Raw genomic sequence first — 72,089 nt, 5'->3', positions numbered from 1 at the left:
CTCATGCTTTCAGCTTTCACACTTCACTGACCCTTCATGCACAGCCGAATTCCTGCCCTCCATCACGTAACTCCATGATCAGCCTCCACGTCTGTGGAGTGCCTGACATCAAGTGCACTGCCTGACATCATCTCTACCTGGTCCATTGGCTGCTGCATTCTTCCTCATCTGCCTCCCAGATTTGGGCCTGCTGGATGCAGCATTGATTAAAATAGGGGGCAGCTATGGAAGGGATCTGAAAAGCAATGCCTTCTCATCTGACCAGGGAGCCAATGTCAAAATGAGAACTGTTAGGTTTGAACAGACACAGGGGCCCTGAGGATGAAGAATCCCCAAAACTACTGGGCTGAACATAGCTATCCTTCATGCTGGATAGTTTCTGGCCCATTAGCAGTACTCAATAAATACTTGTTGAACCTTCAATGAATTAATGCACTGTTTTTCAACCTTGGCACTCTTGAAAATTTGGGCCAGATAATTCTTTGTTGCAGAAGCTGTCCTCTGCATTTGTAGGATATTTAACAGCATCCCTGACCTCTACTTCTTAGACGCTAGTAGTGACTTCCAGTTATGACAACCAAAACTATCTCCAGACATGGCCAGATACTCCCTGGAGAGCAAAATCATCCAGCTGAGAACCACTGAACTAATGAATCAGAGGATGAGAAAATGAACAGCTCTTGGCCATCATAAAGGAGAAGCAGGCCCTGGTGATGCTGAGCAGACCTAGGTGAGAGTCAGCTAGCAGTCAGAAGACCCTGGAATATCTTTGTTAAGAGACAAAGATGGAGGCACTGTCACTCCTTTTCCCCACTCATCAAATGGCCTATCTGTGGCAAATTTGCAAAGTGTGACACTTCAGCAGCAACAAATGACTGATCAGGGATCCAGCCCACGGCTGCAAACTCTGTCACTGTTCCAAGCCACTGCCTGACTTACGCCCAGGCCAAAAACAATTCACACTTCTCCTTAAAAGAGCAATTTCCCCTCTGAGTGATGGATGGTCTGCCATTCACCAGCCACAAACCAACCCTATTTCTCACCCTTCACGCAGCTGCCCCACTCCAGGGCTTTACGGTAAATTAATCAACAATCGAGAACAGGCTGTGGAAGGACACAGGGTGGGAAGAACAAATCTTCAAATTCAAAGAGACAAGGCCCATCAAATTATGTCTTCAGCCTCTGCCCTGCCCCCATCACCAGCAGCAGCTGCTGTCAGATTAAGAAAGGTAGAGATAGACAAGCCTGTGAACTGGGGACTGGGAGTCGCAGGGACATGTTCCCAGTTGGAGCTGACTTTTATGTTGTTTCTCAAAGATTCCTATAAAGAAGAGTATAGAAACCACAATAAGTTGCCACTTAACACCCTTCAGGTTGGCAAAATTTAAGACATCTGCCAATACAAAGTTGATGAGAATTTGGAGCAGTGGGAAGTAGAGGGAATATAAACTGGTAGGAGCTCTGTGGAAAACAATGCATTACTGTCCTGTGACCTGGATGCCACATGTTGAACAACCCAACCACTCCATTCCTGGGTATGGAACAGTAGTAACTCACAAAATGTGTGTACAGGTGCACCAGAAGACATACACAGAAATGCCCATAGAAGCACAAAAAGAGGGAAATAAGCATAGTAAAAATAGAGCAGAATAAGGGGAATAACACAAATACCCACCAATAGTAAAATGAAGAAAGAGAATAACATATAAAATATAGAAAAATTTCATAAATGCAACATTAATTTCAAAAAAACGAGCTAAAGGAAACATATAAAGTATCTTTCCACTGAGATAAAGCTCAAAAACCTGCAAGAGAGCTATATTCACCTGTGATAAAATTTATTTAAAAAGGAGCAAAGGATTAGTACTCAATTTGAAAAAAGAGATCATAGTTGAGAAAGATGTACCCATGGGGCTGCAAGATTATTGGTAATGTTCTATTTCTCAAGCTGAGTGATGGATACACACCTCTTCGTTGTATTATTGTCACTACTTACATTATATGTGCAGATATTACTATGTATCTACACATATGATTGAAATATATTTCCTAATAAAAAGATTAAGGAGTAAGGGATATTTTATGCCAACAGGTTGGAGAGTTCCATATCCAGTAGTGGAATGGCTGGGTCATACAGCATGTGGCATTCAAATCATAAGTCAATAACGCATCGTTTTCCACAAAGCTCCTACCAACTCCTACCACCACACACTGAAGCAGTAAACAAGAGCTCTTGTGCCTCCATATCCTCATCAACTTTTGTACTGTCAGCCTCTTAAACAGTAATGACGAATGTTAAGACTTTTTAAAGAAGTTCCAGATGAGGACTGAGCTCCCCCCACCAAAAAAAAAGGCATATACCCTAAAAAAGTCAGTCATGTCCTCCACACAACAAAGGTTCAATGACTGTTCTTGTACTTAACCATCCAGTCAGCTGGGGGTACCTCAGGAGGCAAAACAATATCTGAAGCCAAGGGAAATGATAAAGGGGCTTCTTTGAGTCACTGTGCTGCCTACTGACCTTCTTCATGGAGGGTATAGGGCTTCATAGCCCCAATGAGCACAAATTGTGTGTTGGGCAATCGCCATGAATCATTAATTGCTCACAAAAATCCTGCAAAAGAATCTTTATTATTCCCATTGTTATAGCTTAGAAAGTTGAAGCTACTTGCTCAAGATTACATAACTACTAAAAAGTATAGACAGGTTTCAAACTCAAGGCTGTCTGATGTCAAATCTTGACCTCTTTCCCATAAGACAGGCTATCTTTTAAATTTCATAATCTACCCTTCCTCATCTACCACAGAAATGCCTTTGGAGAAACTGTTGTGCCCAAATTTCGAGACCCCCCAAAGACAACCACCAGAGTCCAGAGTCAAAGCCAAACAGCAAGGGTCGTTTATTACAAGTTCCAACCCGGACCTCCGCACACTCGTTGCTGGTGATGCTAAGAGGTCCTGAGCTCAAGATCACAGCACTTTTTATACACTATTTGGGGAGGCAGGGACAGCATACATCATAGTATCTCGTAACAAATCACTACATACCATGGGAAAATCAAACAGCAACTCTATAATATGGTGCGCTATAGAGCGGGAAAAAGCTGAGAATAGATTATTGGTTAGGTCAAAGGGCTGTCATTCTTCAAACTGTTTAGTTGGCGCTGCTAGGGTATGTGCCCCCTCAGGATTGGCTGGGGTCTCCCTGTCAAGCCGCGGGGTGCCAGATGGTTATTATCTCCCATACCCAAAGCTGGGTGGGGTCTGGGAGCAGTCACTTTGTCATGTCCAATTCTGGGTGGGGGTTTCTCTGGTGCCAGATGGCTGTTATCTCTCAGCCCGGAGCCGGGTGGGGGTTTAGGAGCGGCCACTCTGCTAGGTTCGATTCTGGGCGGGGGTTGTGTGGTTACAGAGGGCCTCCAGAAAGTTTACTGGTGATTTTCCATCTCCTCATGGGTTAGCAAGCGAAGGTACAGAAGCAGAAATAGCGGTATTAGTTATAATTTAGGCATCTCAAAAAAACATAAACACTTCCTCACAGGCTGTTTCATATAAGGTGAACTTAAAGAGGAGCAATTTTAATTGGCCCAGCACAGCTGCCAGGCCAATAGCATAACTGGGCAGTCACCAGTTTGTCGTTAGTAAAAAATGGTAGCAAATGAAGGATACAAAGCAGTTGTACCCTGCCACTTTCCTAATGGCGCACAGGAGAAGATGGCACAATTGAGTCAGCTATGAGAGAGAGGGAGCAGGCGACTACAGCCAGAAGGACTGTCACCCCCAACAACTCCTCAGTCCCGTATTTATTAGATACAAGATAGCAACAAAGAGGAAGAAAAGATACAATACAATAACCTTGGGTCTAGCAGGTAAACAAGAAGGAACGTGAGTCATATTGGTCACAAGTTTTAGAGGCAAACGAGATAAACAAGAAGAGGATTAAGGTGTGTCTGGTCCAGCAGCATGGATTTATAGTTGTGCAAGTGTGCTTAAAGGGATTACCTTAGTAGGAGGCTTTCTCTGAGATAGGGGAGACAAAAAAAAAAAAAAAGGCAAGCAGGGCAGTGTTCCACCCAGAGCATGGCCAAGCACTCCCAGCCATTTGGCTTCAAGGGCATGTATCATCCCCTCCACCAGAGAGGTCTGCTGCTAGTACATGTTTTTCTCAAGGTCATCTTTAAGCATGCTTGCATGACCAGTACAACTCCTCAGGAGTGAAAGTTATAGTTTAAGCAGTATATTATTCTGAGGGAGGGATACATTTACCTCTTTTTGTTTGTGTAGAAGTAGGAAATTCTATTTAAGCAGTATATAAATTCTAAGGGATGGTTACAGTACCCTGTTTCTACTCAGCAAGCAAAATGAAACATTTTTTTTCTTTTCTTCACAAGCAAGAGGCATGAAAGCATACAAGCATCCCATGAGATGCCTCAGCCACTCTTCAGGGACATTTATGGGTGCTTCTCATGAGGCAGAGCACAGTCATAACCACCTAGTGAAGAGTGAGCACCCAAAAGAGAGACCCATCCCAGAGATGCTGGGCTTGTTGGCCCCCTGACAGTGCTCTCCACTTTCCACATCAATAATCCCAAACACAGCCAACCACTGCGCTGGTCTCAACAAATGGGAAGCAAGGTTGCATCTTCTTTGGCTCCCTAGTGTCTTGAGGTGAAATTCCTTACTATGGCTAATAAGATCCTCCTCAATCTCTCTCATCTCAGTTCCTGCCATGTGGAAGTTCAGGAAAGGGTAGCAGGCAGAAGATATCATTGCCACTCCCTAGCATATCTGAGAAATAGTAAGGGGGTGGGGGTGCACTGTGGCTGGAGCAAATGAGTGAAATGAAGAGAGAGTTAAAGAAGACAATACTGGTAAGTTTTGCTCTTCTGAATAAAATGGAGAGCCATTGCATGATTTGAGCAGAAGAGGCGTAGGTCTGGTTTCCATTTTCAAAAAATCTTCAGCTATTATGTAACAAATGAGTTGCAGAGGGACAAGAGTGGAGGTAGAGACAAACTAAAGGCTGTTCAGGAAATGAGGTAGGAGCTGATGGTAGGATGGAACTGGTGGTAAAAGGATGCTGGATTTATTTGGAAGCTGGAATCAGTGGGGTTTCCTGACAGATTGAACAAAGAGTGTAAAAGAAAGAATAGAGTCAAAGATGATTCCAGAACTTTTGATCTGAGCAACTGAGAAGCAGTTGTCAGTCACTGAATGGGAAGGCTGTAAGTCAAATGGATCATTTCAATTGAGGGACAGGTAGAGATTGGAGTTCAGTTGTAGGCATGTTGAATTTCAGATATCTATCAAACATCCAAGAAGAGATATAGAATATACTTTTGCTGAATATAGAAAAATGAGCTTCAAGAGGCAAATCAAGACTGAATTATAAATTTGGGAGTTGTCAGAATGTGCATAGTATCTACATCATGAGACTGAGTGCAATCTCCAATGAAGAAAATATACATAGAGCATGAAAGAGGACCAAGAACTGAGCACTGAGAGCCTCTGACTTTAAGAGTTCTGAAGAGGAGAAAACAACACAAGTTGGAGATGACTCATCAGTAATTCAGCTGCTACATACATGACCATGCATACACACACATATACATATACTTACACATGCACATGAACATACATATGCACATACAGTTTCACAATCTCTAAAAAGACAGAACATAATCCAAAATCTCTGCAAAACATCACTCACAATATCCATAATAAACTAGAGGTTTAAGGAAACAAAGAAATGTACCCAGAATCAAGAGGAAACAAGTCAATAATGCCAATTCACAGATCACTCAAATTTTGGAATTAGAAGACAATAACATTTTATTTTTTGTTTGTTTGTTTTTACACTTTTACTGTAGATTCAATGTAATACTTTCCTTTATTTAAACTTTATTTTATTTTTTTCAGAGTTCCAAGATTCAATGTTTATGCATCATGCATAAATAAATATTGCTACATGCAATATTGTGCCCTCCTTAATACGCACCACCAGGCTCACCCATTCCCCCAACCCCTTCCCTCCAAAATTCTCAGTTTGTTTCTTAGAGTCCACAGTCTCTCATGGTTTGTATCCCCCTCTTCAAAACCATTCCAAGTGAAGAAATGAGAAGAAAAAGCAGACAGAATGGGTGAGGAGATGAAGGTGATGAGGACTCTCAGGAAAGAAATTTCAGCCATAAGAAGAGAACCAAATTGGAATTCTAGAACTAATAAACACAACATCTAACTCAAAAATGTATTAGATGTAGTCAGTGTTGGACTACACTCAGTGGAGAACAATTCATAGATTCCAGATGTGTTAACAGAGAAAATAATTTTTTAAAAAACAGAGTGTCTGACACATGTTAAACAATATTAAATGGTCTAACATAGGAGTCCCAGAAAGAAACAAGAGAGAGAGATGGGGCAGAAGAAATATTGAAGTGAAAAGGTCAAAATTATTCTAAATGAAAACTGATGAAAGACGTAAGTTAAATTTCCAAGAATGTTGGTGGAAGTATAAGCCAACAGAGGAAATAAAATGGAATTTTTAAAAATTATTTAAATGCTTGATTACTCCAAAAGAAGTCAGGAAGGGAGAACAAAAGAACAACACCACCAACAACAAAACAGATGGAATACATAAAACAAATAGCAAATGATAGACTGAAGTTCAACAACTTCAATAATTTTGTTAAATGTAAACTGACTAAGCAAGCACTCAACTTAAAAGCTGAGCACTATCAAAATGAATTTTTTTAATTCTATGCTATTAATAAAAGACAAAATTTAAATTTAATAGTCAATATATGTTGAAAGTGAAAAGTTGGAGAAATACGTGCCTTGCAAACACTGATAACAAAAAGGTGGTAAGACTGCAGTAATGGAGTAGACTTCAAGACATTGCCAGAGATATAGAAGAACATGTCACAACATCCAGAAGATTAATTCTCCAGAAGGACATAACAATCCTAATATGTGTCCACCTAATCAGATAGATTCAAAGTACATGAAAAAAAACAATGAATGGATCAAACAGAAATACACAAATTCACAATTAGAGTTGGAGATCTTAACACTCCTCTCTCAGTAAATGATAAATATGATTTTAAAAATCAGTACAATATAAAAGAATAGAACATGACAATTAACCAATTTGATCAAACTGGCAATTGTAGAACACTATACCCAGGAAGTTCAGAACACACTTTCTTTTTAAGAATATGCTCATGGCACAGTCACCAAAATAGCTGATGGATATGCTCATACATAAAATATGTCTCAATGGATGAAACTTTACAAAGTCCATTCTTACTTACTCTGGAATTAAATTAAAAATAAATTATTAAGCAATTATCTTACAAATTAACTAGAAAAATACCTCCCCATGAAAATCTCTTTTTTTTAATTATTTTATTTATTTATTTGACAGAGAGGTAGGCAGGTGGGTGGGGAGCAGGCTCCTTGTTGAGCAGAGAGCCTGATGTGGGGCTCGATCCCCGGATCCTGAGATCATGAACTGAGCCAAAGGCAGAGGCTTAACCCACTGAGCCGCCCAGGTGCCCCCCAAATCTCTTTTTTTTATTTAATTTTATTTTTTCAGTGTTCCAAGATTGTTTATGTCCCACACCCAGTGCTCCATGCAATATGTGCCACCAAAATCTCCTGAAACTAAGTACTGGGCTTTTTATAACCCATGAGTCTAAGAAAAACTCAAAGGAAATTAGACAATATTTTTATCAAAATGATAATAAACACCCAGCATTTCAAAATGTGTGAAAGGCAGCTAAAGAAGTACTTAGATATAAACCGATCATTTTAATTCCACATATTAGAAAACGGGAGTTTTAAACAGTTTTCACCTCAGAAGTTAGCAAAAGAAAAGCAGTTTAAGTTCAAAGCAAGTAAAAAAGCAGAGAAATCATAAAGATGAGAGGTTAAGAAAAATACACAGAAAAGAAAACAGAGTAGCCATGAAAAAAAGCCAGAAGAACCAACTTTTTTTCTTTTTAAAGAAAATTAACAAAAAAAAACAAGAATGTCAAGAAAAGAAAATACAAATTACCAGTATCAGGAATGAAATGAAAGCCTGAAATGTCCTACAGATGTCAAAAGAATATTAATAAGCTATTATGAACAACTTCATGTCAAGTTTCAATAATTTAGATGGTAAAAAGTATGTTGCAAAATACAACTTCCCAAAATTATCACAAGAAGAAATAGAAAAATCAGAATAACCTTCCAGTTTTTTAATGGAGACCATCATTTAAAATCTTCCCACTTTAAAAACAAACAAGGCAAAGAAACAAAACAAACAAGACTCCAGATCCAAATGTCTTTGCTAGTGAATTCTACCAAACATTTGAGAAAGAAATACCAATCTTACACAAACTATCAGAAAACCAAGGAGGAAACATTTCCAACTCATTTTATGAGATTAATATAACCCTAATAAAAAAAAACAATAATATTATAAGAAAAGAAAATTGCAGACCAATGCTCCTCATGAAGAGACACAAAAATCTTTCACAACATATTACACATCAAATTCAGAAATATATGAAAAAAGAGAATATATTTGTGACCAAATGCAGTATATCACAAGGATGCAAGGTTGGCACAGCACTCAAAAGTCAATCAATGTAATTCAGTGTATTAACAGAATCAAGAAACAAAAACCATGTAATAGTCTCAAAAGATTCAGAGAAAGCATCTTATAATATTTAACAAGTGTTCATAATTAAAACTGTCAGCAAAAAGAGAATAGAAGGGATCTCCTCAACCTAAAGAGGAGTATGCATGAGAAAAACATACAGCTAACATCATATATATGATGAAATATTAATCTTTGTGCCCTAATACTGGGAACAAGTCAGACAACCAGTCTTATTGTTTCTATATCCTACTGTAATGAAGGTTTTTATAGTCTGTTAAAGAAAAAGAAGAAAAGAAAAGAAAAAACAAAAATGGTTTTGAAAGGAAGAAGTAAGGCTTTGTTTACTTGCAGATGACATTATTATAGAAAAATCCATAGAAATATACAAACTATTTAAATAATTCCTGGATTTAACAAGGCTGCAGGATAAAAATTAAATACAAAATAATATACTTTCTAAGCACTGGCAAAAAAAAAAAATAAGAAGAAGAAAAGAAATACAGCAAAAAAAAAAATACCATTTCCAATAGCTTTGAAAAAATCATATATGTGGGAATAAGTTTAACAAAAAATGTACAAGACAGAAAATATGTAACATTTCTAAAAGAAATAAAAGAAGAGCTAAAAAATGGAAAGACATCATCTGTTCATGAATTGGAAGACCACTGTACAGATAACCAATTCTGACCCCAGTTGATCTACGGATTCACTGAAGACCCAGTCAAATTTCCAACAGGATTTGTTATAGACACTAACACCCATGTGCTATTAACTTAATAACAGAAAATAGATCAACAGAACATAAAAAAAGAAGTTCAGAAATAGACCCACACAGAAAATTGTAAAATATTAATTGTGACTTTTATTTCGTATTATTGAACAAAATTTATTCAAGCTGGATCACAGACTAAAAGCTAAAACTAAAAATATTCTAGGGGGGAAAATAAGGTAAATTTTCACAGACAGGATTGATTAGACAAGCACATGAAAGCACAAAATTAAAATCCTCTACTCATGAAGAGACACTATCTCACACACACACACACCATATATATATATATATATTCTGGAATATATATATATATTCTGGAAGCAAGGTGGCAGAGGAGTGGGAAATTGAAATAGCATTAGGTCCCAAGAGTTCAGTTAAATAGTTATCAAACCATTCTGAACCCCAACAAACTCAACAGGAGATAGAAGAGAAGAAGAGCAGCAGCAATTCTAGCAACAGAAAATCAACCACTTTGGGGAAGGTAGGACATGCAAAGAAATGAATCTGAAACAATGGAAAGATAAACCATGGTGGGAGAGGCCGGCTCCTGGCATGACAAGTGGTGGAGCAACAGAGCACATAAACAGAACTTTTAGAAGTCTGCTCCACTGAGGGACATCACTCCAGAGGCTAAGTGGGAATGGAGACCTCATGAAGACCATGTGATCTCAGGACCCATGGGGTCACAGAAAGATTGGAGATATCTGAGTGTGGCAGAGCTCCCAATATCAGAGTGGGGAAGCCAGTTACAGAGATGAAACTGAGGTGGGGGCTTTCAGCTAGGGGTTACCTTAAACCATGATCTAAGGCACACTCGGGCCATTGTTCTTTAATCAGGGACCACACAAGTGGCAGATCCAGGAGATCCTGTTCCTCCTCTGGAAGGAGCAGTACAGGAGTGCCTGGCTGGAATGCTGGATTTGGAGACTCCAAATGGGGCTGTGCACCAGAGATAGAAACACTTGGTCACAGGCTGGGTGAGCTCAGTGTGTGGCCAGAGACCAGGGAGAGGGGAGGGATGACTGCTTTTCTCTGAGGGTGCACTGAGGGGTGGGGCTCCAAGTGCTTGGCTTCTCTGGGCTGGAGATTGGGAGGCCACCATTTTCATTCCCGCACACCAGAGCTCACAGAGAATGTTCAGGGAACAAAAGTTCCTAAGAATGAACCTGAGCAGATTACTTAGCCTGGTCCCTGGAAAGGGTGGTGCATTTCTGCCTCAGGCAAAGACATTCGAGAATCACTGCAACAGGCCTCTCCCCCAGAAGATCAGCAAGAAATCCAGCCAATACCAAGTTCACTGATCAATGAGAACAGAGGAACTCCAGAGCTAGGGGAAAGCAACGTATAGAATTCATGGCTTTTTCCCCCATGATCCATTAGCCTTGCAAAGTTAAAATTTTTTTAACTTAATTTTTTCTTATTATATTTTTTTAACTTTTACTCTTTCCTCTCTTAACGTTTTTTAACTATTTTCTCTTAACAATACCTTTTTTAAAAGAAATCTTTTTAAAATTTTCATTGTTATACTATATTTTATCACTTCACTGTATTTAATCATATTTTTTATATACATATAGGCACTTTTTTCCTTTAAAATTTTGGGATACAATTTCGTCTAATAGATCAAAATATACCCTAAATCTAGCACATGGTTTTATTCTTGTCTCCAGCCTGATTACATTCTGTCCTCTTTTTTTTTTCTTTTTCCACCCCCCTTATCTTATCTCTTATCAATTCCTTTTTTAGAATCTTTTTTCATTTTCATCTTTACAGTCATATTCCTTCCCTTCATCAGGCTTACTCTTATTTTGTGTGTGTGTGTGTATTTATATGTATATTTTTTTCTTTCTTTCTTTCTTTCTTTCTTTCTTTCTTTCTTTCTTTCTTTCTTTAAAATTTTGGGAGTTGATTTATTCTAAGAGCCCAGAATACACCCAAAATCAAGTGGGTGGCTCTGTTCTATTCACCAGTTTAATACATATATCTTTTCCCTCCTTTTTTCTCCCCCTAGTTCTGGGTCTCTTCTGATTTGGTTAGTATATATTTTTCTGGAGTCTTTGCCACCCTTTTAGCATTTTATTCTCTCATTCATATATTCTTATCTATAAAAGGACAAGGTGGAAAAACTCACTCAAAAAAAAAAAATAAACGAACAAGAGGCAGTACGAATGGCTAAGGAACTAATCAATATGGAAATTAATAATATGTCAGAACTAGAGTTCAGAATGATGATTATCAAGTTGCTAGCTTGGCTTGAAAAAGGCATGGATGATATTAGAGAATTCCTTTATGTAGAAATAAAACCCCTTTCTGGAGAAATAAAAGAACAAAAATCTAACCAAGTTGAAATATTTTAAAAAAGCTATTAATGAGGTACAATAAAAGATGAAGGCCATCACTGCTAGGATATATAAGGTAGAAAAGAGAATTAGTGATATAGAAGACCAAATGATGGAGAATAAAGACACTGAGCAAAAAAGAGACAAATAACTACTGGACCTCTAGGGGAAAATTTGAGAGATAAATGATACCATGAGACAAAAAATATGAGAATAACTGGGATCCCACAAGAAAAAGAAAGAGAGAGGGAGGCAGAAGGTATATTGGAGCAAATTATACTAGAGAATTTCCCTAATATGGCAAAGGGAAGAAGCATCAAAATCCAGGAGGCACAGAGAACCCTCTTCAAAATCAATAAAAATAGATCCACACCCCATCATCCAATAGTAAAACTTATAAGTCTCAGTGACAAAGAGAAAATCCTGAAAGCAGCCTGGGACAAGAAGTCTGTAACATACAATGGTAGAAATATTAGATTGGCAGCAAATTTACCCACAGAGACCTGGCAGGCCAGAAAGAACTGGCATGATATATTCAGAGCACTAAAAAAGAAAAACATGCAGCCAAGAATACTATATCCAGCTAGGTTATCATTGAAAATAGGAGAGTAAAAATCTTCCAGGACAAACAAAAATTAAAAGAATTTGCAAATACCAAACCAGGCCTATAGGAAATATTGAAAGGGTTTTTCTAAGCAAAGAGAGAGCCTAAAAGTAGTAGACCAGAAAGGAATAGAGACAATATACATTAGCAGTCATTACAGGCAATACAATGCACTAAATTCGTATCTTTCAATAGTTACCCTGAGTGTAAATGGGCTAAGTGCCTCAATCAGAAGACACAGAATGGTATCAGAATGGATAAAAAAAAAAAAAAGACCCATCAATATTCTGTCTACAAGAAACTTATTTTAGACCCAAAGACACCTCCAGATTTGAAGTGAGGTGGTAGAAAACAATTTACCACATTAATAGACATCAAAAGAACGTGGGGTGGCAATTCTTATATCAGATAAGTTATATTTGAAGCCAAAGACTACAATAAGAAATGAGGAAGGACACTATACTATACTTAAAGGGTCATCCAACAAGAAGATCTAACCATTTTAAATACCCATGCCCCTAACATGGGAGCAGCCAACTATATAAACCAATTAATAACAAAATCAAAGAAACACATTGGCAATAATACAATCATAGTAGGGGACTTTAATACCCACCTCACTGAAATGGACTAAGCAAAACATTAACAAGGAAATAAAGGCTCTAAATGACACACTGGACCAGATGGACATCACAGATATATTTAGAACATTCCATTTCAAAGCAACAGAATACACATTCTCCTCTAGTGCACATAGGACATCTCCAGTAGAGATCACATCCTGGGTAACAAATCAAGTCTCAACTGGTATCAAAACATTGGAATCATTCTATGCATATTTTCAGAACATAATGCTCTGAAGCTAGAACTCAATCACAAGAGGAAAGTTGGAAAGAATTCAAATACATGGAGGCTAAAAAGCATCCTACTAAAGAATGAATGGGTCAACCAGGAAATTAAAGTAGAATTGAAAAAATTCAAGCAAATGAAAATGAAAACACAACTGTTCAAAATGTTTGTGACACAGCAAAGGAGGTCCTGAGAGGAAAGTATATAGTGATACAAACAAGTCTTTCTCAAGAAACAAGAAGGGTTTCAAGTACACAACCTAAGCCTACACATACAGGAGCTGGAGAAAGAACAGCAAAGAAAGCCTAAACCCACCAGAAGAAGAGAAATCATAAAGATCTGAGCAGAAATCAATGAAATAGAAGCCAAAAGAACAGTAGAACAAATCAACAAAACTAGGAACTGGTTCTTTGAAAGAATTAATAAGATTGATAAACCCCTGGCCAGACTTATAAAAAAGAAAAGAGAAAGGACCCAAATAAATAAAATCATGAATGAAAGAAGAGAGATCACAACCAACACCAAAGAAATGCAAACAATTATAAGAACATATTATGAGCAACTCTACACCAGCAAATTGGACAATCTGGAAGAAATGGATGCATTCCTAGAGACATATAAACTACCACAACTGAACCAGGAAGACATAGAAAACCTGACCTAACCACTAAGGTTACAAACACGACAGGGATGTCCACTATCACCACTGCTATTCAACATAGTACTAGAAGTCCTAGCCTCAAAAATCAAACAAAAAGGCATCCAAATCACTAAAGAAGTCAAACTCTCACTCTTTGAAGATGGTATGATACTTTTGTGGTAAACCCAAAAGTCTCCACTCCAAAACTGCTAGAACTCATACAGGAATTTAGTAAAGTATCAGGATATAAAATCAATGCTCAGAAATCAGTTGCATTTATATACACCAACAGCAAGACAGAAGAAAAACTAAGGAGTTAATCCCATTTACAACAGCACCCAAAACCATAAGATACCAAGGAATAAACCTAACCAAACGGGCAAAGAATCTGCACTCAGAAAGCTATAAAGTACTCATGAAAGAAATTGAGGGAGAACAAAGAAATGAAAAAATGCTCCATATTCATGAATTGGAAAAACAAATATTGTGAAATTGGCTATGTTACGTAAAGCAATCTACACATTTAACCCAATTCATATTAAAATACAATGAATTATAAATGGTGCTGGGAAAATTGGACAGCCACATGCAGAAAAATGAAATTGGACCATTTCCTTACACCACACACAAAAATAGACTCAAAATGGATGAAGGACCTCAATGTGCGAAAGGAATCCATCAAAATCCTTGAGGAGAACACAGGCAGCAACCTCTTCGACCTCTGCCACAGCAACATCTTCCTAGGAACAACGCAAAAGGCAAGGGAAGCAAGGGCAAAAATGAACTATTGGGATTTCATCAAGATCAAAAGCTTTTGCACAGCAAAGGAAACAGTTAACAAAATCAAAAGACAACTGACAGAATGGGAGAAGATATTTGCAAACGACATATCAGATAAAGGACTGGTGTCCAGAATCTATAAAGAACTTAGCAAACTCAACACCCAAAGAACAGATAATCCAATCAAGAAATGGGCAGAGGACATGAACAGACATTTCTGCAAAGAAAACATCCAGATGGCCAACAGACACATGAAAAAGTCCTCCATATCACTCGGCATCAGGGAAATACAAATCAAAACCACAATGAGATATCACCTCACTCCAGTCAGAATGGCTAAAATCAACAAGTCAGGAAATGACAGATGCTGGCGAGGATGTGGAGAAAGGGGAACCCTCCTACACTGTTGGTGGGAATGCAAGCTGGTGCAGCCACTCTGGAAAACAGCATGGAGCTTCCTCAAAATGTTGAAAATAGAACTGCCCTATGACCCAGCAATTGCACTATTGGGTATTTACCCTAAAGATACAAACGTAGTGATCCAAAGGGGCACGTGCACCCGAATGTTTATAGCAGCAATGTCCACAATAGCCAAACTGTGGAAAGAACCTAGATGTCCATTCAACAGATGAATGGATCAGGAAGATGCGGTATATATACACAATGGAATACTATGCAGCCATCAAAAGAAATGAAATCTTGCCATTTGCGACAACATGGATGGAACTAGAGCGTATCATGCTTAGCGAAATAAGTCAAGCAGAGAAAGACAACTATCATATGATCTCCCTGATATGAGGAAGTGGTGATGCAACATGGGGGCTTAAGTGGGTAGGAGAAGAATCAATGAAACAAGATGGGATTGGGAGGGAGACAAACCATAAGTGACTCTTAATCTCACAAAACAAACTGAGGGTTGCTGGGGGGAGGGGGTGTGGGAGAAGGGGGTGGGATTATGGACATTGGGGAGGGTATGTGCTTTGGTGAGTGCTGTGAAGTGTGTAAACCTGGTGATTCACAGACCTGTACCCCTGGGGTTTATGTTTATAAACAGAAAAATATATGTTTATAAAAAATAGAAAATTAATAATAAAAAAATAATAATAAATAAATAAATAAAATACAATGAATTTTTTTCAAAGAAATGAAACAAATAATCCTAAAATTTATATGGAACAAGAAAAGACCACAAATAGCCAGAGGAATGTTGAAAAAGAAAGCCAAGGTTGGTGGCATTACAATTGCAGGCTTCAAGCTCTATTACAATGCTGTATTCATCAAGACACTATGGTATTGGCAGAAAAATAGACACATAGATCAATGGAACAGAACAGAGAGCCCAGAAATAGACCCTCAACTCTATGTTCAACTAGTCTTCAACAAAGCAGCAAAGAATGTCCAGTGGAAAAAAGACAGTCTCTTCAACAAATGGTGTTGGGAAAATTGGACAGCCACATGCAGAAAAATATAACTGGACAATTTCCTTACACCACACAGAAAAATAGACTCGAAATGAATGAAAAACCTCAATGTGAGACAAGAATCCATCAAAATCCTTGAGAAGAACACAGGCATCAACCTCTCCAAGCTATGGTGAGTGCTGTGAGTGCCTGGTGATTCACAGACCTGTACCACTGGGGCAAATAATACATTATATGTTAATAAAAATAATTAAAAAAAATACAAGCCACAGAAACTTCTTCCTAGAAGCATCGTCAAAGGCAAGGGAAGCAAGGGCAAAAATGAACTGTTGGGACTTCACCAAGATCAAAAGCTTTTGCAGAGCAAAGGAAACAATCAACAAAACCAAAAGACAACTGACAGAATGGGAGAAGATATTCGCAAACGACCTATCAGATAAAGGGCTAGTATCCAAAATCTATAAAGACCTTATCAGGGGTGCCCGGGTAGCTCAGTGGGTTAAGCCTTTTCCTTCAGCATAGGTCATGGTCTCAGGATCCTGGGATCGAGCCCCACATTGGGCTCTCTGCTTGGCGGGGAGTTTGCTTTCCCCTCTGCCTCTGCCTGCCTCTCTACCTACTTGTGATCTCTCTCTGTGCATCAAATAAATAAATAAATACTTTTTTTTAAAAAGACCTTATCAAACTCAACACCCAAACAACAAATAATCCAATCAAGAAATGAGCAGAAGATCACTGCGTTTGTATCTTTAGGGTAAATACCCAATAGTGCAATTGCTGGGTCATAGGGCAGTTCTATTTTCAACATTTTGAGGAAGCTCCATGCTGTTTTCCAGAGTGGCTGCACCAGCTTGCATTCCCACCAACAGTGTAGGAGGGTTCCCCTTTCTCCACATCCTCGCCAGCATCTGTCATTTCCTGACTTGTTGATTTTAGCCATTCTGACTGGAGTGAGGTGATATCTCATTGTGGTTTTGATTTGTATTTCCCTGATGCCGAGTGATATGGAGGACTTTTTCATGTGTCTGTTGGCCATCTGGATGTTTTCTTTGCAGAAATGTCTGTTCATGTCCTCTGCCCATTTCTTGATTGGATTATCTGTTCTTTGGGTGTTGAGTTTGCTAAGTTCTTTATAGATTCTGGACACCAGTCCTTTATCTGATATGTCGTTTGCAAATATCTTCTCCCATTCTGTCAGTTGTCTTTTGATTTTGTTAACTGTTTCCTTTGCTGTGCAAAAGCTTTTGATCTTGATGAAATCCCAATAGTTCATTTTTGCCCTTGCTTCCCTTGCCTTTTGCGTTGTTCCTAGGAAGATGTTGCTGTGGCAGAGGTCGAAGAGGTTGCTGCCTGTGTTCTCCTCAAGGATTTTGATGGATTCCTTTCGCACATTGAGGTCCTTCATCCATTTTGAGTCTATTTTTGTGTGTGGTGTAAGGAAATGGTCCAATTTCATTTTTCTGCATGTGGCTGTCCAATTTTCCCAGCACCATTTATTGAGGAGGCTGTCTTTTTTCCATTGGACATTCTTTCCTGCTTTGTCGAAGATTAGTTGACTTTAGAGTTGAGGGTCTATTTCTGGGCTCTCTATTCTGTTCCATTGATCTATGTGTCTGTTTTTGTACCAGTACCATGCTGTCTTGATGATGACAGCTTTGTAATAGAGCTTGAAGTCTGGAATTGTGATGCCACCAACGTTGGCTTTCTTTTTCAATATCCCTTTGGCTATTCGAGGTCTTTTCTGGTGATCCAAAGGGGCACGTGCACCCGAATGTTTATAGCAGCAATGTCCACAATAGCCAAACTGTGGAAAGAACCTAGATGTCCATCAACAGATGAATGGATCAAGAAGATGTGGTATATATACACAATGGAATACTATGCAGCCATCAAAAGAAATGAAATCTTGCCATTTGCAACAACATGGATGGAACTAGAGCGTATCATGCTTAGCAAAATAAGTCAAGCAGAGAAAGACAACTATCATATGATCTCCCTGATATGAGGAAGTGGTGATGCAACATGGGGGCTTAAGTGGGTAGGAGAAGAATCAATGAAACAAGATGGGATTGGGAGGGAGACAAACCATAAGTGACTCTTAATCTCACAAAACAAACTGAGGGTTGCTGGGGGGAGGGGGTTTTGGAGAAGGGGGTGGGATTATGGACATTGGGAAGGTATGTGCTTTGGTGAGTGCTGTGAAGTGTGTAAACCTGGTGATTCACAGACCTGTACCCCTGGGGATAAAAATATATGTATATAAAAAATAAAAAATTAAATTAAAAAATATATATATATGTTTATAAAAAATAAAAATTTTTTTAAAAAACGAGTTAAAAACACAGGATCCCCAGGGTGCAGTGGTTTCCAGTCCTGATCCACTCAGGAAACAATTAAAATAACATAAGTTACACACACAAAAAAAATGTCCTACAGGTGCTTGAGAATAAAATAGGCCCTTTATTATAATCAAAAAAAAAAAAGGAAATGAGCAGAAGACATGAACAGATATTTCTGCAAAGAAGACATACAAATAGCCAACAGACACATGAAAAAGTGCCAACATCACTCTGCATCAGGGAACTACAAATCAAAACCACAATGAGATACCACTTCATACCAGGCAGAATGGCTAAAATTAATAAGTCAGGAAAAAAACAGATGCTGAACAGGATGCAGAGAAAGGGGAACCCTCCTACACTGTTTGTGGGAATGCAAGCTGGTGCAGCTACTCTGGAAAACAGCATGGACGTTCCTCCAAAAGTTTGAAATAGAAATACCCACTGACCCAGGAATTGCACTATTAGGTATTTACCCTAAAGATACAAATGTAGTGATCCAAAGGAGCATGTGCATCTGAATGTCTATAGCAGCAATGTCCACAATAGCCAAATAGGAAATGACCTAGATGTCCACCAACAAATGAATGGATAAAGAAGGTGTGATATCTATCTATCTATCTATCTATTCGATGTCCGAGAAATACAATTATCATATGATCTCTCTGATATGAAGAATTTGAGAGATAGGGCAGAGGGTTGTGGAGGGTAGGGAAGAAAAAAATGAAACAAGATGGGATCGGGAGGGAGACAAACTATAAGAGACTCTTAATATCACAAAACAGAGGGTTCCTTGGGGGTTGGAAGGAAGGGATAGGGTGGTTGGGTTATGGACACTGAAGAGGTTATGGGCTATGGTGAGTGCTGTGAAATGTGTAAGCCTGATGATTCACAGATCTGTACCGCTGGGGCAAATAATACATTATATGTTAATAAAAATAATTTTTAAAAAAAGACAAGCCACAGACAGAGATAATTGGGCTATATAGCAAACAAAAAAAAATTATCTCCATAATATATTTTTTAAATTTATTTTTTATTTTCAGCATAACAGTATTCATTATTTTTGCACCACACCCAGTGCTCCATGCAATCCATGCCCTCTATAATACCCACCACCTGGTACCCCGACCTCCCCACCCCCTGCCCCTTCAAAACCCTCAGATTGTTTTTCAGAGTCCATAGTCTCTCATGATTCACCTCCCCTTCCAATTTACCCCAACCCCCTTCTCTCTAACTCCCCATGTCCTCCATGCTTTTTGTTATGCTCCACAAATAAGTGAAACCATATGATAATTGACTCTCTCTGCTTGACTTATTTCACTCAGCATAATCTCTTCCAGTCCCGTCCATGTTGCTACAAAAGTTGGGTATTCGTCCTTTCTGATGGAGGCATAATACTCCGTAGTGTATATGGACCATATCTTCCTTATCCATTCATCCTTTGAAGGGCATCTTGGGTTCTTTCCACAGTTTGGCGACCGTGGCCATTGCTGCTATAAACATTGGGGTACAGATGGCCTTTCTTTTCACTACATCTGTATCTTTGGGGTAAATACCCAGTAGTGCAATGGCAGGGTCATAGGGAAGTTCTATTTTTAATTTGAGGAATCTCCACACTGTTCTCCAAAGAGGTTGCACCAACTTGCATTCCCACGAACAGTGGAAGAGGGTTCCCCTTTCTCCACATCCTGTCCAACATATGTTGTTTCCTGTCTTGCTAATTTTGGCCATTCTAACTGGTGTAAGGTGATATCTCAATGTGGTTTTAATTTGAATCTCCCTGATGGCTAGTGATGATGAACATTTTTTCATGTGTCTGATAGCCATTTGTATGTCTTCATTGGAGAAGTGTCTGTCCATATCTTCTGCCCATTTTTTGATATGATTGTCTGTTTTGTGTGTGTTAAGTTTGAGGAGTTCTTTATAAATCCTGGATATCAACCTTTTGTCTGTACTGTCATTTGCAAATATGGTCAAATAATCTTCGACAAAATGGGAAAAAATATACAGTGGAAAAAAGACAGTCTCTTCAATAAATAGTGCTGGGAAAACTGGGCAGCTATATGTAGAAGAATGAAACTCGACCATTCTCTTACACCGTACACAAAGATAAACTCAAAATGGATAAAAGACCTCAATGTGAGACAGGAATCCATCAGATTCCTAGAGGAGAACATAGGCAGTAATCTCTTCGATATCAGCCACAGCAACTTCTTTCAAGATATGTCTCCAAAGGCAAAGGAAACAAAAGAGAAAATGAACTTTTGGGACTTCTTCAAAATCAGAAGCTTCTGCACAACAAAGGAAACAGTCAAGAAAACAAAGAGGCAACCCATGGAATGGGAGAAGATATTTCCAAAATATATTTTTTAAAAAAACACAAATAGCCAATAAGAAAAGAAGAGGTGGCCAGCATCATCACCAAGGAAACGCTGTGATGCCCCCTCCCATCTACTGCAGAGGCTACCACCAAATGGGTGAACAAATCCAAATGCTGGTGAGGATGTGGAGCAACTGAAACTCATATATTAGTGGTTGGAAGACAAATAGCACAAAATGCCTGGCAGCTTCTTTTTGAAGTTAAACATACACCTGCTCACATCTAAGAATTTAACTAGAAGAAACTAAAATGTAGTACCACAAGAAAACTTGCATAAGAATGTTCATAGCAGTTTTACTGATAATAGCCCAGAGCTGAAAAGAAAAATGTCCATTCACAGAATAAATAAATGCATTTGATATATTTAAACAAGGGAGTTCCCAGAAAAACTGAAAGGAAGAACCACTGATTCATGGATGAATCAAGTCTCAAGAACATGGTTTAAACAAAAGAAACCAGAGGTTCAAAAGCAGGCAAAACTATAGAAATCAAAACTGGGGCCCTTGAATGGAAGGATTAGAGGTAATTTTCAGGGATGGTGGACATAGTCTATATCTGCATTTAGGTGGATATTAGAATATTCATTTGACAAAACTACTGAATTGCGTACTGAACCTGTTTATTTCACTCTACGCAAAATCTGCCTCAATTTTAAAATAAATAATTAAAAGTGCTTTAAAGAGACAGACTGACAGAAGAAGCATTAGAGGCAGGGTATATGGAAAAGTCAAGAGTGTTTTGCTGTAAGTGGAACCAGAGAAATAGGATGGTAACTGATAAAGCTGGTGTGAGGAAAAATATGTTTGTTTGTTTATTCGTAGAGAAACAGAAATGACAGCACAATGGGATGCTTACAGGAGTGATCCAGGATAGAATTAAGCATTGTTGGAGTGACTTCCCTGAGTAGACAAAGAAGGTGAAACCTCCAATGCAAGAAGAGGGATTGACTTTAGACAGACAAAGCAAGGAAGAGTTTCTTAACTATAGAGAATAAACTGATGATTACCAGAGGGGTGGGGAGTGGCCTGTGAGTTAAATAGGTGATGGGGATAAAGGAGTACACTTGTGATGAGCACTGGGCAATGTAAGGAATTGCTGAACCACTGTATTGTACACCTGAAATTAATGTAACATTGTATATTAACTACACTGGAATAAAAATTAAAACTTAATAAAAAAAAAAAAAAGAAGAGGGATTGACTTTAAGAAAGTACCCCCATAGGGCAGGAGGGCAAGGGTGTGGGGACAGGTGATGGGTGGGGTTCTGATTGTTTCTCTCCTCTCAATAAATTAAGAAGGTGTGGGAAGAGGTGGAGGAGGTTTGCAAGGATAGGTTATGAAAGTCACACAAGATTTGGAGAGGGAATTGTCCACAGTAGGAGTCAACAAACAAGGACACTTAGGCCCAACATGGCCCCGCAAAGCTAAGAATGGTTTTTACATTTTTAAATGATGGGGGGGAAAAGAAAAGTAATATTTTGAAGTATGTGAAAATATTTGGAATTTAAATTTTAGTTGCAACATATAAAGTTATTGGAACACAGCCATACTTATTCATCCCTATGTTGGACATGCCTGCTTCCAGAAGACAGCAATAAAGCTGAGTAATTGCAGCAGAGACCACTCAGCCCACAAAGACTAAAACATTCATCATCTGGTTTTTATAGAAAAAGTCCGCCTACTAATATGATTGCTGGGCAGAAATGAGCCTTCACTTGAGGATTATGATCTGAACTTGAAATAAGACACATCCCCATAGTTGTATGTTTTTCTCTGTAATTTAGTAGTAACCAGGCCCTTGTTTAGGCCACAGTTTGGTTGTTGATTGAATTAAATGAGATCATACCTGTGTAGTGTCTAGCACAAAGCATGTCCTTATTCAACATGAAACACCCAACCACCTGCTATCATGACCTCCTCCTGGAACTAACGTGTGTGGATGATGTCAAGCCCAGAGATTATAGTGGGATTCTAGGCAAAAGGGCTGCCTCCTAAATCACAGCTCTCAAACAAACCTTTCCTTATCAACTGGGATTTTTGTATCCACATCTACTAGGAGCAATTTTCTGTGGTCCCTACACCAATCCCAACTCAAAACTGTTCTGACCAAATGTTACTAATCCTTGCCAGTAGGCAAAGCATCCATGCATTCCAGAGCTGAAAGGTCAAGACCTTGCAAAAATCAGTCTGGAAAAGCTCTCTCCACCCTGACCCTAAACCACCCCATGGCAGATATTCTTTCACCAAAGCAGTTTCATAAAAAAAAAAATTTAATTTAATTTAATTTAAAAAACAAGAAAGAGTTGGGGGCAGGAGGAGTTCTTGGTGTAACTGTAATTTCTCATGAATGAGAATTGCCATTGCCTTTTTAAGACATTTAGAAATTTTAATCTAGTGGCAAAAAATTTTTCATTATTTTCTTAAATTTAATTAATTTACTAAACTCCTCATGGTTCGTTGGATTCAATCCTGTATCTGTGATCTTTCTGGGTCCATTACACTCATGGGATTCAACTTCATTTCTTCTAACTCATAAAAATCTCATCAAAATGGAAATAAAATGCAGTTTTGAACTTTCTAATGAAGGCACCCATCCTGACTTCCCAGCACTATAAAATTAATGGCCTCTGTCCCTCACCCTTTGTTGAGAACTCTTTAGTTCTGTGCGGACTAGAAGGGAGAAGATGCCATTGTCGTGAAGGACCTGCTCCACCTCCACCATTTCGGTTGGCGTATCACCCAAGAGGGACACTCAGGAGAGGGGTGTGCCTGTCCACAAAGACACCAGCCAGTTACAGCTAGCTCCTGGGAAGACATTTTTGTAATAAAACTAAGGGAAAGCTGGGGCGCATGGTTGGCTCAGTCAATGAAGCATCTGCCTTCAGCTCAGGTCATGATCCTGGGGTTCTGGAATTGAGCCCCATTTCAAAAAAAATCCCTACTCAGCAGGGAGTCTGCTTCTCCCTCTCTCTGCTGCTCCTCCTGCTTGTACTCTCTCTCTCTGTCAAATAAATAAATGAAATATTTTTTTTAATTAAGGGAAAGTACTATCCCAATTAAGGACAAGTATAAAACCATTTCTGAGTTGGCAGCTGCACAGATGTAGGTATAATAAGCCACAACACTAAGGCTGCTCCACACCCACCCCTGCTCATGTTCTATGCACACACCGCTCACCTCTTTAGACCCACCCACCCCTGCTTGTGCTCCACCCACACACCATGCACCTTCCCTAGACTCACTGGGCATCTTTCAGGTCTCAGAAACTTGCACCTCTGGAGTGAAAGTATGATCATCTCCACTTTTTAGTGAAAGAGTTTTTCACTGAGAAAACACTTAGCTCCTGTCCACACTCATAAATATGACAAAAGATAGAACAGGGCTGGTTATGACATAACGAGGTCAGCTGTGATGATGGCCAGCAGCAAGCATCATGGCAACCACACCTCTGGGCCAGGCTTCCTACTAAGTGTTGTCCAGGCATGTCCTTATTCAGTCTCCACAACTACTCAGATGCTGTGCATGGCTATCAGGCCCATTACAGATGAGCATGTAACATGGATTAGCCATAGATTGTATAGCTAGAAAGTGGCTGATTTTCCAATCCTGAAGACTGTGGGCTCCCAGCCCTAGAATCCCCTACTGTCTCTCATTGCTCCTCTCACACCTGCCCTGGAGACATCCCCAAGACTAACTTGTGACATGGACTCTCTTCTCTTGGAATATCCAAAATTAGTGTTATTTTGAAATTGACATGTTATTTAACCCAGACTCCTTGGAGAGTATCCAAACTTCTAGCCAAGGAGAGGTTGATGCCATGTCCAAGACTGGTGTAATGTTCAGCCTTTCCAAACTGTACTTGCCAGCCTGAATGTCTGAATCTTGGATCCCGCCACAGTTTTCTGATGTTGAAAGAGGAGAGAAGGTCCTTTCAGCTGACCCCAATGACTCATGTCCCCAGTGGTAGTCCATGAGGCTACTCATCATATTCCACTTCCCACTCTTTATGGGAGGACTATACTACCCTTCCCAGTTTGAATTAGGTGAGGCTATAGGATGTGCTCTGAACAATAAAAAAATGAGATAAAATAGTGTGTGTCACTTCTGGGCAGAAATGCTAAGAGAAAGTACACAGTTTATCACATTTCTTTCCATCTGTCTCTGTGATAAAGGAACTCAAGTCAAGATGAGGCTTCTGTTAGCCTGGTCCTGAGTGACTATAAAGGAGCAGAGAATCCTGCCAACCTTCATTGTTAGGAGCCCTGAATTCTTGTTGTATAAGTAAAGCCACTGAGACATGAGAATCTGTTTGTTGATGCAGCATGACCCAGCTGCACATATACACATACTCCAACAACCCCACAAATATCCTCTTATAAACCCACTCCAGGATAGGATCTGTTTCTCTACTCACAAATCTTTTAACACAAAATATATAGGTTTTTCACTCCAACCAATTCTCAAACTCTCTGTAGATGCCAACTGAGTGTTTTACAGTTTAATCCAATTTCTATTCTAACTACTTAAAGTCAGCACAGACCCTGCAGTTTAAGGGCTCAGCTCTACAAGACTGTCCCATTTCAGGCACCAGTAGCAAGTAGTGGGTCCCAAGGTTACACACACTTCTTTCTCACTTAGCTACAAATCAGAGGTTATATGATCCCCCTCTTGCAGATTTGATAATTTACTGTAACAGTTCATAGACCTCAGGGATAACACTTTAGTGACTATTGCTAATGTTTTATAAAGGATAGAAATGAACAGACAGATGAAGAGTTAAATAGAGCAAGGTTCAGATGGATCCTGAGCACAGAAGCTTCAGTTCCCTTGGAGTTTGGGATGTGGCACCCTCCCAGCACATGGATGCATTCACCAACCTAGAGGCTCTCCCAAGCCTTGTTGCTTAGGGGTTTTATGGAGGTTTCATTACATAGGCACAATCGATCAAATCATTGGCCATCAATGATTAACTCAATATCCAGCCGCTTTCCCCTCACTGTAAGTGAGACTGTGGGACTGAAAGCTCCAAGCCCCCGATCACATGGTTGGTCTTCTGTCCAGCAGCCTCCCTTCTCCAAAATCCCTTCCTTAACATTAACTCAAGTGTGATTGAAAGTGGCTTGTTATGAAAAATAAACAAATGTTCCTCTCACCACATCACACAGGAAATTACAAGCATTTTAGCGACTCTTGTGCCAGGAATGGGGGATACAAGGATCCCCAGTACCAGATAAGCCCTAAAGGGGACAGAGTCCCTACCCTACAGAAGGAAAGTCACACTCTACTCTCTGACATGACACCCACTCACCACCCACCCACGCACCTACCCATCCATCCACCCACTCATCCCTTTACCCATTCATTCACCCACACAACCATCCAGTCAGCCATCCACCCACCCACCCATCCATTCAACGAATCTTCTCTCCCACCTACAATGTACCAGGCTCTGGTGCTGAGGACCCAGAAAAAAAGCAAGGTCAGCACGTGGATAGGGACTATGTTGGAAGTGGGTACATAAATATACCACAGGATGACTCTGGCTAGCTGGGCTTCAGAACCACCCAGAAAGTTCCAAGTGCTTTTGGTTGGCATTCTTCTCTGTGCACCTGGTTTCATCTACTACAACTACTTCCTATGTACATATGCCCAACAGGACCCCTGCGAGAAGAATGGCTTATATACATTTGTGCCCCACCTAGTAGAAAAACTTCAGTAGATGGTTGTACAGACAAGAAGACTTCTGTCCAGGATGGCAATGTCTATTGCATTCCCGGGGCCCTGGAACTCATCTGATTCCTCTGCGTGTCATTCATCTTGTTGGCACAGGTGAGTGTGAGCAAAGGATGCCATGAAACCTGATCCCAATTAGTTGTTTACTTTGCCACCTTGATATCTATTCCCCTCTGATAGTTTCATATAGCTGGTTTTAAAATTGCTTTATATCTTGCCACATAATTAAGAAAGCTGGTGTTCTTCCATCTAATTTGGTTTTAGGAACACATCAGGACATGAGTTGTGGGACCAGCATCCCACTGAAATCACCTCCCCAACCAGCTCAGAGGCCTGGGGGTTAGATTCTGAGTCTAGACAAGAACATGTCAAAATAAAGAGGAGGGAAGCACCTCCAGCCTTCTTGCCACACAGTAAATGCCAGTGTTTTGAGCCTGCTTTTAATTCACTGGTTCTTCTGCTCTTAGATAGTGAGCCTCTAAGGACCCAAGTAATGCTGGAGGTCACAGAGACCTCAGAGAATCCATAGATTTGTGGCTCTACGGCCCCAAGGAACAGCATAGTGTATCATCTTCAGCACTGCAGACACCAGCTACAGGTGGGTGTACAGTAATCATGGCCAAGGAAAAGAGGGTGAGTGCTTGGGAATATTACTACCATTGCCTGTGTGGATCACTTCTGGGAGTGACGGTTGAGACTGACCAACACAAGTCTGACAGAGAGATGTCATGGGCTAAGGATGTCATGGGGTTAAGGGTGGCAACAATCCAGTAAAACTTCTCTCATGCTCACAGCATGCCTTATACAGATGAGAAATGACCAGGCACCTGCAGTAGCTATACCACTGGTCCCTGCCCCCACCAAAACATACTCTATCCATGATGGTTCATTTATGTGTACACTGGATTGGGTCACAGGGTATCTAAATATTTGGTCAAACATTTCTCTGGGTATGTCTTTGAGAGTGTTTCCAGATGATATTAACATTGAAATCTGTACAATGAAGAAAACAGATTGCTCTCCCTAATGTGGGTGGGCCTCATCCAATCAGCTCATGACCTAAATAGAACAAAATGTTGATCCTCACTGAGCAAAAGAGAATCCTTCCTGCCTGTAGATATTCAAGCTGTAACATCAGCTCTGGCCCTAGCTTCTGGCCTTTGGGTCAAACTGGAATACTAGTTCTGTGGATTTGGAACTTACAAACCTCTGTAACTGTGTGAGTTAATTCCTTATAGTAAAGGTACATATCCTCCCGGTTCTAAAGTTCTCTAGAGAACTTTAATACACCATCTCTCCAGGAAACCTCTGACCCCACACCCCCAGTCTCCAAGTTGGGAAGAGGAAGTGGGAAGGAGCCAAGAAGGCAGTGGATGCAGGCAAGACAGGCCTGGCAGGTCTATCCTGCCCTCTCTCAATAGCTGTCATGGGTTTCTGTGATTCTCAGATTCCTCATATGGGAACCAGGAAACATAAATAATCCCAGAATTAACATGGGCCAACCATCAGGTACCTAGCAGGCCATGAACAAACTCTTGCTCTTTGGCCTAAAGCATGTTTGCCCTGCTGCTGATTTTCCAGGCAGTGGTTGTTTTATGCCCCCCAGAAAAGCAAACAGCGCCTTGCTCTCTGACTAGGACTTGGTTGGGGTTGTGAACCTCATGCCTTCACTCAGTTCTCAAGCCTGGACCTTCCACCCCCACCCCTTGTGGCCCTCTTAAACCTGACTCCATCATCATACCCCATACTATCAGATTGGCCCATGGGACTCACACATTATTCTTCTCTTAGAAACATTTCTGCCTGGGCAGCTTTCCCTGTGCTAAGTCAGCATGGAAGGCAACTGTCTGGCCCTTGGAAAAGAAGTACATTCATCAGTCTACTGTTGCTGCTGCTTTTCATGGCACAGGGGTACTCTACAGGACTCCACAAACACTGTTTCTCATGGCCAGAGTATGCTGGAAGGTACTTCTGTGGTCTTGCAATTCATGGACACTTTGTATAAACTGAGGGGCAATGCCAGGTCCACAGAGGCTGAATAACTTCTGGATGTCCCAGAGTAGCTTGTCCTGACTTCAGCCGCCTTGCTCTTGTCCAGAGACAAGTCGCTGGACACCAGGAGAGAGAGGGCCTGCACCCAGGCTTCAAAGAACCAGTCCCACCACATGTCACTGACCCTCCCCATCTACTTTCCAATATGCTATTTCTGCCATGTTCATCACTGGAGCCCCTCTTGCCCCTCCCTTCTTCAACCTGACTGGTTATGGCCTGGCTGACCATGTGGTTTCATCTTCATATGCCCTGCCTGGCTGGTTTTCATTTCAGCTCCTCCTCCCTTGCCTGAGCCATAGGTTGCAGGAGACTCCTGCTGGCCCCCTACCACAGCAGGCACTGGGCCTCTCCCCTGAGCTCCCCTTTGGGTGACCCTCCTATTGGTGATAGATTCTGCCTGAGCTACAACATCTGATCCTGCCAGCCTCCCCTTTCTCACCTCCCACACTCCTCCTTTCCCTCAAGAACCCCAAGCCCCTGCTGACCCTTGCAGACCTCTGCTTGTCGCGGCCAGCATGACGAATAGACCAGGGAAACCGTGAGGGCTAAGAGGATGGTGAAAAGAAATTAAGAGACAAAGAGATGGGGACAGGAGGGACACTGAGGAGGATGTCCAACAGTGCTGATTTTATTCCACATCTTACTATCATTTATAAGGCAGACCAGAATAGAAGGAGCATTACATCAGTACATAGTCAGATGACCACAAGTTTCTCTAACAAGTTTACATTTACTACAAGTAGCAAACCTTGTGACACCAGGTAGTTTCGGCTAAAGCCATTAGCAAGACAATCAACCAGGGAGTGGGTTATGGGAGGTACAGAACAACAAGGACTAACTAAGAATTCAGGACCCTGGCCACATTGTTCCCTTCTGTAGGGAGAGTGTGTGGGAAGGCACGTAGGCGAGCATAGCACAGACCCTTTCTCAGTGCACTCAACTTTCCCGTCCTTAACCTTGTCAAGGTGTTCGGACTTTGAAGGAGACACAAGTCAGGGCCTGGTTTGATCCTCTACTCCAACTGTGCCATGGCCTCCAACATCTGCTCTTCCCCATTCTGCCTTCCCCTGACCTCCCCCTCCCTTGCCTAACTCCTCCAAGGCTCAGAGCCACAGCTCATCTCCCCTTGGGCAAAAGGGTACAGAGATGTGGTCACAGTTGGCATATGCTGAATCTGTATCTTTTTTCCTGGCTCCTGAGATTTGACCCTTAGTTCTACTTTAACTTCCCAGTCATCTCGAGATCCATAGGCAGGGTCCTTCAGATCCACACCCCAAGAGCTGTGTAGTCTGCTTTGGACCTGAGCACCCACACGTGTGCCCTTTCCCTGGGGTCCTCCAGCTCCTGCCTCATGGGGAGGCCAACTTCTGAGACTGACTCCAAAGCACATTTTCTTCCTGAATAGCTCATAACCCAGCTAAATTCTTACCTTCAGGTTCCACCCCATGAGCACAGAGCATGAGAAACTCAGCATTACCCTGCATAATTATGCTTTAATGGACAGACTAAGGCCTGAACTAGACAGGGAATGGCTCATGAGTGGGAGATGGTACATGAGTGTGCACATGTGTATCTTCATGTGTGGTATATGTGTTTCAGGTGTGTGGCAGCATGTGCATGTGTGGGGGCAGTATGTGGTAGTGGTGGTTTGTATGTGTGTGTGCAGTGTGTGGGTTTGGGTGGTATGTGGTGACGGTGTGTGTGTGCTGTGTGTATGGTATGTGGTGGTGGTGGTATTATGTGCGCAGTGTGTGGTGTGGTGGTGGTAGTATGTGTATGATGTATGTGGGTGGTGTGTGGTGTGGTGGTGTCTGTGGTGGTAGGTGCTTGGTGGTATGTGATGGTAGAAGTATGAGTCTGTGAGGTATGTGGGTGGAGTATAGTAGTGGTGTGTGTGTGTACAGTGTGTGGGTGAATGAGGTGGTGGTGTGTGTGTGTGCAGTGTGTGGGTGGTATGTGGTGGTGGGGTGTGTGTGTGGAGTGTGTGGGTGGTGTGTGGTGGTACATGTGTGTGTGTGCTGTATGTAGGTGGTATGTGGTGGTGTGAGTGTGTGTGCAGTGTATGGGTGTATGGGTGGTGTGAAGTAGTGTGGTAGTGTGTGTAGTGCAGTGTGTAGGTGGTATGTGGTGGTGGGGTGTGTGTGTGGCGTATGGGTGGTGTATGGTGGTAGTAGTGTGTATGGGTGTGGTGGTATGTGTGCAGTGTGGGTGGTATGTGGTGGAGGGGTGTGTGTGGTGTGTGTGCATGCTTTCTGGGGCTAAATGGGGAGTGGGGTGGGGGCTGCCTTAGATGAGGAAATCATTCCTTCTCATCACTGCTTCCTAAAACCATAGAAGTGAAACTGGGGAGGTGAGGTTGCAGGGCAGAAGGGAGGTATCTGAAGACACCCCTGTGGAAGGCAGAAGAGGAGCTTTTCTCCTTAGAACCAACATATCTTAACTGTGTTGCCTTAGACAGGCTACTTGGTCTTTCTGAGCTTTTTTTCTCATCCATAAAATGACAATGAGCACAAGGACCTCACAGGGTCATGCTGAGGGTTAAGTAAGACACTGGGTGTGACGAATATGGACAGTGCCCTCTCCAGGAAGGCTCAGTCTCCACACAGCCCAGCTCTGAGCCCATGGTTCAGGAAAGAAGGGGAGTTAAAGAAACATTCAGGGAATGGAAATAGGCTTGAGGAAAATGCCCCACCCAGAGAATGAGAGCCCTGCCAGGCTTGGCTCAGAGCTGGGAAATTATAAATGCAGCTTTATTATGTAAAGCGTATATGTGATTTTCAGTATAATTAAGATGGATGGCTCTAATAATCCTGCAGGGTCCAATTCTGAGCCACATTACCAGGCATTTACAGGGAGTTTTTGTGCACTTTGCTTCAATGAGCACAGGACCCATTAAAGGAATGTGTGGAAGACCAGGTTCTCTAGCCAACTGCCCTGGGCCGAAGCCAGTGGAGGGGCCTTAGGTTGAAGGCCCAGAGGAACTGTGCAGAAGCCCCATATCCCAGGAAAGTCATCCTTCACCCTTAGCTCTGCAGACAGAGCCATTTCTTATTCTCCCAGTCAGAAACAGTGCTTCATCACCCACACAGGAAGCTGCACTGGGTCAAATTGTCGACCCATCACTCAGGTAAGTGAGAAGAGCTTACCAATGAACAAATTGAGATCCTAAAAGGGCATATATCTCTCCCCAAGATCACTCAGCTCACCAAAGCCAGGATCAAAGTCAGAAGGAGGGACCCACACGTGACAAGGCTCAGTCTCCCTCCACAGTGGAGGTCTCCTCTACACCAGCCAGGCTGCCTCCCCCCCAGTTATGACATGTTGGGTGCTAGTGCTAGCAGCTCTCGAAGCCCCACTTTGCACAATGATACCAGTCATGCTAGCAGCTGGCATCATTATTATTCTTATTCTTGCCATCGTTTTATTTATAGTGCTTACTATGCAGTGAACTCTTTCCCTATTTTAATCTATGAAATAGGCATCATTATGTTTACCCCTAAGAGGTAAATGACTTGCCAAGGGCCACATGGCTGGTTAAGGACTGTGCTGAGATTCTAACTGAATCCCTCTGACCCTGGAGTCCACACAGAGCAGGGACAGTGTATGTCAGAAAGTTCCTGCTTATTTATAAAGATATAGGTGATCCAAAACTACCGATCAGAGAGCCATGTTTCCTCAAGCCTAGGGGAACCCCCTCCTGCCCTACAACATCTCTCCTCACGCTGTTCATTTCCGGACCTTCCACACCCTCCCAGAGCCTATCTCCACTTCCCACCAAATGGCAGGCTTGCAGATCTTCCATCCCTTCTTGTGAAAGACTTCGTTCCTCTCTGGGCCTCAATGTCCCCACAACTGCATCAGCAAAATGGTCATCTAGGAACCAGCAGGGTGTCCTGCACCCCACACAACCTCCACACCTCTTGGCCCTCTCCTCTTATCAGTCAGTATGCAGGCAGCATTGGCCTCAAGCTCAGAGGCCTGGATCGGTGCCCTGCTCTGCCTGTTACTAACCAGGCAGCCTCAGACAAACCACTCTGATCTCCCTAACCCTTGGTCCCTCCATCCTTAAAATGTACATAGAAGTGCCTGCCATACACAGCTACCAGGAGGACTGAGGGCCATGGTGTCTAAAAACCTTGATCAGTGTCCATTTTCAACCTCCCCTCCAGACAAAATGCCAGGGAAAAGAGAAAATGTAGGAAGGAAAAGTTCAGCTGCAGAAGCTTGGTCTTTGGAGCCTGACTGATTGATGATGCCCACTTTGTGGCAGCAGGGGGGACTTCCAGGATCGTTTCCCTAGCAACAAGTAGGGCCTGGAGGTTCCAGTCTCCTGCTCCTGGGAGCTGCACAGACCACAGAGAGGAACATAGAGGGGCCAGGCACTTACAACACCCTGAACCCCCACACTGGGCCATGACCTACAGTGCTTGAGAAAACTATAGTCTTCCTCTCTTTCTCTTTGTTCTGACTTCTGCCTCCCTGTACCTCAGGGGCACATCAAGCCCCATAGTTCTTGGACCAGAAACTGTCAGACACAGCCATCAGTCCTCACTGGTACCTAGGGTTTCCTATACTCTTAAACCTTTCAATGTCTCACCACCCAGGATCACTGTCTCAGCCTAACACTCTTGGGCAAGTAGGGTGTCTTAACAGGTTGTGTGGGCCATGCTCAGAGCAGGGCTGAGGACAGGGTTCAGATGGCCTCACCTTGCAGCTCTTCTCTGTGTGGCAACAGCAGGTCCCTTACCCTCTTTGCACCCTTCTTCCTGCACCTATAAAATCAGGATAGCCACACCCCGTCACATGAGCTCACCCATGCAGTAGAGCTCCATCCAGATAATCTTTCTTTTCCTGGCTCAGTGCATTCCGATTGAGCGACAGGGCACTGCTGGAGGGACAGCAGGGACAGGACAGCAACCAATATTTCTAATTGCCCCCAAATACTTCTTGTTTGAGTTTCCTGAGAACATGACATTTTTCTTTTTAATTTAAGAATAATTGAATCAACAATATTGTATTAGTTTCAAGTGCACCACATAGTGATTCAAATTTTACATATTACAGAATGGTCACCACAGTAAGTCTAGGTACCATCTGTCACCATACAAAGTTGTTACAATATTGTTGACTGTATTCCCAATGCTGTACAGTACATCCCATGACTTTTTTATTTTATAAGTGGAAGACTGTACCTCTGTACCAATTTATGTTCCCACCAACAGTAAAAAGTGGTCTCCTTTTCTCCACATTCTCACCAAAACTTGTTATTTCTTGTCTTTGATACTAGACATTCTGACAGGTGCAAGGTGTTATCTCATTGTAGTTCTGATTTGTATTTCCTGATGATCAAGTGATAATGAGCATCTTTGCATATGTCTGTTGACCATCTGGATGTCTTCTTTGGAAAAATGTCTATTCACTTCCTCTTCCCATTTTTAGATCATATTTTTTAAATACTGAATTCAGTTACTTATATATTTTGCATATTAACCCCTTATGAGATATATCACTTGCAAATACCTTTTCATTTTGATCATTTCCTTCACTGTGCAAAAAGCTCTTTGGTTGGATGTAGTTCCATTTGTTTATTTTTCTTTTTGTTGTCCTTTCTAGAGAAAAAGATTCAAAAAAATATCTCTAAGACCAATATCAAAGAACTTACTGACTATGTGTTCTTCTAAGAGTTTTATAGTTTCAGGTCTTCCATTTAAGTCTTTAATTCATTTTGAGTTGATTTTTGTGTATGGTATACGAGAGTGGTCCAGTTGCATTCTTTTGCACGTAGTTGGCATAACAATATTCTAGGCTGGAGCTCTGTGTGAGTTTAAAAAACTTTTAGGATTCTATAAGTGACCTTTGATAATAAAAACTAACAAGCTGAAAAAGTAGAACTATTCACCCTGAGCAGTGGATCTTCAGGTCAGAGAGATCTGGGTTTTTTACCTGCTGTCTCGTCACATTGCCCACAGAAGTAACTCTTATCAGGTGCATGTCACATAGGGATGCTCCCCCTTGCCTCCAAAGCTGATGTGGTGATCACCCTCACTGGTAACCAAGCATGCGACTTCTCCTCTGGCCAAGGGGTGGGAGGGAGAGTATGGGGAGCCAGTTGGGGAGGAAGGCATCTTAACAGAAAGGCTCATTCCAGTCACTTTATAAAATGTCATGCCTGTAAGGTGACCACAGCTTTGTAAGTGCCCACATCATTGAGGTTGGGAAAGGCCCTATGGCTAGATCTACCTGTGACTTGTGAGTGGAAGCAATCTCTATTGCTTATGCTGCTAGAGCCTTTAAGTACCCACAAAAGACCCTCCCACACTCTCTTCTCCCCTTGGTATGGCGTTCCACAAGATCCAAAAGAGGGACTGCTTTATCTGTCAGAATCTCTGAGTGGCTTTGATGATCAGAGACCCATTCAACCCATATGGATAAGTACCATAAAGGACAAATAAGTCTTTGTTTTTTTCAGGCCACTGAAAGGTGAGGGTGTGTGGTTAGAGCCCGACCTTGCCTACCTGGACTGATATAATTACTGTAAAGATTAAATGTGATTATGTGGATAAACCACCTGGATCACAGCGGGTTCTGAAATGATAGCTGTGTCCCCTTGAAGCTTAAAATACAGAGTACAAAGCCTCTCATTCAACAGCAAGGAAGTCAAATACTCCCAACAGAAAGGACATCCTGGTACATATTGAAATATAAGTGAGGAGGAGCATATTTTTTCCTAAAAAGCAGCTATGGCTAGGAAGGCAGTGAAAATATGCAGGTGTCAGGTGTGGAAGCCAGGAAAGGAGTAGAAAGAGGCATGGGAGCATGCTGCATATCACCCTCACCTCCATGGAGACACCCAGAGCAGATTACCTTTGTGCACTGCCTTGGGGGGACTTCAACCAGAAGATATATCCCAAGGATCTGGGGAATCCCTGGCTGCAGCTGTGGCTAGAGAGAATGAAGAATGGGAGGAGGAGTTTACTAGAAGTATGGAAGCACAGAACAGGGCCTGACAGGCAGCAGACAGCACAGCCTAGCTCCCAACAAGATAAAAAGAACCCTCCAGGCCTCTCCTGTGTCCTCCAACTAGCTGCCAAGCTAGGTCCAGTCCAGCCCCTAATAACTAGCTCTGCTGAGCATCCGCTCCAGGCTAGACCTCATGCCCCACGGTCCACATCCACTACTGCCCACCCTTTAACTTTGAGCAACATAAAAATCCCAGAGGAAGCAATCACCCACCTCCTCCCAGGCATAGTAGAAGGCTCTTCATTCCATCTTTTCTGTGGAGCTCCTAGCACAGCTCTCAGCAAGCTTCAGGCACAATCAATGATGTTTCCTAGATGGATGGGAAAGGACTGTAGCACCTGACAACCAGAGGAGGCTGGGAAAGCTCACCCAGCAAGTGGGAACTTGGACTTCTCTATTGCAAGGCTCTCCCTGGTCTCAAGAAGTCTCATCCAGCCTGCACCCACAGTGGCCCCACTCACTCACCCCACCACTTCAGGACTGACTAGATCTCCATTTTTTCTGGATCCAGGGGAATTCTTTTCCAGCGTCCTGCAGGCCCAAGTGTTTAAAGACTACTTCCCAGATGCAAATCAACAGCAGTCAGCTACTCATCTATACTAGTTAACCCTTAAGTAAGACGCATACCATAGTATGTGCAAACATGTGTGTGTGCGTGCATGTGTGTGTGTGTGTGTGCGTGCTTGCAAACAGGCATGCCTGGGTTGCCAGTCACATGGCTATTCAGCCCCCAATAGGACAAAACTCATCCCTCTGTACCCTGCACACTGGTCTCTAGCAGGGGGATACCCACTGATTGTGCACATCTAACGGTGTCTGTTGCGATTGAGCACCATTCCTAGTAGTACACACTTCACAGTGCTTAGTTATTGTTATTTGGCAACAGGATCCATTTGAATTCAGGTCCACCCAAAGAGAAGGGTAAGGACTGAAGAGAAATTTATGACATACGTTACGTTAAGCACTTGATAACACATATTCACAAAATCCCCAGGAGATGGTGCTTTAACTATCCCCATTTTAAATTTGAAGATACAAGGATCAGGGACATGAAGAAACTAGCCCAAAATAATACAACAGGGAAATGTCAGCAAGATTTCAAACCCAGATACAACTCAGGAAAGATTGCATGCACATGTATTCCCTGTTCCCTCATTTCCACATGGAGGAAGGACCACAGTAAACCCAGTCTATCTCTTCACTCCATCTCTACTGCTTCTTAGATAGTAATGAATGGCAGTGGTCATGGCGTCCATTCACCTGGGGCCCTAAACCTGTGACCCTCAGCGTGGCTGACAGGGTTTGCATAGAGTCCACTTGCAGACCAAAAACTTCTTTGTGTTCTTATCCCCAGGACTGAAGAACTTCAGGCAGGAGCAGGCTACCACCACTTTGGTTTCCTGCTCTGCCTGAGGCCTCTAATTCCTCCTTGCAGATTCCTCAGCTCTGTGCATCCACCGTTGGCCTTAAGGCTGTGTCCCTCCCCTATTGATGAACACGTCTGTACTTAGGGCTTTTCATAGACCTATGACCCCAGTATCTCTTGTTTTATTAAAGGACAGGCAGTCCCTAAGTCCTTCAAAGGTGTCCAAAATTCTTGGCATTAGCACATCCTCCTAACTTCAGTTGTACGCCATAACAGACTCAATGGCCAGCTCAGTGGAGAGAAGATGTTCTAGCTCCCAACATAGCTATGGCCTTCTGACAGCCAAAGGCCCTGTTCTGCTCTACTTAAGCAGCAAAAACCAAAAAGCCATGGAGGATAGAGTCTTACCATACCTGAGAGTTCTCTGCCTATTTGCCTTCTTCTCCAGGGAAAACAAATATTCCATTTGGAAACTGGAGACTTGTCCCATCAAGACCACTTGTGGGGCACCTGGGTTGCTCAGTTGGTTAAGTGCCTACCTTTGGCTCAGGTCATGATTCCAGGGTTCTGGGATGGAGCCCCATGTCCGGCTCTCTGCTCAGCAAGGAGCCTGCTTCTCTCTCTCCCTCTGCTGCTCCCCGTTTGTCTATTCTCTCTCTCAAATAATAAATAAAATCTTAAAAGAAAAAAAAAGACCACTTTTGACCAGCATAAGTGAACCCATTGTCTCTACCTGCCACATTTACTTTAGAAATCAGACCTGTCTTGGAGACTTCTGGAAAGGTCCCAGTCTTTTTTTCAAGGAGCCTATGAGAAAGAACTTACTGAAAGAAACAAAGAGAGGAGATGAGCAAACTTGTGTCAAGGGCTACTACATGTAACCACTGGAAGAAACAAGTAATATCAGAATTACCCCAGTGCCTTAGAACACAGACATTCTGCTTTGAACTTGTGACTGAATGAGAGGAGCCATTTCTCTTTCTTCTTTGGGATAGTAGTTGTGGCCTCATAGGGGAATCAGGAGAGTACTGGGCTCCCAGCAAAAAGTCAGAATCCCCTGCATCCAAAATAAGGAAGAAGAAGCTAAGAACATTGTGTGTGGAGCGTGGCAATGGGGAGCCCAGCATCAGAAAGAGGAGGAGACACTTCAGGCCAGCTGCATAAAATAAACTGTGCTCACAACCCCAGGGGAGACATGACCTGAGGGCTTCCCAAACTACTGACAGTGGGAGAGCCACAAGAGCTGAGAGCTTGCAAAAACGAGATGACCCAGAGAAATGTTATTGTGATTGTGACCCCATATTTAAAAGCAGGCTGGTAAGGTCTGGGGGGCAGTATGGCTTATACTGGATTTTAATGCCATTTTAAATCAATAGTTAAAAAAAAAAAATGTGTCCCTAAATCAGCAGATAACAAATTACCTAATGAAAAACTTAGACATGGCCTTCTGAGGGATCAGAAGATGTAGAAATCACTGAGATGGAAAAATCTGAGTAGGCTTTATGGATGCAGGAGCTCAGTGAGCATAAAATGGAAAATCTGAGAGATAGACGGTATAAGTATACGGTGGTAAGCCTTGGTCTGGAAAGCACAATGCTGCACTTGAACCTTCATCAGTTCCCATCCTGGGCCTCAGCTCATTCCTCCTAGGAAGAACACATGGGTCACTGAGCCCCATTAAGTCCATGCCCATCTCTTACCCTGCATGATTCTCTAGAAGCAGCAAGAAGATGGCCAGGAGCTCCTAGTTTTGCAGACGTTCTTTCCTTAACCCTTGATGGTAGAAATAATGTCTCTAACTAGAAACAGAGGTGGAAGACAAAATGTCCTATAGACGCTTGATCTCGCCTCCTTCAATACCAAAGGACCATGGCCTCAGCCTTTCCCAGAAGAAGCATCTCACTTTAAATTCCTCCCAATTCTAGTCAAAATTCTTTTTGATGGTCATTAAAATTACATGAGTGGCTTCATGCAATTTTAATCTTCTCTAGCAGCAAGTTCTACAGGAGAAGTCCCCCCAGGCATCTCCATTGATCATTCTAAGTAGATACAACAAAGCATTTCAAGACATGAGTTTTAACCAGAAAGAAAATGAAATGAATATTTCATTTATGATAGGTCATCTGGTGAGGAGTTTTTCTTTTTATTTTTCATTTAAAAAATCAAAAAACTAAATTCAATCTTTTGTAAAGGCATTTACCAAGGCAACACTAACTTCATGGATTTATCAAACACCCTTTCAACGAAGCTTCCTTGTAACAACTGCACTGGATTTACAAGCCAATAACCTCTAAGCTAGTTTTGCTGACCAACTAAGCTAATCTGTTTGTGCACTCTGTGAAAATAGATGACCTTGTAATGCTCCACTTGTCCCTAGATCTCTCATTGCTACTATCCTGCTATCTCCACAATTCAGCACCTGTGAATCAAAAGCTTGGACCTGGAACTTGAGAACCTCTCAGAAGGTTCCAACAGAAGCATTACAAAGATTGGATCCAGGTGTATTCAAGCCAAAATATTAATGAGCAGAAATAACTTTATGTGCTGTTGTTGTGTGGTAAAGAATCTGGCTGGCCTTTCTCTCTGGTTCCCAGGAGGTAATCTCTAAATCCTTGGATTTAACCTGAGTGATAGGAATGTCTTTGCTACTTATGGGGGGGCTTACTGCTGACATTATGCTAAGGCAGTGACTCAAGACAGGATCTGGCTAGGCCAGAAATACCATGTGTTTAGAGTGTTTGCACTTTGATCCAGGCGGTATCAGCCCAACCTCTAAGAGGAGGGGGAAGATGGAGGTTGGATTTAATCACATAGCCAATGACTCAATCATGTCTATACAATGAAACCCCAATAAAAATTGTAGACACTGAAGCTCAAGTGAGCTTCCTGGAAAAGGAACGTACCAGGAGGGTGAGGCATCCTGAAGATACAGAAACTTCACATTTGCGACCCTCCTATTTGTCTCTTCATCTGGTTGTTTCCAATTTCTATCCTTTATAATAAAGCTATAATCATAAGTATAGCACTTGCCTGAGTTTTGTGAGTCTTTTTAGCAAATCATGAAACCTGGGGGGATAGTGGGAAAACCCATATTTGTAACCAGGTGGTAAGAAATGAAGATGGCCTAGAACCCCAGACCCTGTGGCTAGTGTCTGAAGTGAGGTCAGTCTTATGATAGATGGTGTCCTCAACCTATGGAGTATGCACTAACTCCAGGTAATTGGTGTCAGTTGGTGCCAATGCAGCTATGCCTCTAACTAACTTATTTTCACACTAAGGGGCTATGGGGAGGCATAGTTTCATAACCCAAATTGGTGACTAAATATGTGGGGAGGGGGGCTAGTGACATTACCACAGATCCAAAGAGTAAATATTTGAGATTTAGAGGTGTAGTAGGCAGAATTCTGTGATGATCCCCAATATTCCTGTCCCCTGTTGTCCATACCCAGTATAATCCTGTGCCCCTGAACATAAGGCAGTGTTGTGAATATAAAGGATTTCATTCCTCTGATTAGCTTAGGATATGCACTTGACACTTGAACATAAGGATTCAGGGCACAAACCCCTTCCCCACAGTGGAAAATCCACACATAACTTTTGTCTCCCCCAAAACTTAATTACTAGTAGCCTACTATTGACCTGAAGCCTAACAATAATATAAGCAATTAACATATATTTCCTGCTTATATGTATTATATACTTTATTCTTCCAATAAACTACAGAAAGGAAAATGTTAAGAAACCATAAAGAAGAAAAAAATGCATTTATAGTACTATAATGTATTTGTTGAAAAGAAAAATTATACTTATAATTAAACCCACACAGTTACAACCCATGTTGTTCAAGGTCAACTCTATAACATCACAATTTCAGCCTTGTGAGACCCTGATAGAGACCAGGTGAGCCTTGCCCAGACTTCTGACCTATAAGACACCATAAAATGATGAATGTGTGTTGTTTAGGCGACTAAGTTTGTGGTAACTGGTTATGAAGCAATATGCAGGGAAATCTATGTGTGATGGTATCAAACAATTTTGCCAATACCTTTCTCTCTGGCAGAAAGAAATGGTTTGAAAGGAAAGCAATCAGAATGTGGGGGGAGGGGACAGGAAACCATATTCTAAGATAGGAACCTAAAAACAAACAAACAAACAAACAAACAAACCTCTTGGGCCAGAGGGATGTTTGGCCTCAAAGAAGCAGCTTTATTTGTGTTTTCAAAAACTGCATGAGCTTTCCTTTGTCAGGGTTAGGAGACATGCCCAAGTTGCAGGAGGCACAGGATGGATGTGATCTCAATATACAGAAGGCGGCTCTAATACTCCCAAGATGCCTAGCAATGGAAAGGGCTGCCTTTACTATTTAGACTTCTAATTCAAACCAAATTCCTAATTCATTCCAAGTATACAACAAACTATTGAATTAATCAGAAATAAGAAGAGAAATCAAGGCAAGCAAGTCGAGGCTAGAAAATGAAGATGTGAAGAGCTACCAGTCATAGGCAATGTGTTGGATCAAAAGCTCCCCAAGCCCATGGTCTCTGTGATTCTATATTTAAATACTATTTCAGGAGTGCCTGGGTGGCTCAGTGGGTTAAGCCTCTGCCTTCAGCTCAGGTCATGATCTCAGGGTCCTGGGATCGAGCCCCACATTGCATCAGGCTCTCTGCTCAGCAGGGAGCCTGCTTCCACCTCACCCCCCCACCCCTGCTCTCTCTCTGTCTACCTCTCTGCCTACTTGTGATCTCTGTGGGTCAAACAAATAAATAAAATCTTTACCACTTCAAAGTGTCAGCACCACTTTAGTTGACTAACACTAGGAGGCCAAGGTGAATTTAGATGGTATTGGGCCAAGGACAAAGTGACGCCTGAAACCTACCCTCACAAGTTTCCTAGAGGACAAGCATAAACTAAGGTAAAGGAAGATGTAGCACACTCTAGGGCTTAAACCCAAATCTTAGGGTCGAACTCTAACAAGTATGACTGCCTCTTACAGAATATTTCCTTTACTTCAGCAGGGGTTTCCTGATAGCTTGATGCCAAAGCACTCTAAAGACCTACTCCGATTATTTCACTGCCCAAAACAAAATCCTGAATATTGAACATCACCACCTCCATTTTGAGAAAAGACTATTTCTGCCAAGGAAAAGCAAAAGAGAACAAATAATACCAAAGAAAGTCAGAAAAGAAACCCAGTCCCAGAGGAGGCTGACCTAGGCTGCCTATTTCAGGATTTTCTTCATCCAAGGAGAGTCAAACAGTCTGGACCACTTGTCATTCTAGGGTGTCACTATGGAGGTTCTTCTCACCTCTCTGCAAGGTTAGATTTTCCATTTCCTGACTTCATGTCTTCATCTTGTTTCCTTGTTTTGTTCATTTAGTTGGAGCATATCTCCCAATAGTTCGAGAAAAGATAATAGAGTTTAATTTTAAACCTTGTCTGGTTGAAATAGTCTTTCTTCCTCCCTGACATTTTCCTCAGTATGGAGTTATAACATGGATACATTTTTACTCAGAATATAAAATTGTTCCATTGTCTACTATTTCCTACATTGCTCTTAAGAAGTCTGAAGTAATTCTGATTATTGCGCATGGTCTTTTTTTTTTTCTCTGTGCCTTGGTGTGGTTTTCCCTATTCTTACCCCTCAATATCTGCTCAGTGGGCCCCTTCAATATGGAAATACATGGCTTTCTAAAATTTCTTCCTTGTATCATTTCTGTCAATACTGTGTTTTCACACAGGCTGGGCAGAGCCCCCCTTTCACCACAAGTGATGGCAAACATTGTAAGCTACTGACTTGCATAATTATATACCTCTGAATGGTATCCAGGACATCAGGGGAGGGAGCACTGTTTTTTCCAGTCCTGATTTGGGACCTTCCTTCCAGAGCATGGCCTGAGTAGAAAAAGTATGCTAATTCCTTAATCTCAAAACTGTCCAGTCATTGGGAAAGCATCAGCTGTGTTGTACTCAGAATCACTCTCTCATCTCAGAGCCCACCTGAGGGAATTTACCAATTCAACTATTTCTTCTGGCAAATCTTGATGCCTGTCCTCCAAATTCCTCTCCCTATAAGATAAAATTCCTATCCATATATACTTCCTACCAAATTTCTATCATGAATAATTTTTCCCTCAATTTTCTCTGTTCTTTCTTTCTGAAACTTATAATAGCTGGATATTGGAATTCGTGGATTGACTATTTAATGTATCTTTTTTTCCTATTTCTTGTGTCTGTCTTTCTGTACTTCTATCTGGGAGATTTCTAAAACTTTATCTCCTAACACTTCTATGGAATTTTTTTGAATTCCTGCTATTATATTTTTAATCTCCAATAACTTTTGTTATTCTATTTTTCCTTTACATAGCTGTCTCTTCTTGTCTGGAGAAAGCAATAGTTTATTTAAATAGTGGTGTTCTAAGTTTTCTTTTGTTTCTCACCAAATCTTTGTACCCTTTCTTTTTCCTATGGTTTTTGTTTGCTTTTGTTTTGATTTCTTGCTATTAGGGTTTTGTTTTGTTTTGTTTTGTTTTTCCTCCTATTCATGTAAGACGCATTCTTCAAATGCCTGGTGGCTTTCAGCTGCTCATAATCCAGCCTCAGACACTCAGAAGCTGGCATGGAAGACAAAAAGCTTACCAGCTAAGCAATGACAAATATTCCACTGGCTTTTTCTTTACCACACCTTACCCACAGGTAAGGAGCTTTGTTTTTCTTCAGTGCACATTACACACAAGAACTACTGGCCCAAAGATGACTTCTCTCTCTGTACAGACTGGAACTCTGTCTACAGTGTGTCTATACTACACTGTGGTAGGAATAGCTATGTTCCTTTGGCTTGGGCAGGCACAAGACAGCTGCTAACTTATATGTGCCATGAAAAAGATATATGTTCCATAAGCTTCCCCTTGGCTGACCATCTCTATGTGGAAAAGTGAATCATGTTCTTTACATAACTAGCCCTCTCTTTGTGCTGTTCCCTCCTGACTTCTCAAATTTCAGCCAATTGAACTGTGTCATACATGGTAAATACCATCAGGAGAGCTGATCATCAACACAAGACTGCACAGCCACCTCTCTGATCCTCACAAGAATCCTCCCCAAGAACATAAGTGACCTCATATTCAGAGGGAGATATTGAGACCTTGACTTCGTTCTGGCACCACAGCCTAGTTTTGTATCATGACTGGCCCTCACTGTGCCCTGTGGAATTTACCTTTGTTCTGCAAAGAGAGTGTGGTTTCCAGGGAGAGGGACTACCATCATTCCATGTGGAACTGCTAGGCAGGGTATTAAGAGCATAGAGTGAAGACCCCAGAAGATGCTGCTTCTCCTGCTTGCCTGTCTCTTGCCTGCCATCAATGGGAAGAGCTGCTTCCACTGCTGGCCACAACTGCCTGCATTGATAGACTATGACCTACAGATTCTATGGGGCTCCCCAGGACCACCCAGAGATCTCTCCCAAAGCATCCACTCCCTATTCCTGAAGAAGGATTATGTCTTCCCAGAACCCTGGTATCTTGGTGAGGCACAGCCTAGACACTAGGGATCAGGGCTGGGCCCTTTACCTGACCTGGGATCTTATACCCCCAACTGCCCTTCATCCCACATCTCATTCTCAGATCATGCCCATATGGAGGAAGCAACAGCCAAATTATTCAATCACATAGATGAAGCCATTAAGAAGTTTCGAGATGGTGAGGAAGCCCCCAGGCTTCTGTTGACAAAACCCAGAACCCCAAGGCACTTCTAGAGGGCCTGCTGGCCTGGGGTGGGGATATGTGGTGAAGAGTGGTGACTGACTCAGCATCTATGTGCTCTGTGCAGTTACTGTTTGAAAAACTTGGCTCGAATTCCCAATCTTGAGTTATGTAATTGTTTCCACCTATAAAATGTAGATGATGAACACACCTCTTCCTCTCTTCCTTTTCCACTCAGATAAACCATCACTTCTGAGAGAGATTAATGCTCAGAAACAGGTGTTTACTAACAGGCTGAATGAGACGTCTAAGAAGCTGAAGGAGAAGGGTGAGCGGTGGAGATGGCCCCTGCCCACCACCCAGCCCTTCACCTTTCCCAAGACTGAGAACAGAGCCCAGTCTGCAGCCCCTCCAATGTCCCTCCCCAGGAATCCCCATTTGCCCACATACTGGGCGCCTGTCCACACCTTCTCCAAGTTCCCTTTCTTGATGATACCCCAACCCTTTGTGGCTCTGTCTGCCTCCCCCAGCACTTCAGTTTCTCTATCATCTCACCCTCCTGGGCAGCTTGTAACAAGTCTTGTGGTGAGTATGTATGGGGACTTGGGGGTGGGGGAATGAGAGGTGAGGGGCACATGGCCCTGGCTAAGGCTACTGCCTATCCTCTCTAACAGAACTCCACCCCACATTGGAGGTCATCAATTGTGCCAGCTGCAAGACACACCTTCTTACCTGCAAAGACCCAACTCTCTGCCCAGGTCAGTGGCAGCTAGCCATCTTGCATCCAACCTGCCCGTACTCCATCCTGGGTCATTGTTGTCTTTGGATTGTCTTCCTCCTCTGCTCAGCCTCAAGCTCTTTTTGCTGTCCATCCAGAGAACATAGCAATTCCTGGGATTTCTTGATGCCACATGTCCAACTTCAGAGCCATAAAGCCATCTACCTCTAGGACATCTCCCCTGGAGGTCTCTCGGGCCCTCAAAGCAAGCATGCTTGGAAACATATTCAAACTCAACTCCTCCACCCCCAATCTGCTCTTCCCTCAGGGTCCCTCTCAGCAAATGGCCCCACACAAGCCCTAAGCCTCCTAAACCAGGAACTTCCCTCCCCTATAGTCAAGACATGCAATCACCAAATCTTGTTAAATAATTCTTAAATGTGTTACCATGTTTTCATTGCAGTATCCACCACCATTCCTCAGGCATCCTCACTTCTCATCTGGATTATGTTAGCGTCACTCAGCTGGCCTCCCTGCCCCTCTTGGCCACATCTTACTCAATAACCAAGGAACATTCTCAAAGAGCAAATCTTCCTATGACACACCCTGTTTGTAGCCCAACTGCTCTCCAGATAAGGCCTAGCTCTTCGGAAGGCCTTGTGCAAATAGCCCCTACACACCTTCCACCACCCCACTCCTCCCCAGCCACACTGAGCTGCTGACATGCTGTACATACAGATGACTTCAAGCTTTTTCTTTGAATTCTGTGTCCTCTGCCTACAGCACAATTTTTTACTTGACCATGGGATCAAAACTGAACTCGTACTTGTTTTTCAAAGTCCAGTCAGAAGTCCTACTTCCTAAGAAGGTTTCCCTGACAAGCTCCCCCGCCTGAAGCTCATCAGCCTTCCTACTTTTCCTCTGTTCTGTCCTCCTCTGCTTCCCTGGGACACCACACCATAATTGTTTGCTAGCCTACCTCATAGAGAGCAGGGACCATGTCTCATTTATCTCTAATATATGCCATGCATACAGTAGGTGCTCAGTAAGTGTTTGCAAACAAATGACTGAGTGGACAAATACAAGGAGGAAAGAATGCAGTCTCTCTGGGCCCAGATGGCCCTCCTTGCCCCCCCCCCCAAACACCTGGCTCCCCCTTTTATACCCCCCAGCCAGGAGCCGGAGAATCCTCGCATGGTTTGTGAGCCTTGGCATTATTCTGCTTCTGGCAGCCATAGCTGGAAGTGGGTGAGTGACTCTCAAGCCCTAGCATCCCCAGAGAAGACAAACCTACTCCTTGACTGATCCATCTCCACTCTGTTTCCTGGCCCAGATGGTACATTTTCTGGCATGGGAAGAGGAAGAAGGAAGCTGAAAAGGTACTGGGAATGGAGACCCCTGACAGAATGTAGGTGTCCCAAGTAGGGAAAGCTGGGGGTAGCAAGGCTGGAGGTCTCAACCCTGGCTCCCAGAGTGTGACATCCAGAGCAAAGTGGGATCAAGGCTGGGGCTCCGGAGGCCCCATATCCTCTTAATGAGAGTACACACTCAGGGCCAGGGGACCAGGAAACAGTGGCAGCAAATCTCCACAACGTGCCCTCCACCTATAGCTGTCCTTGTCCCTCTGGAGACCCTCTCCCCACAGGGGCCACCACACTCCCTGACATATATAGACAATCAATGTGGCCCTCCTGCTCTCTGCTTCTGGTTAGGTTTAGCCAGCAAGAGTTCAGAGGGACAGAGGCAATGGCATGCAAAAGGTGGGGGTGTAAATGCCCTGCTTCTTGTCTCAGCAGGAACCCAGCAGTCCACTGGTCTGAACCAAGATCACAGTTGCTGTCAGGAAGCTCATTCATCTCTGAGTTCCAGTAACTGTCCCTTGCCTGACACTCTCCAACAGGGGGTGGTAGCATTCCTGTGGTCCAAAAGACTACACTCTGTCTTGTGGTTTTCCTGTGCCCATGCCTTGTAAATGCCTTTCATTAAAACATCTTCCTATTATTCTGATGAACTATAGCATCGGCTTCCCGTGGGGTAGGGACAGACCCAGCTGACACTGAGATCATCTCCATAAGGTCCTAAAGGGGCTTGTTCCCTCCTCTCACCCTCCCTCTGCTGGCCCAGCACCCTTACTCTTCTGAAACACCCTTCTCCTACTGCTCTGGTCCCAGCAGTGGTAACTCCACAGGCTCAGTCCAGTCTCACTTAATTCCAGCACTAAAGATGAAGGCAGAGATGGCCTCGGTCCCTGTGCCCAGGTATGGAACAGAAGCAGTGAGAGGCCAGCTCATGGCCCAGGGACTAGGAGAAGAAAGGCTTCAGAAAACAGGCTCCAAGTCACATTCAAACAGACCTCCCTGACATTCTGGCTAAGATGCCCAGCCTGGCAACACCCAGGTCCCCAGTGAATCTGGTGCTGCTAACAGTGAGGTTTCCCGGACTCTGCCTGTGGTAGTGGGAATAGACAGGGATGGGGGGGGGGGGGGTAGAAGGAAGGGGCTTTGCCTCCTCCTCCTCCATCCCCATGTCCCTTTCCTGTTTGCCCCCAAGGCTGCCAGATTAAATGGAACCTCTGAGTCCTCCAGGCTCAACTCTGCCTTTTCCACTCAACCTTGTATCTTTCTTCACTCCTTCTCCTGGCCTGTCATCCTTGGCTCAGGCTCAGGCTCTATTTGAAACTAAACAGGCTCTACTCTGGCAACACTGAAGCCACTGCCAGGCCCAGAGCCTGTTCAGCAGGCCAACTACTGGGAGCTGAAAGGAATCATGTCTGGGACCAGAGCTAAGGACAAGAACCCAGAACCTGGACTCAAGTCCTGTCTCTGATGCTAAGGTTTTAGTCTCCCCCTTCTGCATCTGTTCCTCCATCTGAGCATGGAGGGAGGATGTCATGCTTCAGCCAGGTTGGTGTGCCCTGGCCTTGGAGCCCACTGAATTCACATTTGCCATCCTACATTTGTTCATGCTTTGGGTCAAAATGTAATGCCCTCACCCCTTCACCTCACCCCCAGTCCACTGAAATCTTGCCAGGACCCACAGCCCAGTTGCTGAAACAAGCCTTTTTGTCTCCACAGGCCCTTCTGGTGCCCCTCTTCCAGAGCTAGCACCCAGCCTGGAAGTGACCTGACTCCAGTAGAACCAGCCTGCCATAAGGGCCACAACTTGGCTACAATGGGGGGACTGCAAGACACTGAGGCAAAATGGATATAGACCATAAATGGCAACCAGTACAGGGAGTCCAATGGCTGAGAGCAGCTGTGGGTCCCCAGCCATAGGTATCTCCAGCCCCCAGCCCAGGAAGACCCAGGAAGCACCCCCTTCCAAGGTGGTGTCTTCAACAATGAGAAACCATGGAAGGTGTGAAGGAAGAGAGAAGAGAGAAGTGTTGTCATTGAGAGTTTAGTGTTGCAGCATAGCAGAGGTATGAGAGGTTTGATGGGTTCAGGCAACTCCAAGAAATGTGATATGGCTGAAGGGAGAGGCCCAGGTAAGAGGACGTTGAGAGGTGGGGACCACAGAAGCACCCAGGCCCAAAGGGAATGAAAGTAGGTGAGCAAGGAGGGCTAGGAAGAAGTAGTGGAGGGCTTTGCCAGTGGCAGGCCTGAGTCCTAGGGAAAGGTCAGGGATCCAGACAGAGAAAGAGTAGCTATGCCGGGTGTATGCGGCTCCACATGCAGGCAGCTGAGATATCCCCTCCATCCAGCTCCACAGATTATCCCTGCCTCACAAAACTGAGGAAGGGTCCATGGATATAAGGTTTTTGGAGAAAGCATAAAGACATAGCTATAGCCAAATGGTGAGAACATCCTCATATCCATTCTGAGTGACTGAGCCAGAGCCCCAGGCTGTAGTAATGGACCTCCAGGAAACTGTGATTCTGTGTGTCTGTAAAAGCTGGCTGCCACCTAGGAGAGAGGGAAAGCCAGGCTTTCATGGTGGTGATATTGGTTTCCTATTTATATTTAAATTGGGACTTAAACCATTACTTCAAAAGTATCCAGAGCAACTGCTTTCTGATGCATGCAGCAGAAATAGAAAATCCCGGGTATAATTTATGAGTTTGTGTGTCTGTATGTGTATATCTCTTATCAACAGATTTTTTTATTATTATTTGAGGATATATTTGCATGAAAAGCAGATACTGAGTTCTGCTAGAGTAAAAAGATCAAAGAATTTTGACTCAGGTAAATCTTGGTCAAAATATAGACTCTGAAGGACTTTATGCTTCCAGGTATGACAGAGCAGCTTACAGCATACCAACACTACCATCCAAGGGCAACTAAAAATAAAATACATCAAAAGAGCAAAATGAGACAAAAGTCTGTTTAAGGCATCAGGTCCCTAATGGGTCCAAGGTCCCAGATGGAAGTAGAGTTCTCTGTGGTGACAAGCCCTTGTCTTGCAATGAATTTCTCCTTGGCACTTCTGGGCTTCAACAGTACAGGTTGAGAATCTTGAGGGGGCTGTCCAGCAGATGCCTGCAAAGTGTGGAGAAGTCATCAAAGCTTTTAACAATATCACGGGCTGAAGAGACAAAACTTGGAGCTCTACTTTGCCAAGATAGAATGTGAGAGGTCCAGATGCCTGGAAGTACAGAGATGCAGAAAATGCAAACAAATGCATTGCATCTGTTTGTCCCATCCTCCCAGGAGCAAGCCTGTTCTTAACCAGCACAGGCCCAAAGACAAAGAAATCAAACAGAAAAGATCTGAAATACAATTTGTCAGAGATTTGCTCTCTTAGGAACTGTCAAGTATATAATACAATATTATTAACTAGCACCATCCTGTACATTAGATCTCTAGAACTTATTTGTCTTATAACTAGAAGTTTGTACCCTTTGACCAATATCTCCCCCATTTCCCCATTCCCCAACACCATTCTATCCTGTTTCTATGAGTTTGGCTCTTTTAGATTTCCATACGTAAGTTATATCATACAGTATTTGTCTTTCTCTGTCTGACTTATTTCCCTTAGCATAAAGCCCTCAAGACCATCCATGTTTTTGGAAATGGCAGGATTTCCTTCTTTCTCGTGGCTGAATAACATGAATATTCATGTCATTTTATAGATATTATATTATTATGTTATAATAAAATGTAATATATGTATGTATGTTTATGTGTATTTATAAGTAGATAGATTGATAGATAGATATCCATTATCCATTTATCCATTCATCTGTTGATAGACATTTAGGTTGATTTCATGTCTTGACTGCTCTGAATAAAGCTGCGATGAATGAACAGGAAGTGCAGATATCTTCTCAAGAGTTTGTTTTTGTGGGCTTCTGGGTGATTCGGTCAGTTAAGATTCTGCCTTTGACTCAGTTCATGACCCTGGGATCAAGCCCCGCATCTGGCTTGCTGCCCTACTTCTTCCTCCGCGACAACCCCGTTCATTGTCTCCCTATCTCTCTCTCAAATAAACAGATAAAATCTTTAAAATAAAAAAAAAAGAAAAGAAAAGAGTTTGTTTTTCATTACCTTTGGATACATACTCAACTGCAAAATTTCTGTTTGGTTCTTTTGTGTTTTTCTATCTCTTTGTTGAATTTCTTATTTTGTTCTTGTATTGCTTTCCATAATTACATTGAATTATTTAGCTGTGTTCTCTTGTAGCTCTCTGACTATCTTTAGAATAATTATTTTGAATTCTGTCAGGCAATTAACAGATCTAAATTTCTCTAAAGTCAGTTACTAGACATTTACTTTGTTCCTTTGGTAATGTCATGTTTCCCTGATTTTTCATGATCCCTGTAGCCTTGGGTATGTGTCTGCTTCTTTGAAGAAGCAGTCACCTCTTCCATATTTATGGACTAACTTTGGTAAGGAAAAACCTTCACCTATGGGTGGGGACATGTTGGAGGCTCCAGGTTTAAGGGTGTGTGTAGGGACTGGGTTAGTGTTGGGGGGCAGTGATGACTTCATCAGCTCAGGTTGTTGGACCCACAACACCAAGAGCTGTGTGATCTTTGGTGACTATAGCGGGAAGTCCACAGAGGCTGTACATGCTTTGGCATCCTCAGTGCACCTCCACATCCGGTGCCTCCAGGCCCAGATGATATTACTCATTTAAAAATATTTCATACTAGGGCGCCTGGGTGGCTCAGTGGATTAAGCCGCTGCCTTCGGCTCAGGTCATGATCTCAGGGTCCTGGGATCGGGTCCCGCATCGAGCTCTCTGCTCAGCAGGGAGCTTGTTTCCCTCTCTCTCTCTCTCTGGCTGCCTCTCTATCTACTTGTGATTTCTCTCTGTCAAATAAATCTTTAAAATAAATAAATAAATAAATAAATAAAATAAAAAATAAAAATATTTCATTCTAAAAAAAATTTTTTTAATTAAAAAAATTTCATACATGGCCATAAAAAAGGAATGAAATTATGCCATTTGCAACAACACAGATGCATCTGGAGAGTGTAATCTAAGTAAATAAGTCAGAGAAAGACAAACACCATATGATCTCAGATGTTGAATTTAAGAAACAAAATAAAGAAAAAAGAGACAAACCAAGAAATAGACTCTTAACTATGGAGAACAAACTGATAGTTACCAGAGAGAAGGTGGCTGGGGCGGGGGTGGGGGGGGAGGGTAAATAGGTGATGGGGATTAAGGATGGTACTTGTGGATGAACACCATGTGTTATATGGAACTGCTGAATCACTATATGGTACACCTAAAGCTAATATCACACTGTATCTTAACTACTCTGGAATTACAATGAAAGAAGATTTCACTTAATCATTTAAAAATAAGTAAATAGGTGTTAGGAGTAATACATATATATCTATCTATAAATATAGATAGATATCCAGAGATGATAGACTTAAGATGCATTTTTCAACAAATAATGCTAATTGATCATCCATAGGCAAATATGAGTGTGGACTTAAGTCCCATACATTATAAGAACATGAACTCAAATATATCATAGGATTAAATGTAAAACATAAAATTAAAAGTTGTAGTGTAACATATAGGGGTAAGACTTTGGGATCTGGAATTAGACAAAGAATCCTTGGATTATAGCAAAAGCACAATCTATAGGAGGAAAAAACTGATAAACTGAACTTTATCAAAATAAAAACTCTCACCTGTGAAAGACCATGTGAAGAGGATGAAACAACAAGCTACAAACTGGAAAGAAAGATGTGCAAACCACACATCTGACACAGGGATAGTGTCTAGAATATATAAAAAATTCTCAAAACTTAGCAGTAAAAGTCAAACAATCCCATTAGAAAATGTCCAAAAGACTTGGAAAGACATTTCACCATGTATATGAATGCATAGAAAATGTGTTGGAAGCACACACTCCATCATATTAACAATAAACATCTATAATGTACTGTCTATATATCTTTCTACATATTTTATCGTCTCTGTAATCTCTTTTAATGTTTAGAATAAAAAATACGTTATACCCCAAAAAAAAGTTGAAAAGACATGAAAAGCCATTTCACCATGGAGAATATTCAAGGGCCAGATACGCACATGAAAAGATACTCAGCATCATTACAGCACAAAGAAAACACCTGCAAAAGCCACAATGGGATATCAGGGACACACTGGCCTCTAACACTGACCATATCAGGTACCAGTGGAGACATGGGCAAGTGGATCTCATTCGATCCAGAAGGGGAGGTGTGACAGTGCTGCCACCCCACATGGGGCATTGAGGGGACAGGGGTGTGCACACATGCCCCCAGAATCCACAGGTTTCTTAGCTGTTCCATTGTCAGGGCTCCAGAGAGGCATTCTTTTTGGCCAGTGGGCAGAATCTACCAGTGCTCCTGCCAGTGAGTAGGGAAGTCTGGTACAAGGCCTTTTTCAGATTCTGGCAGTGTTCTTATGTACTTCAGAGCCTGACTGGTCAGTCTGGAGCAGCTGGGACAAGAGCCCAAGCTCCCAGCAAGGGTGCCCGCCCTCAACTCTCCCCTCCCAGTCACCAGCAACTCCTCCCATGACAGGCCTGGCCAAATCTCCCAGTCTTTGTTTTCCAAATCTGCCACATGCTATCTGCAGTCACACTGAGCCTCTCCCCCAAAGAAACACATCTCCCATATGACCTGGTCCTAGCACACAATAGCCAGAGACTCTGCTGGGCAGGAGAAAGATGTTTGACACTTTTCTCATTTCTATTCTATCTGATACTTATCACTTTATCTCATTTAACTGTACCAACCTGGAATAAGTATTATAATCTTCTCTTTACAGATAAAGAAATGGAGACTCACAGATGTTGTATTTACCCAGGTACATCTTTTTTCCAAAGAGCATTGCAGACTTTTCTGCGATGTCTGGAAACTGAGAAGTAAATCTGGAACCTGAGGTCTAGGGAGAAGTCTTACCCTCCATCCCTCATTCCCACTGCAGCATCATAGCGTATTGCCTCCATAGGTGGTCATTTTTATCAACACTATCGTAAGAATGAAATCTGGCCCTATCCCCTGTGTTTCCTTTCTTCTGTCACTGCTTGGTCCACAATGGAAAATGCCACTTGAGCACGTCATTTGCTCTTCTAAATTAATTTTCCCATGTCTTTTTAAATCACTTTTGAGCACCTTCAATTGCCAGGCACTGGGCTAGTTGCATTATATAAATCATTCCGGGCCTTCAACATAACCGCATAGAAAAGGCTATTTTTCCATTAGATGCCAGACCCCTGCTTTGTTCCTGTCAGCTGTCACACCATTAAGTGTGGAAGTGTGTGGGTGGCAAACACTGGCATATATACCCTTTGAATCCACAAGATTCGAAGATGTCATATCTTAGGTCAAGACCCAGAGAGGTTAAAAATCCAAAGGTGTCCCAGTTAGTTCATGAGTCCATCTACCTTCAAAGGCCCCATACCAAATTTTCCTCCTCTTATCCTGACTTCAGGGTAAAACAGCTGCATGCAGGGAGGTCAGGAGGAAAGCCAAAAAGATGCGGAGGCAATTTGAAAGAAGAGAATCTTAACAGAAAAGAGGTGGGTTATTGAGAAATGAAAATGTAGAGCCCATCCTGTCCAAGGAAAGCCATTAGCACTCAATGGTGTTAACCGATGGCTGGTGTTTGACAAGGATCCCCTTTCTTTTATGAAAGAGATGTCTAAACAGAAAAGGGCATATCCTCACATTTGTTTGAAGTTAAGGATCAATATTCTTTGCCTCAGGAAATCCAGAAAGCTTTCAAAATGCTTGTGTGGCAAAGAAGACCAACAGACACTTCTAGGCACTGAGCCTATATTCTGCAAATATGTAACACCTGCCAGAAGACGAGAGCCATCTGGCCCCTCCACAGTGGGGGAGGCTATAGCACACAGGCAAGAGGGATCACTGCCTCCCCTCCCTTTTGCTGGCCATGGGGAGATGTCATCCTCACAATCTTATTTTGTTTTCAAATTAAAAAAAAAGAAAGAAAGAAAAAGAAACCAAAATGTTGAGAAGGGATCAGCGCAGAGTTGGGTGGTAACAAATACCTTGTCCAATGCTCTTTTCCCTGAGCCATAGGCACTTTTTCTGGAGTGTCTATTTCCATCTCTAAGCTACAGAAACAGCCCGAACTCTAGAAGGGCTCAGGAGGTGCTTCTCTCTGGAGTTACTACCCCAACTCCACTGACTGTGACAAAAGTGTAAGGAATGAAAAGGCTCTGGGGAGATGATTTGCTTGAAGACCTAGAACTTTCTAACATCAGGGGACCAGTCTACGCTTGTTGAAATAGCAAGCTGAATGGTGGGGTGGGAGGAAGCAAGCTGGGAAGCATTAGCTACATATATACAAGCAGTACTGAAAATGTCATCTATTGGGCAACTGCCACGTGCCAAGCACTTAACACCATTAGTGCTTTTTCATCTTCCCCATGACCATGTGATCTGTGGCCCATTATCCCCATTTTGATGATGGAAAATTCAAAGTCACCTGCTCAAAGTCACACAGCCAATCAATGAACAGGCTGGGTCTATGCCAACCCAGAGCCCTTGTTCCTCCTACTGCACCACGTTTCCTCCAACAACGACTCCCCTCCCCAACAAAGAGAAGGCTACCTCCAAGAAGCTGCCTACCCTCCCAGGAAAAGTTAGGCAAAGGTGGGATGGACTCAGAGACTGTAAGCTCCCTCTGACCCCGACCTTCAGGCACTTCAGCCAGAAGCATAGACACTGCAGCCAGATTACAAGGTTCCCAGCCTGGTCCATCATTCACCAGCCATGTGATCCAAGACAGGTTACTTAACCTCTGTTGACTGCCGGCTCCCCAGAATGATGACCAAAATAATCTGCTGATCATGCAATTCAGGCTTGCTGCTCCCTAGAGTGAGAAGAGCCACAGCCTCATGGACTTGTGTCAGAGGAGAAAAGGCAAATATGGGTGATTTATGAGGTCTGGATGGTCTGGTTCCAGGTAGATCTTTCCATACAGGGCCCTTAATTGGCACTGGAAAAAATTCACAATACAGTAGGATTTGCGGACACAGCAGGGAGGGACTGTGGAACCATACTTGACGTGCATACAGTCAGTTGATGAGCCCAACCAAACAACTGATTTTTTTTTTTTAGAAAAGATTACTTACCCTTTTGACAGAGAGTGGTATATTACCCAGATAAATGGATTTTTAGGAACTTTCTGAAACAAACCATAAATGTATTTGCAACGTTGTCTTTCTGGACAAGAAAGTCATGAAGTTGTAAAGTCATGTCAGTGATGAATGTCCAACAGTGAAGTCATCTTAATGCAGACAGTAAGCTCTGGGGTGTGGATGGTTTCAGTTCTTATCCGTTCCTCAAGGTCCTCATCAGCCAGCAGGGAGAGTGATGGCACCTGCTCCCTAGGGTTGACATATAAGTTCCTATGTATAAAGGACTTAGGCCAATACGTGGCACTTAGTAAGCAGATTAGTCTGCCAGGCCTGTCATAACAAAGTACCCCTGGGTGACACAAACAAACATTTATTTCCTCACACTTCTGGAGCTTAGAAGTCCAAGATCAAGTTTCTTCCAGTTCTGGTTCCTTCTGAGGCCTCACTCTTTGGTGAATAGGTGTCTATCTTCTCTCTGTGCCTACACAGTCTTACCTCTGTGTGTGTGTGTGTGTGTGTGTGTGTGTGTCCTAATCCCTTTTTTATAAGGACACCAGTCATATTGGATTAATATCTACACTAGTGATCTTGTTTTACTGAATTACATTTTTAAATGTATACATACACAGTTGCATCCTGAGATACTGGTGGTTAGGGCTTCAACATATGGATTTTGCAGGGAAGAGACATGATTCAGCCCACAACAGCAAGAATTTACTGATGCCTCTGCTATCATGTTTCCAAAGAGCTAGACTACACTCTGACTATGCTGGACTATTTTTAATTCTCCAGATGTGTAATTTTCCTCGACACACATTTCTTTTCTACCCCCTTCGGCTAGGCAATTCCTACTCAACACTAAGAACTCCACTCAGTCCTTTTCTCTGCGACACACATTTCTCTTCTGTCCCCTTCAGTAGGCAATTCCTACTCAACACTAAGAACTCCACTAGCCCTTCTTTTCTCTAGAAAGCCCTCCCCTGGGCACACAGAGAAGGGCAGACTCCTACAGTACAGTCTTTCTCAGCCCCCTTCCTCTCCAGCACTTACTGTCACTGAAATGCATCAAGGGTGGTTTCGCTGCTGTAGTCTCTCTGCCCTGCAGAGGATAGAATGCAGGCTCTGGGCCATAGGGAATTTCCTGCCTGCCACCCCTTTGTCTCTCCCAATTCCTGCTGTCCCAACCACCCTGCCATCAGATCTCCCAGGGAATAGACCCTGGGAGAGAGGTGGGGACCCCAAGGCTTGCAGTGACTGCTGCATGCAGGTACCCACTCTTATTTGAAGCTCTTGGGTTGCACATTCACCTGGGTCCACTAAATACCACTGGGTCTTTGATTGCCCTGCTGGCTGCCAGTCCCCCTCCCCACCCTCACATCAAACCTCCTCCTTTCTAGCCAGAGCCCTCAAAATGAACTAATATTTCAGTTGTCTGCTGTGCAGCCTACCTTAGCTTACTGGTCTATGTGTATGAAATCTGCTTTCTTATGTCTTCGTAGGCTCAGAATACCTCAGAATACCATGGCCTGGAGGGCTTAAACAGCAAACATTTATTTCTCACAGTTCTGGAGGCTGGAATTCCCAAATGAAGGTGCTGACAGACTCCATCTGGGATGCAGATGGCTGTTTTCTCATCATATCCTCACATGTCAGAAAGAGAGAAGGTCTCCCACAACTCTTATGAGGTCGCTAATCCCATTCATGACTGAAGCACCTGCCAAAGGCCTCACCTCCTAACACCATCACTTCAGTGGTTAAGGATTTCAACATAGAAATCTGGAGAGGGACAAGTCAGTCCATAATATTCCCGCTTCTGAAAATTAGGGTGGCATTGGCCCATCCCAGCTCCAAGATCCTTCTCCTGCCCTCCTGGTTACTGGTAGTGGCTCCAGGCTGCCCCGAGGCAGGCACTGGGTGCTGGGTGCTGCCTAGCAGCACACTCACAGAAGAGCAGCCCCAGGTGCTTCACACAGACTTCAGAACTGCCCCTCACCTTAGTAGGGGCAAATACCATCTCCTCAGCAGGCAATATGCACCTGAAGGGGCCATTTCACATTAACCATAGTGACTCAGTCAGCTCAGCTGGCTGACCTTTGTTTCGCAGAATTCCCTTCCCCGGGGTTTCTGGTTAGGAGGGGCCACAGGGGGTATTTTGTACTAGATTGGGAGGCAGAAGCGCAGCAGTGGCTGTACTGCTGCTTCTACTCAGAAACAGGGCTTGGGGGAGTGGGAGTACAGAGATGAGACAGGTGCTTCCGCAGCTCACATGTGTTGTGGACAACTTGCTGACTCATCTTGTCAACATCAGTGGCTGGGCTTGGGCTGCGGCTCCTCCCCATCACTCCTCTAGTCCAGATGTGGACTTAGCTCTGTGACTAAGGCCATGAGCTTCTCTGGCAGGACACCATGTCATCAAGCGTGGAGGGCATGGAAACCGACACGGGTTTGGGCCTGTTCCCCCTCCTTCACACCCATCTTCCCTCCCCCACTGCCTCCAGCATCAGACACTGACAAGGGCCTTCCAAAGGCTATTCAACCGGCTCCCACAGCCACCTAGGGCCTAACAGACAGCAGTTGGTGCTGCAGCTCTGACTGAGCCCCAGCTAACACACACTAACCAAAGCCACAGAGAGATTGCATAAACCCAGTACCACTGTTTGTGGACAGTAAGAACCTTATCTGCCAAGCAACCCCAGCAGTGAAGACTCTCTCTGGAGGTCAGTCTGGGTAAGGAAGCAAAGTCTGGACACAAGTACACAGCAAACTGATGTCACAGCAAGGGGGGCTGATTGAATGACCCTGGTAGACAGTGGCCTGAACCTATGCCTCAACCCCTCTTCTCTGGAAACCCCAACCAGTCCTGGAGACTAAAATTCAGCTCTTGATCCCCGGCACGCCTGCTCCAGAGCATTCAGGGCACACCCTGCACACTCAAGCCCCATCAGTGCGTTGCATACCTTTTCTACCAACAAGCTCTGAGCTCATCAACGTCACTTCCCTAGAACCTCTGGGGTGAGAGGGTGGTGACTGCTTGTGTATCCACATTCTTTGTGCTGGGAATAGTCACAGAGCCATCACCTTCACCCACATCAGCACCTAATCCCCACCACAACACCCTCTGAGACAGTTGCTCTTTTTATACCCATTTTATAGGTGAGGAAATTGAGGTTTAGAAAAGTTAAATGACCTGATCATTATCACACAACAAGGAAGTAGCAGAGCTTGGGCTCTGGCCCAGAACCTGAGCTCTGCTACTTCCTTGTCATGTCTTTCATTATCTGTATTTCTAATATTTTGACATGTGAGGCCTTCCGACTCTGGGCCAGTTAATTCCTAGAGATAGCAAACTAGCCACCTGGAGTGCACCTTTCAAGTGCCAGTCAAGCCATCTAGAACCCACGCTCATCATCTCCTTTGTGGGGCTCTCACACCCCACACCACTATCCACCTGCCCTAATCACCTTGGGGTCAGATGGCAGAAGCAGGGTCAGCCCTAGTGCCCCAGAGCCAACTGAGATATTCAAACTACCCAATCCTAAACCTCCTTGCCCTCCTCACCTGCACTTTCCCACAGAACCACAGTAAAGGCTCTTGCCCACATTTTCCCCTTGCTACCTCTGTCTTCTGACTAACCCAGTGCTTCTCTGTGTGGCCCTGTGGGCTATACCGTGACTCTTGCTCCCAGGGATCTTTGAGTATAAAATACTTCTTTCATGACCATCATTTCCTTGTATCATCTGCTGGCAACTTTCTATTTCTTGACCTGGATAGTGGCTATGTGGGTGTGCATTTCATTATTATTTTTTATTGAGATACTGGTCAAATAACATTAAAAATCACCCTGCTAAACCACACACTCACTCCCCATTACCCAGACCAACTCAGCCCCAGGCAACCATTACTGTGCTTTCTGTCTATACGGATTTGCCTATTCTGGAAATTGCACATAAATGGAATTATACAATGTGTAGAGTTTTATGTCTGGCTGCTTTCACTTAGCATAATGTTTTCAAGGATCATCTATGAACCCATATACGTTGTAGCATGTATAGAACATTCTTTTCTTTGACTGAATGACTCCATTTCTGGATATACTATATTTGTTTATTCATTCATCAGCTGATGAACATTTGGATTGTTTCCACCTTTTCGGCTATTATGAATAATGCTGCCATGAACATTTATGTAAAATCTTTTGTGTAGACATACGTTCTAACTTGTTTTGAATTTATACCTAGGAGTGCTATTGTGGGGTCATATGGCTGCATTTTGCATTCCCACTCTCAGTGTCTGGGTTCCAATATATCTACATCTTTGTCAACACTTGTTATAATTTTAAAAATTAGAATTATTTTCTCCCTTAATTATTCTGACTCAAGGAGACCATTTACTTTTCCTTGGTAATAATTACCTCAACTTGAGATTATATAATCCTTTGTTCTTTAACTGACTAGACTGGAGTTTTCATGCAAGCTATTGGCTGCATGCTCAGTATTCAGCCTAGTGCCTGACACAAAATTGGTGCTCAATAAATAGTTGAGCAACTAAATGGGTAGATAATTAACCCATGAAAAGGAAGGACATAGCATCAGACTTATCCCACCACCAGACAGTCAGCAACTGGGCAAACGTCCCCATCCCCTCAACACTGTGTCAGTCCCCAGGATAAGAACTGGCAGCACAGAGTGACCAGAAAAAGACCTTGACCTGGGGGAATGGAGGGAGGAGAGATGGTCTTAAGCTTGAGACAGTTTCATAATTCATAATTTCATATTTCCCCACATGTGATCACTCCCTGATGGAGAACAGCACAAGATGACTTTAGAGCACAGAACAGATGCACCTGCTCAGCATGGAGATCAAGAAGCCTTCTGAAAGGAGATAACACTGGTATGACAGTTAATTTTATGTGTCAGTTTGGCTGAGATAAGGGATATCCAGATAGCTAGTAATTATTTCTGGGTATGTCTATGGTGGTGTTTCTGGAAGGGACTAACATTTGGTTCAGTAGACTGAGTGAAGATATCCATCCTCACCAATGTGGGCAGGCATCATCCAATCCATTGGGGGCCTAAGTAGAACAAAAAAAAATGGAGGAAGGGAGTATCTCCCTCTTTCTCTCAGAGCTGGAGCTGGAGGCTCCATCTTTCTTGCCCTTGGATGGCAGAGTTCCTGGTTCACAAGCCTCTGCATATGAACAAAATTATACCACATTCTTCTGGTTCTCCATAACTGTGTGAGTCCATTCCTACAATACATCATTCCCTCTCTCCCTCTCTCTCTTCATATAGATAGATACATGGAGATATATATATAGATAACGAGATCTTTATATATATATATATATATATATATCTTTTATTGATTCTGTTTCTCTGGAGACCCTGTGAATACAACCAGGGTTGAGCTGGGTGAAGGGAAGGATAGCAGAAGAAGAATTGAAAACCACTGTGAGATCTCACTTGACCAAAAATATCTTGTCCACTAACTTACCTTAATTATACTTTGTGCATAGGCAGCCTATAGTTTTCATCATTAGTGCAAACATTTGGCTCAGGCTACAGAGACCCTGAACTGTCCTACCAGAGCACAGCACTAATTTGTGCTAGGAGAGGAGAAGCCCAATCTGGACAACAGAGGGGCAGAGCAAGAGGGGATAGGAGTACCACACCCACACACCCTCTAAGCCAATCCTATCTCTTCACTGCGTAGCCAGTGGCCTCACCCTGGGGTCCCAAGGAGAGTCTGGGAATAACAGGCCTTCCCTGAAATCAATGAAGTCTCCCCATGCACTTGGCAACCAGCCTTTATCTCTGGCAATAATTAGATCCCTCGTAACAGAGGGAGGTTTATACCCAGTGGCTCATCAGTCTCCCTATTTTAAAATGAATGTAAATGTTTAAGAGAAAATTAAGTGGTAAATACTCTCTGGTTGACAAGTTTGTAGCTGAACTCATGAAAGGAAATATAAGCCAAGTTACAGCAGTGTGGTCCTTTTGCCCCTACCCACTTACCACTGATGTTGGCAGACCCTGGAGGACACTGCTCACAGGCTTCACTGCTGTGGCCCAGCATGAACCCAGGGCTCTACAGGCTCAGTGGGCAGAGCCCAGCTCACGTTTACAAAGGTCAAGGGAAACACACACACACTGCCAGGGGACTTAAGTTTGACCCATGAAGAAATCTGCATCCCTCCTCCAAAAAGCCCTCAGCCTTCAGCCACACTCACCTACACACTCTGATGTGAAGGGTGCTCTACCTGATGGCATGTTTGGAGGGGTTGTCCAGCTGTCCCTATACCTGCCTCCTAGACAATTGTGCAAAGGAAAAAGGGGTGGATCCAGGAGGCAAACAACTGTGCCACCCACCCAGTGTGGGTGACTTGAGAAGGAATAATCACCAGCAGGGCAATGGTGGCACCAATGACAAAGCTGACTTCCCCACAAACACTTTCTTGGAGCCTCCACTCTAGATGTGTTATCTCAGCTGACCCACCTGACCTTGAGAGGCTGGAGTTACTGTATGAGGAAATTGAGACCCAGAGGGATTTGATACCTTGTCCAAGATCACACAAATAGTAAGGACAGGATAGGTCTGTGTGACCCTGGAACCCACACTCTTGACCGTCATGCCAACCCCTGCACCATGGATGGCCCTGCCCCCAAGATGTGTCTTTCCCTGGCTAGGAGGGGCAGGGTGCAAATTAGTGATGACAGGCTGTCATGGTCTATGTGGTGGATGGATATGACAAATGGACAGGCAACTGTGGGTGGCAGGCTGAGACGGTCTCGTCTCTGTCAGTGAGCTGCCCATGCTGAGGCAACAGCCACTACACCAGAGGCAGCAGTGCCCATGCCTGTGCTCCTCCATGCCCTATCCAGAATGGCCCTGGCTGTGCTGTACACCCCACAGCTGCACGTCTTATTGAAAACCAGATATTTCTGAGGGGTGACCACTTCCATACAACAAGGTCGGCTTGGTGGTGCTCCATTCCCAAGCTGAGGGTGCAGCAGAAGACCATCCTCTCCAAACTGAACTTAGAGGGGGAGATGCTAGAGGGCCACTTCCTATCGCATCACCAACCCAGAGCCTGCTACATGACCCAGCAGGGGAACCATGGGGGACACTCTCACCAGTCTCATCACACTTATTCCTCACAACAACCCTGAGATGGATCTTATACTCCCAGGTCTGATTGTCCATCCCTTTTAAGATCACCTTCTTTAGGGGTGCCTGGGTGGCTCAGTGGGTTGAGCCTCTGCCTTCGGCTCAGGTCATGATCTCAGGGTCCTGGGATCGAGCCCCTTGTCGGGCTCTCTGCTCAGTGGGGAGCCTGCTTCCTCCTCTCTCTGCCTGCCTCTCTGCCTACTTGTGATCTCTGTCTGTCAAATACATAAATAAAATCTTTAAAAAAAAAAAATCACCTTCTTTATGGAAGCTGGGATGGGAAAAGTTTCTCACTGACTGCTGTCCTCTTATCTAAGGGAAAGTGTCCCAAAGGAAACCCTTTCCTAGATCTCCTGCCTGCTACAGGCCCCTGCTTCTTTTCGTAATAAAAATCATCAATCACCTACCCACACGTGTGGAAACTGCAGCCCATGTCCGTAGAGCCCCACCTCCTTCCCCAACTGTCCACTCTGAGATATACACTAGGGACTCTGGCTGGAGAGGCCAGGTAGAGCTCAGCACTCAAGGCCAACCTTTAAGATCCCCCTACCAAGGCCAGTTTGAGATACACCTCTATTCTTTTATATATATATATATATATATATATATATATATATATATATATATATTAAGATTTTATTTAATCATTTGACAGAGACACAGCAAGAGGAGGAACACAAGCAGGGGGAGTGGAAGAGGGAAAACCAGGCTTCCCGCTGAGCAGGGAGCCCAATGTGGGGCTTGATCCCAGGACCCGGGATCATGACTGGAGCCGAAGGCAGATGCTTAACGACTGAGCCACCCAGGTGCCTGGGTATGAATAAATAATCAATCTCTCTCTCTCTCTCTCCCCCTCTCTTTCTCTCTCTCTCATACCCTTCCCAAGAGCAGCAGTCTGTACAGAATACACTAGTAGGCCAAAAATCAAATCCAATTGGCAGGTAGGTTTTGTTTGGACTACAGACATAGACTATTTCTTAATGGATTATCAACTTTTAAAATTCAAATTTCACACTGAAATCCTAATTTTTAATTTTTTTCCAAACACTGAATAAAAGGCCCTCCTAAGCCCATATTTGAATGTATAATGGCAGCCAGAGCTAAGGACCCTACAGCCAGGTTAGCTTTCTCAGGTTATCCTACCCACTTATTCATACACTTCCCAAGCCCCAAATGGGACCTAAGTTCTTAGTCCAAACCTAAGGCAATAGGAAAACAAAGTCACTTCCTAATTTCCCCAAACACACAAGCTTCTCACTGTGTAGTTAGTGCACTGAACTATTACGCAGGGCCTTTTCTTTCCTTTTATATATTCTTCCATCTTTCCCACTTTTCAACTATGTCCTCTCCAGGCCCCCGGGAACAGGAGCCATGAATGCCAGAGCTCTTCATGTCTGCTCTGAGCTATACAAACACCTAACCAGGCTCAAGAGTCTGCTTGGAAGGCCAGTTCAACCCTGAAATGAAGCACCATCTTCCATTTTATTTGGTGGCAGGGAAGGGGGGATAGCATTGTGTCAATCACAGCCACCTCCTAGAATAGGCCACTGGGAAATAGGCCACTGAGAAATCTGAAGTGAAACCTTGTCCAGTCACCACGTCAGCACTGGGCACAGGGAAGATGGAGTCAGGCTCATGCAGAGTTTGGGGATATTTGCATATTGCACCCACCCCACACCACACCTACCCCTGTTGCTTTACTCTCAAGACCCACCTGAGATAAAGACGCGATGAATGAATGGGTTGGCAGTTCACAGAGAGTACACCATTCATCTGGTGTGTGGGGCACAGCTCTTCTGCAACCTGCCTTGCACACCAGCTTCAATGCACACAGAAACACTCATTCATGAGCCACATCAGTCAGGCCTCGGGGCTCCTGTAGTGCCAACATTTGGACAACCTCACCTTGTCTAGGCTACCCCAAACCCAGGTATTCTCCACCTATCGAGCTCAAGAGCCTTCCTATAATGTCCCAGCTGCCAGGGACTTAGCAGCTTTGGAGAGCATATAGGTGGCAGAGCTGGGGCAAATGCCTCTTGTCCAACCCCAAGGCCCATGCCTACCCCAGACAACTGAAAGAAAATGCAGGGTAACTCCCAGAAACAGTTGTCATAGTCTTATTTGAATCAGAAGAAGGAATGTAGATATAAAGCAAACATTTACATTATTTTTAAAACAGTATTTAAATAAGACCTAAGTTGAGTTCTATAAGGATTCAGGGAAGGATGAGGTCAGAGGGCTAAGGTAGTTGGGAACCACCTCAGGTAAGCATAGGGACCTGAGCTGGACAGCAGAGGGTGGAAAGGTGAATAAGCGAGTGGGTTGTGAGGGCATTTGGGGCACAGGAAAAGCACGTTCTTAACAGCACATCCTGCCCTGAGGCGGTAGTCCAACATGGTCTTTCCATCCATGGGTCTGCATCTTCAACAGACAGGTTGAAATACTGAGTAATAGCCACAGAGAGGACTGTGTTTGCGTGTCCATGGCCAAGGCTTGCCTAGTGCTCACCTGTATTAAGGCAAATGGGAATCAGTAATAACTGTGCCTGAATTTGTACCATTTTTTTTAATTTATTTTTTATTTATTTTCAGCATAACAGTATTCATTATTTTTGCACCACACCCAGTGCTCCATGCAATCCGTGCCCTCTATAATACATCAGGGGCTTTCTTTCTGTGAAGGCCCTCAGAGATTCAGCTGCGATTCAGTTCTATGCACTGAATGACCAGCTGTCCGAGCAACATCTGAAATACCACATCACTCCTCAAGCCTCATAGGGCACACACATGAAAACAAATTACACTGCAGTATGATCAGTGATAATGTAGAAAGCATCCCCTAAAAAACTTAAGTTTTATCTGAGTAAGCTCTTTCATTCCCCCACAAGGATCTCATCAGAGAAGCCACAGGCAAACAGGGACAGATCAAAAAAAAAGAATGAATAATAAGTAATTTTCAAGGCAATTGCTAACTCCATTTTAAAGATCAGCTTTCATCTGATTAATTATATAAGAAAACAAAAGATGATAGACTCACTTAACTTGAATTTTGTTTAAATACTTGGACTGGCATAAGATTTAATGAGGCCCCTTTTTGAGGAGTATTTAAAATTATAATTTTTGTTAAAAGAACATTTGTTGAGGTCCAATAAATCTGTTGCATACTCATGTGATTTTTTTTTAATAAATTAAATCTCCCTTCAGTAGCTCAAAACTACCACTGGCAATAACTGTCTGATTGCAGCTTTAATGGTACTGTAATGGGGCCAGTCCATAGAGACTGCATGAGGCAGTTTACAGTTAACAACATCGCCTGTAGTTGAGAAAGTTGATCAAGAGAGAAGAATGTTTATTATTGCTATAATTGAAAAAAACAAGTCACATTCCATCTTCATTTAAGGAAAATGGTCCTGTTAGAATATGTATGTGAACCCATGGCCCCATCATCCTTTTCCTTCCTCATTGTCTCATAACAGTTTGCAGGGTCTCAGACTGCAGCCTTGAGAGGCCATGTGAAAATCCAAGAGAAAGAGGATTGCTCCAGGCACAAAGGTATTAGTTCTCTCTGGCATCTTACTTTGTGAGCCTCTCCAGTTATTGTTCCCAAAATAGACCAGTGCTCTGGCTATTTTTTACTACCTCTGCTCACATGGAAGAGAGTGTATGAGTTAACTATTCCTGAATAACAAACCACTCCAAGACAATACTCACTTATTATTGCTCACAAATATGCTGGTTAGTGGGAAAGGTTTCTAATGGGATGGGTTTTGTTGGTTTTGATCTCTCCATGTGGGTTGGGCTCAGGTCTTCTCTGAGAAGTTATAGGAGCTCCCAAGCAGAAGATCCTGGCATGAAAGTGACAAAAAGAGAGACTCAACACCACAAACACATTTCATGCTTTTGCTCCTCTTTCATCTGCTAACATTCCATTGCTAGCCCCATGGCCAAGCTCAACATACATTCATGGATTTGGAAAATATAATCTGTCTTTAGAAATATAGGGAAGGGAATAAACATTTGCTGAATAATAATTGAAACTGGCACAGTCTGACCTATCAATTCTTTTACCTATTCCCGGACACCCCCAAATCCTCCTCCAATCATAGTATCAGCCTGGAGGTCCAGGATCTCATAACTATACCACATCTACCTGTCCTCTCTTCCTCCAGAGACAAAGGACTACAACAGGTCACAGAAATTTGAAATACTACTAGGAAATAATGCCAGGGCTTCTACCCTGTGAGTAGGGACTGTGTTTTGATTAGGCCCTGGATTTGCTCCCTGGGAATAGATCTCCATTCACCACTTTTTATAACTCTTGGATCCACACTTGGGAAGATCTTTCCTTTTCCATTATCCTCCATGATATAACATGTTGAGAGCTTTGGAGATGATTTCCCTTTACATCCCTGAACTGCCTGCAGGAAGCTGAGAACCCACAGGTCTTTTATATCTTGAACAACCTCCACCTCTTGTAGGCCAGGTTGGCCATACGTTTACCAATAGAGCTCTTTCAAACATGAAGATTTTCCATGTACTTGACTGGTTACTTCCACATGGGTTGCAAACAACCATAACCACAAACTTTTTTTTTTTTTTTTTCCTGAGACATGCCTTGCTTTCCAGACTTTGGAAGTATTGAGCTTCTGTGAGACCATGCTCTCTTAATCATTCTAGAGTCCTTTGTCTAGCAAGTGCCACCTTAATGACCATAGAAATGTTAACAAAGCTGTAGCTTACTTTGAGAATGTGTTCTTGACTGGAGAGGCTGAAAATTAGCAATAGTTTTATTTTCAAACCCAGAAAGCCCAAGAATTTATGGCCTCTCCACATTCCCTCTCACTTGCTGACAGACCAGCCAGTCTTTCCTGAGTTTATCCCTTCCCTGTGGCAGCCTATCAAGGGCAACTCACAACAGCTGGATATACAAAGATGAGTATCCTTGGGTTGCCTGGGTGGTTCAGTCAGTTAAGCCTCTGCCTTGGGCTCAGGTCATGATCCCAGGGTCCTGGGATCAAGCCCGTGTTGGGCTCCCTGTTCAGTGGGGAGCCTGCTTCTTCCTCTCCTGCTCCCTCTGTTTGTGCACTCTCTATTTCTCTCTCTCAGATAAAAATATAATATTTTAAAAAAGAAAAAGATGAGTATCCTTCTATACCCTTCTCTGAAGAACTGCTCTTGAGGAGCTTCCAGTGTGACAGAGACAATTATAGTATGCAAAGATACCAACAAAGACAGGTGGGCATAAGGGTTGTTGGAGGCACAGAGCAGAGTGGCACAGCAGACCCAGGCAAAGGAGCTTACACCAAAGTTGGATCTTCGTAGATGAGCTAGAGTCATTTCCCTCAAGGGAACAGGGAAGGGAAAGGCACAGCACATGCAAAGATATAGCAGCTTGGAAAGACATGGGACATTCAGAGAAGCAATCAGGATGTTTAAATCAATGCAGTAAACATTCACACAAGACCAGACCACACCTGAACTACAGGAGGATGGAGAAGTCAACCTTTGCATCAAGGAACCCACCAGGCAACTGGGTAGAGCAATGAAGGGATTATTCCCACTGCGTAGGGCAGGGCTGTAATAGAGAGAAGCACAAGGGTAGCTTGAGTCCAAAAAAGGGATGGCCAGCTAAGCCTGCCATCACAGCCCTGGGTTAGCTCTTCACAAGAAGTTACAGTTCAGCTTGTTGAAGTTACCTAAGCAGAATGAGGGCCAGAAATGCATTCTAGGCTATGGGAACAGGATGGGCAAATGTCCTGAGGTTTGGCCCTGCATGGTATGGCAGAGAACTTCAATGTGTAGGTGCACTGTAGGTGTGTGTTAGTGTGTCAATGTGTGTGACTGTGTGTCTGTGTATGCTTGCAAGCGCATTGTGTCTATGTGTATATTGGTATCTTTGTATATGAGTGTGTGTATGTCTCTCTGTGTGAATGGACATGTGAGTTGCAAGTGTGTATATCAGACAGAGGTGAGCAAAACCAGGTCAAGCCCTGGAGACTGAACTCTGTCTACAGGCCAACAAGGATACATTCAGGACCTCATTAAGAAGTGTGCTCCCTTCATAATCACAAGCCAGCAAGAGAAAAGGACCAGGACAGGGATAATAGGAGGTTCTAACTGGCATCAGTAGGACAGCCCCCAGATGTTAAGACGTTAACATGCTGGAAGAATCTTTTCCTAAATCACAACTTAATGTGAAAGTATGACTAGCCCTGACTGAGTCCTCAACTCTGTACACAAAGCATCTGGAGTTTACCATCAAAACTTAGGGCTCTGGGGTCTAGCATCAAATAACTATATCACTGATTGCACTACAAGAAGGTAATCAAATATCTCTGTGAGGAGGGGAAAAAAATAAAAAAAAAATTTTTAAAAGAACTCAGAACTTCAGAGATTTCTCTGGAAGAATATCCCAGAGGCAAGGGCTACTGAATCAACCACAGTAGGTGGTTGGTCTTCCTTATCTGGGGTCTCAGGCTCTAGTATTCCTGGCACTGGCACCCCCATCCATGAGAGATTCCATCCTTTTTTTATATCAAGCTGGGCTTGGCTTTCCAGAGCAGCTGGAAGTGGCCAGATGCTTGAGAAGATGGTAAGTCCTAAGGGGGAGGTGGTTTCAGTGGGGAAATAAGTAGACAGAGCAAAGTGCACAGAAACAGCTTGACTCTCCAAGTGGGGTAGGATCCTGGGAATTAGCAAAGCTCTGAGCTAGCAGTACTTCACAACCCATGGCAATCCCAACCTGCAACCCTGTGGGAAAAACCTCCCCTCACCCCAGGAGTGAGCAGGATTTCCTGACACAATGGCTGTGCCACCTCTTAAATCTCAGGTCCAAGAATCAACTTCGAGGATAGACATCATCCCACTGCCCTTTCATCACTAAGATTCACTACTACAAGAAGCAGCAATTGGGGAAGAGGGGAGTGGGGAATGTGTGAAGCCCATTGGGCACAGGGCTTTCTCTTGGCATTTCAGAATGATATTGAAGATGACAGCTCAGCTCTTGCAACCACAGATGGGTTAGAAAAATCCATGGAGATTGGGGCTGGGCACTCAGGAAACCCTGACATGAGGGCAAAACGATGCAAAAAGCCTCAGGAAGACTTCTCTGAAAGATCCCACAGACCCGTCTCAATTCTAGTTCCATCCCTCACCAGTAGCTTGCATTGGGCAAGTCAGAGCTTTTTCTCATCCAGAAAATCAGGACTACTTTATCCATCTCGTGAAGCTGTTGTCAGGAGTAAAGGAGAGAATTCTGTGAATGTTTACAATAGAGGAACCCGCACACAGTGGATCTGGCCAAAAAACAGTTTGCAGCCTTTATGGAAACTCCATCCTTTGTTAGATTGGGAAACACTTTCTAGATGGTCATAAGATCCACCCTGTGTTACCTAGCTGATAAATGGCAAAGATGGGATTTGAGGGCAGGTACATCTTCCACCAAAGTGCAACTTCTTTCCCATCTCTAGAAGGGACTTAAGCACAGTAGGCAAGAGTTACTAACTGGTAATTCCTTCGGGTTCCCAGGAGAAAGAAAAACCACCATACAGAGTCAGGAAATCTAAGTCCAAGATAGAAGATTTTCTTAGATAGAGGAGTTTCCCATGAAACAGAACTCCATGAACTGTTACAAAGAGTAAATGAGATAATGGAAAAACTGCTTGCCACAGAGTGGAAGGTCAATAAATGGTAGCTATTATTATGTTCTGATGACTTAGAGTCATGTCTCTTGTCCTATAAGAATTTTCAATGGTCCACAAACTAAGTGGCTTAAAACAAAAAAAAAAAAAAAAAAAAAAATTGTTATTGCACAGTTTCTGTGGCTCCTGAGTTAAGGCATGGATTAGGTTAATCCCCTTTTCAAGGTTTCCCAAAGCTGCAATCAAGGTATTGGCTGAGGCTGCATCCCATCTAAAGCTTGGATCTTCTTACAGCTCACTGGCAGAATTCTGTTCCTTGCTGCTATGGAACTGAGACCATCAGGTCCTAGAACCTCTGCCATCCCTTGCCACATGACCCACTCCACACATAGCAGCAGCTTGCTTCTTCAAGAACTACAAGATAATGTTGCCCCTTCCATCTCTGACCCTCTTTTGAAGGACTTACCTGGCTGAGCCAGGCCTACCTGAAATAATCTTCCTTTTGATTACATCTGTGAAATACCTTTGCCTTCGCCTTATAGTATAATCTGATAATTGGAGTGAAACCAGAGCCACAGGTCCCACCCACAGTCCAAAGGAAGGGCTTCTACATGGGCATGACCCATTAGGGATCAGCTTAGAATTATGTCATTCCTCCTGTCCTTATCTGAATAGATCACAAAATCTCCTGCCAGGAGAATGAAACTCTAATAGTGTGCCTTGGTCAGAGCCCCTAGACTCTTGTCAAAGGACTCTTGGTCAGAGTCCTTTTAGCATTTCCCAAATAAATGGCATTTTATATCCAGAATGGTTTTCTTTTGGCAGCTGGGCTCTCCCTGAAACATGAAGCTGGCTAACACATGAAACATGAAGCTGGCTAACACAAATTAATCATAATACAACATTGTGAATTTAGGCAAAAGGGCATATTTGAGGCATAGGACCATTGGTTGAATTTTAGCTCTATCTTCTATACATGCTCCTTGTACCATCGAAAATTCTTATAGGACAAGAGACGTGACTCTAAGTCATCAGAACATAATAATAGCTACCATTTATTGACCTTCCACTCTGGGGCAACCTCACCCTGAAAAGCCTTGCCATTCACCACCATAACAGTTCCGACCTCCCCAGGTTGGCCTGATGCATAGAGAGGATCCAGACCTCACTGATCCAGGAGACAAGCAGATCTTCAGAGCTAGGAATATTTCTGAAGCCTCCCCCAACCTCACCACATGAGCAGCTGCCTCTGACAGCGCTTCCTCTGCCTCCTCCATCCTCCGACCTCCTAGTTTTCATTTATCATTCTGGACTGCAACTCACAGAGGGCATCATTAATGCCCATTACAGTGAGGAGCCCTC

The 72,089-nt window shown here is 43.1% G+C and overlaps 1 protein-coding gene and 1 long non-coding RNA gene across 7 annotated transcripts; one reads left to right on the top strand and one right to left on the bottom strand.

Annotated features, from left to right (window-relative positions):
• Positions 1-34,083: 34,083 nt before the first annotated feature.
• LOC309844283 lies at positions 34,084-45,899 on the bottom strand. 2 transcript variants are annotated; one of them, XR_014300582.1, is made up of 5 exons: positions 44,063-44,124; positions 42,759-42,840; positions 35,792-35,888; positions 35,423-35,500; positions 34,084-34,167 (listed from the first exon to the last, which is right to left on the bottom strand). It is a non-coding gene; the product is annotated as an uncharacterized lncRNA (long non-coding RNA). The 2 variants fall into 2 exon arrangements; XR_014300581.1 differs by lacking the exons at positions 42,759-42,840; positions 44,063-44,124 and adding an exon at positions 45,811-45,899.
• Positions 44,239-49,976, top strand: TEX51 (testis expressed 51). 5 transcript variants are annotated; one of them, XM_082690866.1, is made up of 8 exons: positions 44,239-44,468; positions 44,568-44,642; positions 44,884-44,973; positions 45,213-45,230; positions 45,320-45,403; positions 46,536-46,611; positions 46,697-46,742; positions 48,438-49,976. In XM_082690866.1, the coding sequence occupies exons 1-8, from the start codon at positions 44,267-44,269 to the stop codon at positions 48,465-48,467; spliced, it is 621 nt and encodes a 206-aa protein (XP_082546992.1). In that variant the 5' UTR covers positions 44,239-44,266; the 3' UTR covers positions 48,468-49,976. The 5 variants fall into 5 exon arrangements, with proteins under 5 accessions (XP_082546992.1, XP_082546994.1, XP_082546993.1 ...); XM_082690868.1 differs by lacking the exon at positions 48,438-49,976 and adding an exon at positions 47,160-47,354; XM_082690867.1 differs by lacking the exon at positions 48,438-49,976 and adding an exon at positions 47,157-47,354.
• The last annotated feature ends 22,113 nt before the right edge of the window (positions 49,977-72,089 follow it).

The sequence above is a fragment of the Mustela nivalis genome (genome assembly GCF_964662115.1).
Source record: "Mustela nivalis genome assembly, chromosome: 11".
NCBI classification, from domain to species: domain Eukaryota; kingdom Metazoa; phylum Chordata; class Mammalia; order Carnivora; family Mustelidae; genus Mustela; species Mustela nivalis.
The sequence above is the reverse complement of the archived record's forward strand: the minus strand, read 5'-3'. Positions and strand labels throughout refer to the sequence as shown.

Coding starts and splice junctions, on each gene's coding strand:
- TEX51 (XM_082690865.1), top strand. CDS start 44,267: ATGCTGCTTCTCCTGCTTGCCTGTCTCTTGCCTGCCATCAATGGGAAG. Junction 44,469..44,567: donor CCCAGAACCCTGGTATCTTG/GTGAGGCACAGC, acceptor TCTCATTCTCAG/ATCATGCCCATATGGAGGAA. Junction 45,404..46,535: donor AGACCCAACTCTCTGCCCAG/GTCAGTGGCAGC, acceptor TATACCCCCCAG/CCAGGAGCCGGAGAATCCTC.